This window comes from Gopherus evgoodei, chromosome 3 (assembly GCF_007399415.2).
Source record: "Gopherus evgoodei ecotype Sinaloan lineage chromosome 3, rGopEvg1_v1.p, whole genome shotgun sequence".
Taxonomy (NCBI): domain Eukaryota; kingdom Metazoa; phylum Chordata; order Testudines; family Testudinidae; genus Gopherus; species Gopherus evgoodei.
Genome location: NC_044324.1, coordinates 188,058,315 through 188,130,403, shown reverse-complemented (window position 1 = coordinate 188,130,403; position 72,089 = coordinate 188,058,315).

The following is a 72,089-nucleotide window of genomic DNA, read 5'->3' as shown; positions in this document are numbered from 1 at the left end:
TGTGTGTTAACTGTGATTAATCGACAACCCTATGATAAACATCTGATTTTATATAGACAAAAATGATAGAAAAATTGGATGATTTTATAAAATGGCCAAATAGTCAATTATAAATAAAATTATTCATAGACTGTTTCATTGTCTGTATTTATATATTATTAGTCATCTTTTGTGTGCTTAGCAGTAAAATCAGATACTGGAAGTTAACACATTGTGCTTAAATGCCATGGTAACAGGCACCATAGAAATACCAAAGATAGATGAAAGATAAGTGAAATGGATATTCATGGCTGCATTCATTATAATACTGATTTCTAGAGAGGAAAATAGCGAATGAATTTAAAGGGCCAGAATTAACTTAGAAACAACATCTGTCTGAAAATAATTTACTTTTTATGGATCTGACTCTGCTTTCACTTAGGGCTGGACCCTGTAAGTGGCTGAGCATTCAACCCCAGTCCAGCAAAGTACTGTAACTTTAAGCACGTATGTAGTCCCACTGAAGTCTCACTGCCACCAGTACAAATTGGTAGTGACTTCGCTGAAGTCACTGCACTTACACTGGTGTAAAACTGATATTGGGTGGATATCTTTGTGAATCTGATCGTAAGTCCTTATTTTTACAGTTAGCACCTAAAATAATCTCAGTTAAAACGGATTAGACAAAAAAAAAATTCCCCCTATTCCTTCTGTTTATTTTCTTTGTGCATTTGGCACGGCTTTGTGTAGAGTCTGTTTCTCCTATATGGTCAGGGTCTAATTCTGCAAATGTTTATGCACATGAGTAATTTTACTTCCAGGAGTAGTTCTGTTGAATTGAATGGGACACTTACAGCAGTATGGTTACTCACATGGGTGAGTCCTTGCAGGATTGGACCCTTAGGCACTTCCTCTGCCATTTACCCATGTTTCACGCAGCAATAGGGATGAGACAAACATGCTTATTTGAGTCAGGGCTGGAGGTCCGGGCTGTAGCCAGTGTCCGTTACAAGTTTTTTGTTTTTATGACAAAGAACGTCTATGCAAGAGTGAAGTCATATGAAAAAATGAATTAAATATTATTAAATCATTTTTTAAATGTTCCTACCAGGATGTCCCATTGCTTTTTATGTTCTTTGTGTCATTTAAAATGTAGGCCCTGATTCTGCAGCCAAAATTCTTATTGATGTCAGTGGAAATTTTGTATGTATACTGCGCTGTAGGCTTAGAGAAAGAATTTATAAATTCATTGGCAAAGCTGGCTCAGTTGAAATTCTTTTATATTCTACTTTTATGCATTTTATGTTACTTCTTGTTTCTCTTTCTGTGCATTTAATGATAGAGTTAACATAAAATGCCTTAACTAACATTGGTTTATTAATTTAATGTATTCTTCTTGCTATTCATCTGAAATTAATTAAGTGTGTAGAATTACAAGGTGGGTGTACCACAGGCAGCAGTCCAGGCTCAAGTTAATCAAAAGAGCACATGTTGAATGCATACAATTTAGTTAAGGTTAATCCAGTGAAGATGATCCCTCACTGGTTCTAATTACCCTAGGTGATAGATTGCAGAATGAGAAAATAGGAAGGAAGGGAAATTCTGTCCTGCTGGCCTACCAGGATTTTCTAATTTAATTTAGTAGGCTATGCACAGAAGCAAACAGTTTCAATTTAAAGAGAAGACCACACTCTTAGGTTGCTTATCTGAAATGAGTACAAGAAACTTAAATTTAAAAAGTCAGACCTAAAACGTTTAGAGTGATTAAGCTAAATCTAGTTAGTGTGTCTTTATCTACTTACATACCAACAAACCAAGAATGTCATGAATCTGTCAGTACTTTACAATTATTGTAACTCTTTATTAATTAATTAATAGCTCAAGGAATGTTTCAAAATATTAGATTATCACAAGAACTATAATAGGATTTCAACTATTATGGGGTGCCATCAAAATAAAAGCAATCATTTACCATTAAAAACAAATAGGATTGTTCATTGTGTTGTATTAATTAATGCATTTTCATTTTGTCAACCTCAAAGTAAGCTAAGCTAGTAAACTAGGATCCTTTTGTGTGCTATATTTTATAGTCATTGGCACTGTGAGTTCTTTTTTCTCCTTCCTTGTTCTTTGTTCCAACTTCTCAAGTGTTTTATGAAAAGCTTTTGTTTTCTCCATGCACATACATATAAAACTTGTCAAACAATTTGCCCTATTTTTCAGGTTAGTGATATATTTCTGCTCAAGTGGGGTATCTGTTTCTGATTTATTAACATTTGATCCCCTGGTTTCCTGCCATTGATCAAGACAAATATTCAGCTCAGCTGATGAGTTTTATATGAAATCTGATACTGCAGGAACAGAGAGAAAAGTTAGTACCATTTTTAATACTTTTTTATTTCAAGTTTTCCAAGACCATGACAAACACACAAGACACCTAGCAAAGTCAGGCGCTATTTATTTTTACCACATTTCTCTGGGATAAAACTTTTGGGAAGTAAAACATGTATTTATCACTAGACCAGATGTTTGCTCAGTGTCAGTCACATCCTGTAAACTGTATATACATTTACACCCTATCGCCAAAACATGGTTTCACCCTACTACTGACCGTCTGTCTGCCATTCAATCTGTAGTTAAATCACGGTCAATAAGGTCAACTCTTTGGCAACATCTGTATTTGATCAGCTCACACAAAATGGGGGCCTTCGTAATCCTTGACTACTCTGGAGTATTTTAAGAGGCAGCACATTACAATAGTTGATTCACCGCTACTGCAGTCCCTGCACTTGGAAGATTTTTCCTTCTCTGAGGAACTGAAAAGTCCTCTCTAACACAGTATTGCTGTGAAATGAGCAGGTTTAGCAGTTGCATAGCCCCCTAAACTGAGAAAGAACGTTCACCAATTTCCCTCTCTCAGCACCTTACTCCAGTGCGTGGATTTGGTATATTTTATATTTTGATCCTTTTGTTTGCATTTATTATGTTTTAAGTATGTTTATGTTATTGCAAAAGGAAGAAATAAAGTGTGAGAACCATTTAAACAATTTTGGTTAATTTTGTCATTTGTTTCGTTGTGGTATTCTCACTGTCTGTAATACACAGTGGTTTTAGCACACCCTCGCAGCCTTATCAGGCAAGATGAATATAGTTCTTTCCCCGCAACAAATTTAAAGATTTGGGGTGAAATCTTGGTGTCACTGAAGTCAAGGGGAGTTTTGCCATTGACTTCAATGGAATCAATATTCCACCTTCTGTCACTAGCCTGTTACGTTAACACTGATGATATCATAACATGCAAGATTAGGTGTCTGATTCTAATCTCACTTGTGCTGGTGTAACTTCATTGGAGTTGCAGTCAAGGAGATCAGAATCTGGCCTCTTACTTCCTAGGCTGGGATGGTGGGAGGTGTCCACTTTTAACTATTCAATCAAATAGCATACAGCTAGTGGCAAATATTGATAATCAGATGAATCATTGCCCTCTGGATCTCAAGGGATTATGTTGTGACTGTGAGATTTGGAGTCAACTGCAGATGTGCATTCACCAGTAAATAGGGCTGCCAGAGCATAGGATAATGAGCATTGTTGATTTGCATAGTTGTCTGCAACATTTCAAAAAGCCAGCCATTAATGAAAACTGATGCTGAGATTCTGGTGATAGACAAAAGACTGTGAAACTAGATGACACCTTAGATAAGTGCCCAGGGATGGGGGTGAAGGAGTGTGACTGCCTCCTCTCTTCCAACAACAAGCTTTAGAATGGAGCAGTTTGAAAAATGGAGATAAGATGAGCAGTTTATGAGACCATATAACTTTGATTGTTTTCCAGAACTATAGTAATAAGAGGGATGATCTTTCAAGTTTTTTTGTGGTGCTGAGCCAGATTCAACCAAGCTGCTGCAGGAAAATGTACATTCTTGTAAAAAAAAACAACATTTTCTCATTTTTGTTTTTGTTTTGTTAAAATTTCACAAAAAATTCATTGAAAAATCAGAATTCAGAAAATTTTGTCTATTTCTACTCAAAAGTACTGGTAAGAACTTGGGGAGAAAATTACATATGCTTTGAGGAAGGGATATCTGTGTAGAATCAAAAAATATGTTTTTTTGCCTGACTTGAATCTTATCAAAGTCCCGAGTAACTTCTATGTCATGCTTCTACATTTGCCAGGTCTATTCATAAACAGAAAATCAGCAAACAAATTGAATATTGCGGAATGATGCAGTGGGATATCTGAACTACATTAGTTGTCAAGGGAGGAGTGGAAGAAGGGAGAGAAATCTGCTTAAGCAAAAGATATTGTTGAGATCTCATGTCTGTCTCTAAGACTGACAGTAATCTAAGACAGTCATAGACTGTGTGTATAGTAGCTATTATTGTTATTATTTTGTAATAACTGTATCTTGGTTCTCTCCCTAACCCCGATTCCATCACCACTCTAGCCTTTTCCTCTTAACAGAACTATGACGGCAATTTACAGTCTGCATTATTACATATATTCTGAATGTCTTTATCAAAAATATCTGGAAATCTTTCCATTATGCCTATGAATTTCAGAAATATAACAGTTTGTTCCTTTAAACTAACACTGTAATAGGGAGAAGAAGTTAGAGATCCAGAAAAAAATATTATTCACTTTGATTAGCCAGTCAGGAAGCAAAGATTTGCATACGTTTCCTGATTGCCTCCTCAGAGGAAAGAGGAAATAGCTTTTATCAAACTTGCCTCAAGCTAAGGCTTGATGCGACTCCCTTTGAAGCCAATGGAAGTCTTTCCATTTACTTCAATAAGAGCTGCATTCAAACCCTAGTCAGTTCTGTTCATTGCATATGTTATCAGGTTCTGTAATCATGCTCCAGCACTCAGTATACATCACATCTGTATGTGAACTATGGAAACTTAATGACTCATTCCATGACTGATTTCAGTTTGTTTGTTTTTTTTACTGCAAAATATAGTGGATTAAGTGGATGTGGCAGAGATCACATATTTGGAATTTATTAATAAATTATTGGTGCATAATCTCATGCAATCTCATTCTCCAAATACATTCCAACTGGCTAAGTTGAGAACTAGTTTACATGAACCGAAAACTAACTGAAGAAATTCTAAAGAAATACTAAAGAAATTGGCAAGGTGTCAAGATGGGACTTGGGGACAGGTATCTAGGGTTGTTTCAAGGATCGATTTTATTTAACATTCATGAATACCAAGAAGAGGGAGCAAATACATTAGATTGTAAACTCTTTGCATCAAGAGACCATATCTTCCTATCTGTGTATACCATACCGAGCACAAATAGGTGAATTATTATTTGTATTGTGGTTGTGTTTGGGGCTCAGCACTGTACACACACATAATGACAAGATAGTCTCTTCCCCAAGGAGTTTACAATCCAATGCAGCTCTGATCCTGACTAGGGCAATGGACTACTATTGCAATATAAATATTAACTGAAATCAATATAATAATTGAAAATGTTGTGCAGCCTTAATAATAATTACTGAAACTCACAGGTGATACTATCCTAGAAACCCTTGTTCACATAAATTAGGAAGACAGAGAAATAGTATAAGAGGAAGTACAAGGATTAGGAATATGGAGCTAGAAAATAACCATGACATTCCTGGGAAAATATAACTCAGTACACCAGGAGAAATATAATCTGAAACATAGATATTCTCTGGGAAGGAAAATCCTTGAAAGCAGCAATGCTGAAAGAGATCTCAGGGTCAATGTGGCCATGAGTTTTCAATGTGTTATGGCTGCAAGAATAGCCAGTGCAATTGTGCTATATATGTAAAGGCATGTCATGGGACATGATGGTCACAGTCCTTCTTTATGCAACTCTGCGATGACCACATCTGGAATTGACCACACTTATAACTAGGACAATATTGAAAATTGGGGGAGTTCAGAGAAAGACCATAACAGTGCTGAGGGCAATGAATGGGTTGGCTTTTAGAGCAAAGATGAAAGGAAGTAAACACATATAACTTTGCTAAATAATGACTAAAGACCTGATCCTTCTGTCATTGAAGTGAATTGCAAAACTCACATTGGCTTCAGTGACACAGTATTGATCCTAAGAGGAGAAGTGGGTTCTAGCTCACAAAAGTTTATGCCTAAATAAATTTGTTAGTCTCGAAGGTGCAACAAGGACTCCTCATTGTTTTTGGTGATACAGGCTAACATGTCTACCCCTCTGAAACCTGGCTACATATAAACACTAACCAGAGGGAGTATCGGTGGTAGAAGGGAGCATCACTAGGAGTTTTGAATGAAAGTATAAGTAGAACATTTAGTATTGTTAAAAATTTCCTGGCTCTGATCTATGTTACTAATTTGTGGACTAGACCAGTGGTTTACAAACTTTGGGTCGTGACCCAGTACTGGGTCACGGAATGCAAGGCAATGGGTCATCTTGCTCAGCACCCAGGGACGCTGGCAGCCAGCCAGTAAAAACTAGTAGTCCCTAGTCCTTGGAAGTGGCCAGCAGCAGGTCCAGCTCCTACATAGGGGGGCCACAGGGCTCCTCACGCTGCCCCCACCCCGAACACTGGCTCCGCACTCCCATTGGCTGATTCCCAGCCAATGGGAGCTGGGGGAGGCAGTGCCTGTGGGCGAGAGCCACGTGGAGCTGATTGTACATCTCTGCCTAGGAGCCATACGTGCTGTTGGCTGCTTCCGGGGTGAAGCGCAGTCTGCAGTGCCAGGACAGGGGGAAGCCTGCCTCTGCACTCCAGCTGCACCACTGACCGGGAGCTGCCGGAGGTAAACCCACACCCCAACCCTGTGCCCCAATCCCTTGCCCCATCCCTGAGCTCCCCCCAATCTAGAGCCCCTTCCTGCATCCCAAACCCCTCATCCCCGGCCCCAGCTCAGAGCCCTGACCCCCTGACCCAGCCCTGAGCAGCCCGAAACCTAGAGCTCCCTTCTGCACCCCAAACCTCTCCAGCGGCCTCACCCCAGAGCCTGTACCCCAGACCAGAGCCCTGATCCCCTCCTGCATCTCAAACCCCTGCCCCAGCCCTGAGCACCCCCAAACCCCAAGCCCCCTCCTGTACCCCAAACCTCTCATCCCTGGCCCCATCCCACAGCCTGCACCCCAGCCCAGAGCCCTGACCCTCCCACACCCCAACCCCTTGCCCCAGCCCAGAGCCCCCTCCCGAACCCTCAACCCCTCATTCCCAGCCTCACCTCACAGCCCTCACCCCTACACCCCATCCCTGAGCCCCCCACCCACAGGCCAAACCCCTCATCCCCAGCTCCGTTGCGTCACGGGCACCAACAATTTTCTTCAAGTGGGTCACCAGAAAAAAAGTTTGAAAACCACTGAACTAGACTCTCAAAAGAAGGGATTGAAGCCCTACTGCTTGGCGCATATAAAACTAGACTGGATAAAAAAACCTGTAAAACAAATGTACTGTGCAGAACAGTCCTGCATTGGCAGAGAATTGGGCTAGTGGCTGAAACCATTACTATCAATCAGAGTTTACCGTTGCCTTCACTTGGAGCAAGGCCAGGTCCCAAATGAAGTAATAGGTCATTTCCATCTCCAACTGCTGTGATTCTTTTATTTAATCATGAGCCACGATTTTCTTGTTCAAAAACAGCCTTTAAAAATGATACAATGTTGCCTTTAGGTTTTCATCTTAACACTCCTGTCCTGGATATAGAATCTTTCACTATCGTTCGTAGAAGTCTGCGTACACATTTAGATACAGCGGAGAAACCAGAACCCTTCCAGAGCTATTTCTCTGTTCTCTTTTTTTAGAATGCTCACTTTTGGCTGCTGCTTTGGAAGTAGCTCCTAGAGGCCCTGATCAGGGCTCCATTGTACTATCAGAACAAAAATATGGCCCCTGGCCCAAAGAGCTTCCAATTTAAGTAGATCCCCACTTGATCCAAAATAGCCAGAATGTGGAATGGAAACCTCTATTTTTTAGAGGAGAAATGACCAGGATGAGAGTAATGGATTTTGTCCAGGGAAGCTGTGTGTGGTTAGTGTAATGTGGATGTCTAAGGAATGACAGTACTCAGAGTCAGAGCTCTTTAAGCATACCTTCTCTCATTTTTATTATTCCAACTAACCAAATACAAATAAATGATCACTAGGGAACTTTTCATCAATATTTTGAGCCAAGTTCTTGGGTCCAGCCAACCTGTACTAAGTGAAAGGCAAGAAAGGGTGCAGGAAATAAACTCACCTTTGCAATTCCCACCTCCTGTGACAGTCCACCCACTGCCTTGATCTACCAATGAAAATTAGAGAAGCCTCATGACTGCTCTGACTTACATCAGCTCTCTGCTGCTCATAGCTGCTATAGTAGATGGGGATTGCTGGGGCACAAGAATGCCTACCCATGGACTCTTTGGCTTGGATACACTCCCTGGGCTGGGGACAAGGAGGGTACAAATTTTCATAGGTTGCTTAAGCCGTGTATAAGACTGCTTTGGACTACTGGAGCAGTATGAACAGCTGGAGCAGGCTGAGGATCCGGCCTTTAGACTCTTGCTGTGGAGAAGCACGCAGTGTTTTCAAACACAATTGTTTTGCAATACCAGAATATCTGCTTTTGAAGCATTTTGACAGGGAACCTAAAATACCTTATTCAGGATTAGGCATTTAGCTGCTACACACAAATTAATTTGAATTTATCTTGGGGATTTTGTCACTAACCAAAGCCCACCGAGAAAATGAAATTAACCTTTAATATTTTCTGAAGTGTTTTAGGTGAACGTGACTAAGGAGATCTGAAAGGCAAATTTTATGACTTTACAATTTAAAAGCCTAATGTTGTATATTAAAAATTCTCCATTTAGATGAGTGGATGGATGGTGTTTACAATTTCTAGAAGAATGTAAGATATCATTAGAATCCAGGGAAGTTAATAGAGTTCAGAAGAAGGCTACATACTTCAAGTCACCAGGGTATGATGGGATAAATTATTGTGGGTTGATTGTTGTTTTATTACCATTAATAAAAAAAAGTTAACAGTTTGGAGCCAAGTTGATGTGTGAAAAGTTTTTCTGTAGAGTCAAGTTATTAAGGTAATGAAATAATATACTGTACTGTAGATGGCCAATTATCTATTACCACAAGCAATAAAAAGTAGGTAGTTAAGCTTTAATGGGCTCACTTTCTTTTTAAGTGTTTAATCTTGCTTTGCTTTCTGCTTTCCTGTGTGTTCGTCTCTAGATCAGTGGAAATAACTCTTTGTGCTAGGTGCTTCCTTCAGTCAAATGCAAATATGTAGCGTCATGGATTTGACTGATAGTAGAATGTGGCACAAGGTCAGTAAATAAAGGGTACTTCCAGTTTAGTCCCTTGTTCCTCATGCACAAACAAAACTTTCTTAGGTATTAAGCATCAAATTCAAAGCTATACATGTTTTGGGGTTTTTTTTGGAGTCGGTGCTGTTCATCTGACAAAAAGCAGTAGACGGAGAGATGATTAGTCAGATATCATCAGTATCTACCCACGCTATCGAGGCTCTGGGATTCTCTGACAATGTAATTGTGATAATTCAGCAGAAAGCTAACTAAAAAAGCAAAAATAGTTTGCACTCATTCTGCCAAGCAACAGTATTTAACCACATTCAATGAAATCCCGCTCATTACCTCTGCACCAGAGAAACCTTAGCTCATATTGTTCATTTTTGTTGCTGTGCAGGCTCCATGAGAATCCTAACCCTGCTATCAGGTTGGAAATTCAGGAAAGCCATTTAAGAGAAATCTCAACAGGAGACTCTCACACTGAACTTGTTTTGCATGCCCTGGAAGAAGAACGTAAGAAAAGGAATAAGAGGCATTCTACCGTTCTTTACAGTTTTCAAAGTACTGTACAAGTATGAACTAATTACTCATCAGAAATGTCCCTGTGAGGTAGATGAGTGTTATGAGAATGAGCAGCATTAATAACAGTTTTCTCTGCTTCTGCTGTCACATATTATTGCAGGTGAGCATTATACATCCCCCTCTATGCCCAATTCACAGAGGATATGGTCTGTTACTACACTCTCTTTGTGTCCTTTAATAGTGTTAGATGGAGTCCTGTTGTGAGAGACAGTGGATTGTAAAAGGAGGTGAAGAGTTTGTCCATTTCAGCAACTGTGGGGTTGTCAGAAAAAGGTATGTGTGTTAACAAGGTGTATTGGGGCATTGTTGAAAGAGGGCAGAGTTAAGTTTGCGTGGGCAACCTTGACTCTGTGTTTTCTGGTTTTCTCAAGTTTGAGTTTTGCTCAACTCAACATTCTGCGAGGGAACAACATACCACCAAGCAACCTTAACTCTGTATTAACATAGGTCTTTGCCACTGAATTGTAGTTTGTTTCATACAGACTCCGAAGCCTCTCTCTGTGCTACATTGCAGACGTGTGCTACATGTTTATGCTTTAAAGACTTTTAAAACATGTATTGCCTAAATATAAAATGGTTCAAAGTGTTAGAAAAATGTGGTTACAGAAAATATGTTGCTGTTTGTTATTTTACTCTGTGTTAGACCAGGCCTTGAAGTCTATGTACCGTAAAGGAGCAGAACAGTTTAAACTATATGGCTCACTGTTATTAGGCTACTGAATCAAGGTGCTCAACCATGCTAAACTATGTCTGAGACATTTTAGTTTGAGCCCTGGTTAATACAGACCCCCCTGACTGGGGGGGCTGCATATGGGATCTGCTGGGCCTGCCAGGGGGAGGGGAAGGAGAGGGGCTCCCTTCTCCCACTGTGCCTGCCTCCCAGCATGCTCAGCCCCTGTCCCTGGCAGCCAGGCCTGAGTGGGGAATGGAAGGGGTGGGATTAGCTGCTTGTCACCCTGGCCACTTCGGGTTGCTGTTGTGTGCAGCGCAGCAGCTGCCTGAGAGAGAGCCTGGCTGGGGAGGTAGCCTGCCCCTCCATTCCCTGATGAGTTGTGGCTGCCAGGCTGGCTTGGCTCTTGTCCTCGAAAAGTTAGGCCCAGGTGGGAAGCAGAGGGGGCAGGGTGGGCTGCCACCACAGACAGGCTCTCTGCGCTGCACACAAGAGCGACCCAGAGTGTCCAGCTTCAGCTGGTGTGAGAAGCGGCTCCATTCCACTCCCTGCCCAGGCCCGGCTGCCAGGGAAAGCAGTCAAGCATGCTGTTGGGGGGAGGCGCAGTGATATAAGGACAGAATCATCCCTTCCCCCACAAGTAACTCTAGTGGGTGGAGAGAGCTCAGTGGCCCGGGCTGAGTGCAGGGTGGGGAGGTTTCTGGGCAGAGTAGACATATGGAGTAGTCATATGTCCCGCCCCTTTAGATTGTGCCCCCCAGTATAGGAGGCATGAGTCATCTATGCTCCTGAGTCTGTCTCTGCTCTGTGTTACAGGTGTGTGCTATCTGAGATAATAAAGAATTCTGTGCCTTCAGAGGACAGAATCTGAGTTTTTGAAGTATCTTACAGCTCCTTGTCCATCTTCAGTTCCCTGTAGCCTCTGAAGGGCAAATCACAACTCTCCTTTCCAAGGAAGGATTTAAAGGTAAGTATTCTTATTCCAATTTTATAGATGTGAAAGAGGTCTTGGATAGGTTAAGTGACTTGGCCAAGATAATATAGTTAATCAGGGGCAGAGCTGGGAACACAGCCAAGATCACCTGACCTTCTGTCTGCTGGATCAAATGTCTCATGTCAATAGCTCTCAACCATTTCTCATACCATTACCCCATGTGACAACAGAGAAGAGTTTAAGGACCTCCCAGTTAGACATAAAGAAAGGGGAGAGTCATCATGTTTCCTCTTTGGGTGTTAAACCCCTAGTCAAGGACAGCTGTCTAATGTTAAATTTAGGACTTGAATACCAGAACCTGTCTCCACACCAGACTTGGTGAGTTGGTGTCATCTTTGTTCCTTGCGTCCAGGCATCTGATGCAGTGGGTATTCACCCACGAAAGCTTATGCTCCAGTACTTCTGTTAGTCTATAAGGTGCCACAGGACTCATTGTCACTTTTTACATATCCAGACTGACATAGCCACCCCTCTAATACTTTGTTCTTTTTGTATCTGAACTGTGTGAAATGGAAAGGAGCGTGTACCTCAGTAGGTGGGTGATTTGCGTTCACATCTTAAGCATTTTAGTCAGAGCCCCAAATCTAATCATGTTCCAGGTCATTGTGACAAATGTCAGTAGGTGATCAGCTTATTAATGGTTTGATCAAAGTATCAGTCTCCAGATTTTACTGAATGCTAGACAAGATTGTGGCCTTGATGATTGGGTTGGCTGAGTTGTTCTGTCCCCTTAAATGCTTGCTTTCCTTTGACTCAGTTTTATCAGTTTCTCTTTCCTGTCCTCACTCACTCATGCCCGTCACCCCAATCGGGGTATGGGCCACCAACAACAGATCTCCAGAGTCCTCTATCCTGGGCCATTCGTTCTAACTGGTTCCAGGTATAGCCCATTTTTTTGCTATTGGCCTGAAGGTCACGTTGCCAGGTGTTTCTTGGACGGCCTCTTTTCCGCTTGCCTTGGGGGTTCCACCGCAGTGCCTGTCTGGTGATGTTAGTTGGCTGCTTGTGCAGTGTATGTCCTATCCAACCCCACCTTCTCCTTCTGATTTCTTCCTCTGCTGGGAGTTGACAGGTCCTCTCCAAGAGGTGGATGTTACTGATGGTGTCTGGCCAGCAGATCTGGAGAATCCTTCTGAGGCAGCTATTTATGAAGGTCTGGATCTTCCTGATGGTTGTTTTGGTTGTCCTCCAGGTTTCAGCTCCATACAGTAGGACTGATTTCACATTGGAGTTGAACAGTCGAATTTTCATTGCCAAAGACAGCTCTCTAGAGCTCCAGATGTTCTTGAGCTGTAAGAAGGCTGCTCTTGCCTTTTATTTGTTTGTTGTTTTCCTGTGTATTAGTTCTTGAGCCACAGCATTTCTTGGTATGTCCCTTGAGGTTTCTTTGAGAAAAGCCTACAGCTTCGTACAATGTGCTGAAATAATCAACTTTTTAAAGATTACATGGGGGTTATGTTTTGTATTAATAGGATCAGAAGAAGCAATGTCCTAATGAATTAGAATTCATGTTTTATCTGCAAATATTGTGCACACTGAAAGCTCTCTAATAGCATGCTAAATTATAAAAACATTAATTAGGTCATTAGATAAAGGGACATTAATCCTTCAGGCATATGTAATGCACCCTTTCATGTCCCCTGTTTAATGGCTTTACATCTGTCCTGCATTTCCTTTTCTCAAAAAAGTACTGAATTCTTTAAATAGCTAATGCAGGTACTATACTGTATTTTTACTAGTAGTGCTTTACTGTAGGAGAATGATGTTTTAGTTCATTAGACGTCACTAGAAGAACCAGTTTCCAGGGCATGACAACCTTCCATTTGAAGGGCAAGAGGTCAACCCAACAAGGAGCAGTTTCAAAAGGTAATTTTCATACCAAAAGCAAGACGTGTGTCCCATGAGAGAGTGAGGGCGGAATGTCACAAAGAGAGAGTTCCTGTGCCATGTGACAAGGGATTAAAACATTCCAAAGTATGTGTGAATTGGGTGAATTGATGGCTCACCAGAACCCAGTTGGATGTTCTTAACTAATGCTAACTTTTCTTAAGCATAGGCAGGGTCACTAAGGAGTGAAAGTAATCATACAGCAGTTTGTGTTCTTCATTATTTGTGATCTCCAGATTAATTCATTAAACCCAGAGCAAACTAGAACACTAGTTGCAACAATATATCGTCATTTCCCCAAACAATTCTAGCCAACAGCAGTTCACATAGACTCCATCTTAGCACATGGTCACGCACGTTGTATTCATTAATGTTCTCTTTGCTGGACTGCAGTATTGTACAAGGCACATACGATGCATATAATAGATTTATCAGAGGATCCAATTAGGAACAGCAGACATGGATTGAATGAAGAATAGTTTAAAAAATGTGATGACTTCTTTTTGTATCTCTGGTGCTACTCTTCTTTGCACCCATTATCATTATTGGAAGGAGGGGGGAGAGATGGTTCTTCATTAATGCAGTTCAAAGCAATGCAGCCCATTCTCTGTCTGAGTTTATACAATCTGATTTAAAAAGAAAAATGATTGCAGATATTTCACCCTGGTCTTGGCCATACAGGGAGTACAAATCTAAGAGTGTCATGAGTTGAAGAAGCAGAGAACAATGTTATGGCACAAAGGTGTGTGAAACTCTGATGTAGATGGTATTGAACATCATAGAAAGAAGGATAATTTCCTAAATTTTGATTGCACAAAGAGTTCATCTTCTCAGGAATACCTACTTACCCTTTAACGAAGTATGAAAACTTTTGATGTAATATATATAACAGTTGTACAGTGTTTCAAGATGTGGTTAAAACAAAAAGGTCTGATTACAGATATTAATAAATGAGTGTTCACATCTATCTTGAGTGGATGAGTATACTACCATGTTTCCTAGTGAACATATTGTATTGCAATGGAACATCCTAACACTGTATCACTGAGGAACTTCCCTTCAGTAAAGGCTACTACAGCAATCCAAAAAACTGGATCAGGAAGTGTTTGTCGGAAAAATATGGGAAAGTAATCAACAGTTGCAATTCACTCTAAAAACATAGTAGACATTTATGTTGGATGCTGTACATAATATTCTAAAATGTCTGACAATTCATTTCGATTTAGTTAATATTCAGGAAGTCTGGGTACTCATGCCAAAGCTTATCTGAACAGATCCCCACTTCCTTGGTCTGTATTTTGGTCCAAAATCTCATGTGAACAGACTCTGGCATGAGTTTTTGTGTCATAACCTGTTTTGCCTCTGGTCTCTACTCTTCCAGTCAGCTGTTAACAGTCAGGAAGTGCCCTCTCCATCAGTCAGTTATTGCTGGAAGGAATCTTCCTTTTTTAGTCCAAACTCTAAATATTGCCTGGTAATATTCAGCAGACATCTATTGAGCTGTAACCTGCCAATGAACTTCTACTGGTATAATACATTAACAATTTCCCAGCAGATTTTAATTTACTGTAGCATTGCCTAGCCTAATCCACACACAGCACATTGTAATGCAAATGGAATGGTTAAATAGATCACACTTCTCTTCTCCATCTCAATTTTTGTCTAATGTATCATTACAGTTCACTCTATAAACTGTTGAAGCCATCTTCATTCAACTGTAAACTAAAGAGACTAGATGTCTATCGGCCTAAACCAAAACAGTTCTTGATTAATCACAACCTCTTGACCTAATGAGTGATAGCTGTGTTAAAAATGTTGTCATTATCTAAATGGAGTACTGAAAAGGCCTGGAGATCCTAAGCAAATTGACTCTCTTCTATTTATAAACAATACTGGAAGATGAACTCCTGGGTTTATGTTGGAAAAGGGACATCATTCATTTTTATCCAACATACCTGCTTTTAGTGATATTACCCACACATGTGGGTTTTAGAAAATGTTAACAACTGAAGTGGTTTATATGCTTTTAAGACTAATTTTAAGGTTTATGTGTACATTCATTACACTGGAGTTGGGTGCTCAATACCTGCCTAAAATACACTGTATTAATAGTGTGCACTAAAACCCTACTTAGGGCTTCATGTTGAATGCTAAACATCATTAGCACTAGATGTGAAATTCTGGATTTCCAGTATTTGTATACTTCTTATTTACGGTAGCTCAGTGCATTTCTCCTGCATGTAGCACATGCATCTCTCCATATGCATATGACTAAGTGATGAATCTTTAAAAGCCCTTTTTGAAGATATTACTGGTCTTTCGATTGATAATCTGGTCACATGCAAGTGAGAATGCTGTTGTAAAAACAATCAAATTATGTACAGATTTTCTCTTGTTGCTTTTCAAGTATTAGCTCTTCCTTTACCCCACGTATTTGTACATTTAGTTCCAATGAAGCCTTGGGGGCTAAAAGGCACATGTCTGTAATGCTTTACAATTTCTTTTCCCGTACAGATCTATATTTGTTATGGTATACTTCTCAATCTTCACAAGTATGGTAGTTCTTAATGGTATAAGAGAAAAAATACATGTACAATCAACTCTTGTGCATAGAACAGCAAAATGGCCACAGGTTTCTCTTTTAGAAAGTATTTACTATTTTATGTAACTAAATTATGTCCCATAGTAAAGGGGACTAAAAGCTCCACTGTATACATGTAAATTAGTGTTACTTACAAATTAAGAGTAGGCGAGAATAAAAGGGCGTTTATACATGAAAGGGCTGGAACTTGAGGCTCTAATTCACTCGTGCAGTCACGCAAATGAATGAACTGAAGTCAGTAAGGCCCTGAGCCTGCAAATACTTATATGTGATGGCTGCCATTCTGGCTGATACCAGGGATTGTACTGGGAACCTCCAGAGCTAAAGAGCAAAGGCTCCCTAGCTGGGACTGTAAACAACTTATATTGTCTGTGGATTTGGCACAGAGGGGGGGCACATAACATACACTCAACAGTGGGTCATGCACGTCATTTTTAAACATGGTTAGCAATGTGGTACAGTTGTATTGACTCCTTTGATTCTCAGATGCTTAAAGTTACGTGCATACGTATTTGCAGGATTGGGACCTTAGAGTGTGAATGTCTCAGAGCAGGGATCTTGGGCCTGATTCCCCCCTCTGACACATCCCTGTAAATCTGGAATAACTCAGGGGAGTAGCACTGGTGTAAAATCACTGTGAGAGGAGAATCAGGTCCCTTGCCAGGCACCCATGATGCTGGACACAAATGTGCTTGATTTTCCAGAAATTGAAATAGTAACAGTAGAGGGAACCCAGCTCAGACAAGTCAGCAGGACATACCTCTAAGCACTAATTCCAACTATTTTTAATAACAAATAAGTAGGGAACTCAGTTCAACACAGGCAGCATTAATTTGCAATCTATACAGTTAATTACCCAATCTGAAACAGACTTCGGCAATATTACAGAGGAAATCTGTACAGAATGACAAACTATTCTCAACTAGCATTTCCTCTAAGATCAAGGAAGCATGTCTTCATTTCCACTTCTTTTTTCTTGATCATACATGTTTGTGGCGGCCAATGCAAGGAAAATCCCTCTCTTTATACTCTTGAACCTTCTGTAATATCACTAGAGATACTGGGCAACTGCTAGATTTAACACATTTTTATCTGTACTGATCTTGCACAGAAAAACTTCAGTTTGCTGCAAGATTTTTATTTCTGAAGTACCTTAATCTGTTCCACCACGGTAATAGCATGCCCACATATCTTAGACCTCATGATACTAATCCCACATTCTGACACCATGAGATTACATTATGTTGTGTAATAATATATAACAGTGTAAAACAGCTAATTAACAAGCAAGTGCTTATTCAGAAATGGACTGAACCACTCTGACCTTGTGATAGCTATTACATTCCATGATCAATAAAGCAGCAAAAGAATATTGTTCCATATTTATAACTCTCTCCTTGGGATCAGATTTTGTGCTGCCCATCTCCCAACAAGACGTTAAGCCACCTTCGTACCTTGCAGATTCTGAACTGTTCCCAATAGTTGCTCTAAATTATGGCAGCCTTATTTGGCTGACTGTGAGCTGCTCTACAGTCCCAGATTGCCAGAGGGCAGAGTTCATTGTCAGTGCGGGGAGGGGAATGAAGTATCAAATATGCCAGCCCCATGCTGTCCTGCCCCCTTTACAGGCCCTGTATCCTGGTTGAGTAATGGGTCCAGAGTCTGGCCTAATGACTTCTGTATTACAGGCTCTGATTCTGTACCCAGAAAGGTACTTAAGCATGTCTCTAACTTTAAGCAATGTAATGGGAGGGAGTACTCAAATGCTTAATGTTCAGCACATGTTTAAATACCTTCCTAAATCAGGACCATAGCAGCAGCAATTCAGCTTTAGGGATTAACATTTTTTGTCCTCATTTTCAAAGGCAAAAATCCAGATTGTGCCTCTTGTCATTTTAGCCCTAGAGTACGAAATTTCATCAACAGAAAATGTTGGGTCAGTTACACTTGTCTGATTTTTCAGGACCAGTAAAAAAAAATTTTTTTTGTATTTTTTAATAGTATTGCAATACCAAACTAAGGCTGGATCAACAATTTGGATAAAATAATAAATAACTTGAACTGTTGCCCAAAACACCATCTGAATGAGTTCCAGTTTTAAAAAAAAATCTGAATGTGTTAGGTTTTTTGTAATGTTTTTGTTAGTTCTCTTGCTCCTCTGGTCTTCCTGCTTTCATTCAGGTACAGGATCAAAATAAAATAAAATAAATATCACACATGCGTGTCTGTGTGTGTGTGTTCACATGGTATTTCCTCCTCAGTCAAATCCTGAAAATAATAGGGATGTCATAGGAAAGCTGATTCAGTTGATTATTAGGCTGATTTCTCAACCGAGGAAAATTGGGAGGGACACGGCCTTACTGTCCATCTTTTTATTAGATTGACACCATACCTAGAAGGTAAAGTACTTGTGAATAGCAAGCTCTGTGATCACAGTACAGAGAAGGCACCTGTAACTATATTATGACTCATCAACTAGGCTCTCAGATAACTATCTCTGGCCCTGTTCTTGCAAGGATCTCTGTGCAGACAGATCTCTGCACTCATGTGGCATCCCAAAGGGCTTTCATGCAGCTCCTTACAGGATCAGGGCTGTAGCTGAAAAGAGTTTATACAGCCTTTCTTGGTTTATTTATTCTCTTTAAAGTAAAACAAGGGTGTGTGCTTGCGATCCTTGACCAAATAGAACAAAATTCCTCTGTTTAAGAGAGCAAGTCAATTTTTTTTTAAACTTTTTTCTTGAAATGCATGGGATGTCTGGATTGGGTACATGATAATTTAAAAGGGGTCTCATCATACCATTGATTTTTACTGTGAACGCCCCTTTGACTTTATTAAAGTTCGGGGGAACAAATGAGTGGATTTTAGGTTGCTGAGGTAAACAGGTAACATTTTATAATGTATTTTTAAAGTTTACCAACTAACTTGTACATTTTGAAAATAAATGAAATTACATTAGAAATGTGAATATCTGTCAGCTTTGGGATACTCACCAACTAGAAGTCAAGTTGTCCTAGTTTGTAAAGAAAATGTAGGGAGTTGCAAATGTCCCGTATGAATTTCAAGCAAGTTTTCATTGAAGCTTAACAATGATAGCTGAATACCAGTGTTGTTAGCTTTTTCACTGTTCTCGCAGCATGCAAGAAAGTAGAATAATAATCATATTATGATGATCTACACAGTCTATTCTGAATGGCATCACATTTTGCACTGTGAAGGGGTGGAGATAGGGTTGTGGGTGGAGTTTGGGAGAGTACCACCACTCTTTTTTTTTTTTATCTGACCCAGCCACTAATCTAAGAGTAAAGGGAGGGTACTCCCCTTGTACTACACTGATCCAGATGCCCCATACTTAACTTTTGGAGCTAGGGCTTCAGCACTAAAATATAGCAGAGTGGAAGTTGTTATTGATGTAACTTACCCTGGTATAAAACAGAAGTAAATCCACTGATATAAGTTAAATCAGAATCAAGTGTATATTTTCTTCATAGAGGTAGAGTTGGGATGATGTCTTAGCATTGTGATTCAGCTGGCAAAAGGGGGACATCAGGTGCAGACTGTGGGGGTGGGGAAGTAATCATGTTTTCTATTACCAATACATCTCTAATTTCAGGCTTTAATTTTTAGAAGTAAAATAATTTTGGCCTCACACACAGTATCTGTTTCTGGAACTTATTATCTACTTTGTTAAGTTCAGACAGCATTCAGATAAGGATAATTTAATTAGACATCTTTGTAATCATACATGCATACTTACTGCCACAGCAGGGGATCCCTTCTTCAAAACAAAACCCTTGACATTGCTTAGGGCAGCTTGTTTTTCCTGAAAAATTTCACATGGTGTGTGTGCACACGTCTGTGTATGTGTGTGTATTCACGTCTATCCTTTTTCATAGCGTTTAAAATGCTTTGGGCTCTCCCTTTGAAGATTTTCATGTTGTTTGGGAATGCCCCATCTGAAAAATTTCTTGTTTTTAGATAGTGTCTCCTGTGAAAAAATACTCACATAACTTACAGTGACATCCCACTTTGAAGGCATTCATATCATCAGGGGGTTGCTTTGGAACTAAGGAATGTCTTGAAGTTGGGAATGGGGTCCCCTGAGATTATACTACATAAATTCAAATGATGTCTCTTTGAAACTATTCACAAGACAGAGGTGTTCTAATTTGGATGGCTTTCCATGGCTCTTACCAATTCACGCTGCCTCTGCCGTCATATTTGAAGTCTGAAAACCCAAGCAGAAGAGCATATTTAGAATACTTCCATTCAAAATAGTTGAAGAAAATGTTTAGTGGGAAATTTTCAACAGGAACTAGATGCCTAATTCTCATTTGTGTTGGTCCTTAGTATGTCCTTATATGCTTTCATAATTGCAGCTTTTGGTAGTTTAGGTACATACAACAGATTCAAATTTTCTGCTTTTAGAACCAGATTGTCATGTTGTCTATTAATTGAATTAATTAAGAAAAATGAAAATTGAATGATCCAAATACCTCTGAACTTTGGGGAGCTTGCGAATTGAACCCAAAGCGAAATTCAACTTTTGCAATTAGACTCTGTCTTTAAAATGGGCAAAAATTACCACCTGAGATCCAAACTAATTAATCAATTACATGACTTTCAGCCAATTCAGGCTTCAGCCAACATCCAGTTAAAAAGCAAATATATTGCATAGTGGACTGCATAAAGGCAATTGTAAAGAAATGAAATAACTAATTCCTGAGAAAAGGGTTTACATAAGAGGCACAAGTAAAAATAATTTGATTTGGTCACAGTGTCCACAAGCTTTATCATTATATGTGCATCACACAAGTAACTAGCTTGTGGATGGGACAGTATGAATCTTTATGTGGCAAATACTGCCTATGTGGGTATTACAAATCACCAACGTTGGCAATAATTATGTTAAATAAGTGCAAATAAAATCTGAAAGAAAACCCCTTTGTGATAGCATATTCTGTTATATTCTTTCTTTCTCACTCACTCACATACAAACAAAACCTGTATGGGTATGTTCTACACCATTCTCATGAACTCAGTCATGGCAGACAGGATTATATTACATTCATTTTCATGGCTTCACTTGTTTAAAAATATATACAGAGAAGTAGAAACATATCCTTAAAACATACATATCCAAAATCACTATCAAAAGAGATGATGCCTCACCAAAGTTAGATCAAGAGACATATACATTTACAATTTACTAATTCACACTATTTACTGGGAGACCCTTTTGGAATTACTGTATTTTGTGAATTAGTAAGTAAGCAAACAAATATTTTGGAAGACCAAATATGATGTATTAGAAAACATATTCTGATCTTTTATTTCAGTTTAGTTGCAATTGTTTGTGCTGTTACTTCACAGTATACTGATAAATGTACTAAGCAACTTCCAAAAGTAATGGGGCAAAAATGAGAGGTGCTGCGCATCTGCAGGCTTCTGTAAAAGTGCAGGAGCTCAGGACTTCTCAAGATTTGACGAGATAGTTTAGTAATATGAGGCCTCCTTACAGCTCTTGGTTATTAAATATTTGCTTAGAGTTGAGGAGGGACTGCCTGTTGGTTTTGCAGATTAAAGTGTGCACCTTAATGGATTGTAGATAAGTGAGGTTCTACTGTGCTCAGATTAGCAGGACAAAGTTTATTAAAAACCATAATATTAGAAAGAAGGCACATCCAGAGTTTGGGAATGGAAAAGGAAACACAGAGATTCTGGCCTGTAACTCTAATTGCTACATATCTGGACAAAATTCCATATTATTAGATCCTGTGAGTGAAATTCTGGCCCCACTGAAATCAATGACAAGACTGATTTCAGTGAACCAAGATTTCACGCAGTGAGCCTAATTTTGTCCTCAGTTGAACCTTGGTCCTGCCCCTCTTTAAATCAATGGCAAAATTCCAGCTGGGTACAATTCTTGGCATAGATGAATAGAGCAGGGGGAGAGTGGCTCTAAGTCAACTTTCTGGTCTTCTGACCCTGGGCCAGCCTGAGGCCTTGCTTAAAACAGCCATAGGGTTGCTCTAAATTGTGGTAGTTGCAGCCAGTTGGTGTGGTAGTTGAGCACAACAGGCAGAGCAGTGAGCCCCTCTGTTCCTTGGCCTGCCCCCTCCCAGGCTCTTTCCACTCCCACAATGCCTCCTACAGGGAGAGGGGAAGCAGAGGGGTATAGCATTGCCTACACTGGCTTTGCATCACCTTGGGATTCCCCTGTGGTATGGGAATCCTCAGCTGCTACTTTAGTACTATTTTCCAGTAGCAGCACAAAGCAGTTGGAACCTGGGCTGAGCATTTGGCCTAGCAACATCACTGGTGTAGGATCAAGTCCTTACACCTGTATGACCTCATTAGTGTCAGTAGAATTTGCACATATCTAACTAAGAACAGAATTTTCATTCAGCAACTGACCTTGATGCAGTCTGCAATAAATTACACCATTATGGGTCAAACCTTGCTCATGTACTCATGAGCAGTAGTTGGCCCAGTGACCTCAGCACGTCTATGCACACAAATATGATGAGCAGCATTTAACCTGCAATCAGATGACACAGCATGGCAAGGATGATAGCAACGAGCAAGGGAAAGAAATAGGAGGCGTCAATAAGGTTCTTTGTTTGATATCATAAGGCAGCATGTAGGTTCCATTCTAATGTTATCTTTTTAATGTTGTGTTGCTAGTACTGCATCAACTGCAGAGCAACATTGTATCATGTCTCTGGCCTCTTTCACATTCTGCCACAAAACTAAGGTACTGACCCTGTAATGAAATGGTGACACACACACAGCATTGTATATCTGAGCAATTACAGTATAGCCTTCCTCAGATGTGTAAATAAGAGACAAAATGGGAGGCAAGTTGGTAAGCGCATAATTCCTTGAGAAAGGCATTGCCTGATTGATTTTCAAATGGCCTTTTTTGTCTCTTGCAGCCCTTCATGCTAAGGAAGTTGACTTCCGTCACTAGTCTCCTGGAGTGTCTGTGTTTTGAGACCATTAGACTTATTGGGAGTCCACGACTGTGCTTTTTAACAGTGGATGCCTAAGCCTTTGCAGTAATAGCCCTGAGAGTGGGGTGCACACTTACCGTATACACCCACTTCAGTCTGTCCCACTACATTTTGTAATAGATAACTGAAAACTCTACTCACTGAGAGGTATATTCTGTTCTAGTCACTCTCGGCCCCTGTCTAGACATCGACATTCCATTGCTTGGCTTTTTAATATGTTGTCTGGTTTTACACAACCTACAATTATGGGGTTTTGTACCTATATTTTGCTCCAACTGGTTCTAAAACATCCTGATCATCTCAGCAAGGTTTCTATTTAACATTAATCTGTAATTTTTTTAAACATTTATCACCATGTTGTATCTAGGTACTGATACTATGAACATTTCATACTACTACAGCTTCGTTGTGTGGGCCTTCTGGCCCAAAATCTGACAGGTGTTGAGCTCCCACTATTCCCAGCGGTTTTAAGATCTTAGTTTTTACATGTATCTTTCACTACGTAGAAGCAACATATCTACATATTTCTTCCTAAAAACAAGATGAAGTTAAGAATATTCATTTTTAAAAGAGACCTAATAAAACAGAGTCTCTTCTACAAACAATTTGAACTGTTCGTCAAGGGCTGTGGTAAATTCTCCATCACTTGGAGTCTTTAAATCTAGATTGGATGTATTTCTAAAAGATAAGCTTCAGTTCAATCACAAGTTATTGGACTAAATCAGGGATTGGCAACCTTTGGCACGTGGCCCATTAGGGAAATCTGCTGGTGGGTAGGCTGGGACGGTTTGTTTACCTGCAGCCTCCACAGGTTTGGCCGATTGCAGCTTCCACTGGCTGCAGTTCACTGTTCCAGGCCAATGGGGGCTGCAGGAAGCAGCGGCTAGGTCATCCCTCGGCCTGCACCTGACAGGCCACATGCCAAAGGTTGCCAATCCCTGGGCTAGATGTAGGAATGACTGAGTGAGGTTCCATGGCATGTGTTATACAGGCGGTCAGACTAGATGAGCATAATGGCCCCTTCTGACATGAAAATCTACAAATTTATGTACATTTGTAGTTAAGACACATTATCATAAAAAGCTGGCCAGAGTCAATCATAAACTAAGGAGATGAACAAGGTTTTAAGGTGAATTAAAGGACGTAGTGGTTTGGAGAGGAGAGGGGAAAAGTTCCAGATAGATAATGATAGTGATAATGGAGAAGGATATACTGTCCAACTATGGAGCTGTGTGTAGAAGGTCTAAGAGGTAATGTGTACAAGTTTTGAATTGGATTTTTAGATGGAAAGGAAGTCATTGAAGGTGACGAAGAATGACAATTCTAGTTTCTTCCTTCCTGGAAGAAGAGAGTAGGTGCCCTTATCCATTCACATCTCTATTCTCCCACTGAAATTTAGAAAATAAAGATTTAGGAGAAAGAAGAAATTGCAGTTGTGGTGAAACAGTAATTAAAAGCAAGAATAAGAGGCTGGATCACCTTTGCATCAACCACTTTTAAACTGATATAACTCTGTTATGTGTAGAAAGACTAGTAAATATGGCAGGTGACCAGCTTGGCTTAACAGTGAAATCCTTGCTGATCTTAAACACAAAAAAGAAGCTTACAAGAAGTGGAAGCTTGGACAGATGACCAGGAAGGAGCATAAAAATATTGCTTAGGCATGCAGGAGTGAAATCAGGAAGGCCAAATCACAACTGGAATTGCAGCTATCAAGATATGTTAAGAGTAACAAGAAGGGTTTCTTCAGGTATGTTAGCAACAAGAAGAAATTCAAGGAAAGTGTGGGCCCCTTACTGAATGAAGGAAGCAACCTAGTGATAGAGGATGTGGAGAGAGCTAGTGTACTCAATGCTTTTTTTGGCTCTGTCTTCATGAACAAGGTCAGCTCCCAGACTGCTGCACTGGGCAGCACAGCATGGGTAGGACGTGACCGGTCCTCTGTGGAGAAAGAAGCGGTTCAGGACTATTTAGAAAAGCTGGACGAGCACAAGTCCATGGGGCCAGATGTGCTACATCTGAGGGTGCTAAAGGAGTTGGCGGATGTGATTGCAGAGCCATTGGCCATTATCTTTGAAAACTCATGGGGATCGGGGGAGGTCCTGGATGACTGGAAGAAGGCTAACGTAGTGCCCATCTTTAAAAAAGGGAAGAAGGCGGATCTGGGGAACTACAGGCCAGTCAGCCTCACCTCAGTCCCTGGAAAACTCATGGAACAGGTCCTCAAGGAATGAATTCTGAAGCACTTAGAGGAGAGGAAAGTGATCAGGAATAGTCAGCAGGGATTCACCAAGGGCAAGTCATGCCTGACTAACCTAATTGCCTTCTGTGAGAAGATAACTGGGTCTGTGGATGAGGGGAAATCAGTGGACATGTTATTCCTTGACTTTAGCAAAGCTTTTGATACTGTCTCCCACAGTATTCTTGCCAGCAAGTTAAAGAAGTATGGGCTGGATAAATGGACTATGAGGTGGATAAAAAGCTGGCTAGATTGTCAGGCTCAACAGGTAGTGATCAATGGTTCCATGTCTAGTTGGCAGTTGATATCAAGCAGAGTGCCCCAAGTTTCGGTCCTGGGGCCAGTTTTGTTCATTATCTTCATTAATGATCTGGAGGATAGTGTGGACTGCATCCTCAGCAAGTTTGCAGATGACACTAAACTGGGAGGAGCGGTAGATACGCTGGAGGGTACAGACAAGATACAAAGGTACCTAGGCAAATTAGAGGATTGGGCCAAAAGAAATATGATGAGGTTCAACAAAGACAAGTGCAGAGTCCTGCACTTAGGACGGAAGAATCCCATGCACTGCTACAGACTAGGGACTGAGTAGCTAGGCAGCAGTTCTGCAGAGAAGGACCTAGGGGTTACAGTGGACGAGAAGCTGGGTATGAGTCAACAGTGTGCCCTTGTTACCAAGAAGACTAACGGCATTTTGGGCTGTATAAGAAGGGGTATTGCCAGCAGATCGAGGGACGTGATCATTCCCCTCTATTCAGCATTGGTGAGACCTCATCTGGAGTACTGTCTCCAGTTTTGGGCCCCACACTACAAGAAGGATGTGGAAAAATTGGAAAAAGTCCAGTGGAGGGCAACAAAAATGATTAGGGGGCTGGAGCACAGGACTTATGAGGAGAGGCTGAGGGAACTGGGATTGTTTAGTCTGCAGAAGAGAAGAATGAGGGGGGATTTGATAGCTGCTTTCAACTACCTGAAAAGGGGGTTCCAAAGAGGATGGATCTAGGCTGTTCTCAGTGGTAGCAGATGACAGAACAAGGAGTAATGGTCTCAAGTTGCAATGGGGGAGGTTTAGGTTGAATATTAAGAAAAACTTTTTCAATAGGAGGGTGATGAAGCACTGGAATGGGTTAGCTAGGGAGGTGGTGGAATCTCCTTCCTTAGAGGTTTTTAAGGCCCGACTTGACAAAGCCCTGGCTGGGATGATTTAGTTGAGGACTGGTCCTGCTTTGAGCAGGGGGTTGGACTAGATGACCTCCTGAGGCCCCTTCCAACCCTGATATTCTATGAGTCTATGATTCTATGTTGATCTCACTGGAGTTATATATGTGTAAAACTAGATTCCAGAGCACACAGTGGCAGAATGCAGAGGATTGCATTAGTCTTATGGATAATACAGTGTAAAATTCTCAAGTGGTTGCTACAGATTCCAGAAGGCAATTAAATTTTGGAACAGAATAACAAAGCTACAGGTTGTTCATTTGAAACCAACATTTAATGGAAAGATTTAAATGGAAACTTGATTTTCTATTAAAGTAAGTATGAATTCTGGCAGCAATCATAGCAGAGCCTTATTCTCAGCTAGTGTAAACTGGCAAAGCTCCACTGCAACCAATAGAGCTACACCAGTTCACACTGGCTGAGCATCTGACCCATTATAATTGATAAATAAAATAACCAGCTTCCCAGGCCAAAGATTCCAGTATTACAGAAGTGGTTGGCAGACTTGTGGACAAGAAAAAGGAGGAAGACAAAATGCAATTTGCAAGAAACAGTTACTTCAAAATTCAGTCCTTGGGAGCAAAGCTGATTTTTGCTTTCAAGAGTAGGCCATAGGCATAGGAAAAAGAAGACTCTTCTTTTGAACTTCTTCCTGACTTGTGTTCAGTCTCTTTCCTCAAAGAAAAAGCTAATGAGCACAAAATTTAATAAACTCTGCTCTGTTCTGGTTCTTTCCATATCCCATCATGATGATATCAGATTGCCCTCTAGTCGCTAAGCAACATGACTAGCATCTGTTCTGTGTGGTTCTTGCCTTCTGTTTTTCTCTCCACTTGAGGAAAATTATCTGTAGATTTTTTTAGGGATTTCTTTTAATTTTTTGTTATGTGCTTTTATTAGAGAAAGCAAGAGGAATTCCTTTCATCTTGTGCTTGGAATAGAAGTTGATGAGGTTTGTGGTGTTTCTTAGCCCTTGAAGTTCATTCCACAGCCTTGGACCAGACCCCAAGAAAGTTCTTGAAACTTTAAGGGGGAGCGGGGTAGTGAAGAAGTAGGGCTTGTCTTCAAGCACAGCCCTACAGCTGCACCACTGTAGCTTTTTAGTGTAGACGCTACTACACCAATGCGAGAGCTTCTTCCTTAGGCATAGTTAATCCACCTCCCCAAGAGGTGGTAGCTGTATCGATGAAAGAAGCTTTCCTGTCAATGTAGCACTGTCTACATGGGGGGTTATATCAGTATAACTGCGTCTCTGAGGCACATGGATTTTTCACACCCCTGAGCAATGTAGTTATATCGATATAGGTCTTTAGTGTAGACCTGGCTGAAGAAATGAAGATTCCAGTACTCAAGGTGCACAAGCACCAGCTCAAAAGAGAGATATAAGAGAGTGTCAGGGTGAATGAACATTTCAGTACTCAATGAATAAAGAGCCAGATTCTGCCAATTCTACTCACCTTTGTAGAACCTCACCTCACTCTATGAAACTAGTGGAACTGCTTGAGAAGTAAGGTGGTACTCAGCATGAGTAAAGGTTACAAAATTAGGCCCTAAGCACATTACAGTAAATGAGCTGTTTATTACAAAAGTAGAATGTCTTATTTTTATTAATTCTTCTAACAGTTTTTCCTGTTATTTCTCCTGATTCTTCCTGCAGATTTCCTGTAAAGTTTATACTTTAGGTCAAGGCAAAAAGTTCTCAGACTGAGATTAGGCACATTTCACGTGTTAAACTTAAGTAGTAGGGCAGAGACCAAAGATAGAGAATTCTAGGAGACTGGGGGCTGTGCTCCTTCAAAAAAGATCTAGGATATTTCATTAATGTTGTTGTAGTTATTGCTTAAGAAGCTTTTTGTTAAATGATTGCAGTGTAATGTGAAAATAAACTAGGCAGGTAGGACTATCTTGAAATCCCATGCACATGTATGTTGTTTCTGTAGGATATGAAAGCCTGTGAGATAAATCATAAAAGGCAAGCCAGACATGAGGATGATCATGCTGCAGTTTCTCCTGTGGAATGCTCCCGGCCAAGGCCATCAAGGATTTTTTCTCCCTCTGGCTGGTGCAGGAAACCTGTACAAAAGGAACCGGTAGGTGGACCCAAGGGAAAGGCAACTGATGGTATTGTGATTGATACCAGTTGAGACCACTCTTTCTCCCCTAGTGGCATTAGGGGGCTGGGAATGTTAACTAATGACTAATTTATTCCCTTAGTTGCATCAAGGATACTGGATATAGGCAACTGGTGGTTCACTTCCCCTTCAGTGACATTCATATACTGCTATCGTCAGGGTGTTTCACGGAGAGTAGGACTCAAGAACTTCTCTTAATAAACTTTACCAGAATAAAGGAATAAAACTACAGTTTCATTCCAGCATAATCCATACCCTACCAAAGCTAGTTGTCCATGACATTTTCTCAAAGTGGAACTTTTCATATCAAATATGTGAAAGCATGGGAGATTATCTCTTTCAGCAAGAAGATTATCTCTGACAGCAAGATGTACAGAATTTGCATTATATGTGTAACCCAAGTGACACTGGAAGCAACAACGGCCAGGTTCAAAAAGCTAGAGAATCTCTTTTAAAACTAACAACCAACTCCAGCTCAAGCCCCAGCTCAGAATTTCTGGGATCACTACATACCTTAACAAGCATTATTTCACCTGTGTATGAAGCAACGCAAACTTTATTAGGGGATAGGGGAACACAGAATCATCATCAGGAAAACACAGCAATAATATATCTATATGAATGATAAGGAAAATAACCCCACACAATAACTTTGATAGAAGGCTGTTATCTTGGTTCCTCACTTCACTGTGTGAATGTCCCATAGCTAAATGCCCTTGTACCACATCGCTTCAGCATTTGCTAAGCTACATTCACAGTTTGGTGTCAGTGGATAGTATAGTCCCATAGTGCTGAGATACACTCAGGCAGGCTTGTCTCCAGCCCCTTGGGAAGTGCTGCCTGATCCTGGCCAGCAGCTCTGTCACTGAACCCAGTTGTAGTGATTTCAACTTTAGTTAATGGCTGGAGGGCTCTCACCAGAGTGTCCTCTTTCTGCTGCTTCCCTCATCAGTGAAGAGCCCTCTCTGCACTACCTCATCAAGGAGTCACCTCTGTATTATCTCCATCTGAAGGTCTGCCTCTGCATCATTTCTCATCAGAACAGACTCTTCAGTGGAGAAGAATCAGTATCATAAGGACCCTTAAACCCACTCCTTGCCACAAGAGAGGAGCCCCTTTTCTCTCTCTCCATTGTGAATTCAGTTCCACAACCCAACCAATTCTAAATTTGTGACCAATTATGGTGGCTCCCAACGTGTCACTGTGGGAATTCTGTGTAGAAAGGTAATGTAAAAGCAGTTCTCTCTGTAGCCATACTGTTCTCTATTCGCCAATAGATGGGGCGAGAGCTTCTGTCCATTTGGAGTTATGGATAAACTACTCATTGAGATGAAGCAGCTCTGTAACCATTTTCCCCTGTTCTCTGACAGATGGGAGAAGAGAGCGCCTTCTCTTCTACAGCTTCAAGCCACAGGGCTTACATTTGTGTAGGTCGAGTGTTGTTATTTTTATTTATTGAATTGTTATTTATTTGAACTGTGGTAGAGCCTAGGAGTCCCAGCCATAGACCAGGACTAGGTGCTGGTGCTTTAATGCACAGTGTTTTGAAATCTCCAGTGCCTCAGAGGAAAACTTATGAAATGTTATATTTAGTAGTTTAGGATGATGGAATAATTCCTTGAAATATTTACATCAAAATCAAGGTAAATACTAGTGTGGGTCATATTTGCAGTTACCAATTTACCATAAGATAGTTCCATATAAACTTTTATGGCTAGTATATCTGAAAAATAAGTTTTTGTTATAGCCTGATGTCAATCAAGAGATTAGTCTAAACAAACCAGTGATGACATGTAACTTTATTTTATGTACCTCCATTAAACAGTAGTTATTCATTTTAGGCTGAAGAAGACAATATACATTTTCTTCAGGTTTGCATTACTGCAAACACAGAATCTGATACATAAAAAATATAAAATTTGCAGATTGGTCACAAACTACTGCCAAATTGCAATCAAGCAGTCAAAAGAACATGACATACCCAGTTGGGCATATGTAATGACAGACAAAGGAATGTTTCCATGCACAGAAATACGCTTCATCTGTGATAATACTAGAGTTGTGCAAACTGTGTTGTGTTCAGCTTGCAAAGGGAGTCAGGAACAGAATCCTTTGGTTTGGTTCTGACAGGGCTAGAAAGTGAACCAACCGCTGGGGGTTTCTTGGAAGTTTAACTCTGATTTCCCTCACCAGCTGGCTTCTCCTAAAAACCCCAAGACATCCCTGTCCCCCAACAACCCCTGGAATCAGGGCCAGCTTTAGGCCAATTCCACAGAATTGGGCCCTGTGCCTAAGATACCTATCTCCTAGAACTGGAAGGGACCTTGAAAGGTCATTGAGTCCAGCCCCCTGCTTTCACTAGGAGGACCAAGTACTGGTTTTTGCCCCAGAACCCTAAGTGGCCCCCTGAAGGGCTGAACTCACAACAGTGGGTTTAGCAGCCCAATGCTCAAATCACTGAGCTATCCCTCCTCCTATGAGTTGTCATTTATTTTATTATGCAAGTTTTCAAATCTCTGTCTGCTTTCTGGTACAGAATAAGCTGTGCATTTGTTTGTAAAATGAATGCTTACCATATAGTGATGTAGACACAAAATGTGTCCCAAAGAGCACATTTTCTAACCTAGCCCCTGGAACAGCTTGCAAAATTGCATACACACAATTGTGAGCATTCTTTATTTGCTTTTGCCTACATAAATGGACACTTGGCATGCACTATGGGAACAATTAGATGTGCAATAACCTGGTGTGCATTTACAAACACAAATGGCTATTTTTGTGCAACTGGGTTGCTTGTGCAAAGAGTTTTAGTGAGCTCTCAGAAAAAGTTTAAAGGCCTATAAAAAATAGCTGGCATATAAAACGCAGAGAAATGTTTTGTACAGTACTGCACTCTTTGGAGACAACTATAGTAATGTAATGTATTAGAACATCAGTAATGTATGCAATTAAAATATGTTCACTATTTGGAATTAATGCAGCCTTAGGCATATTTGGTTAGCAAATAGAGATCTGTATAGATTTTAAATTAATCACCACAGAATTATGATGTAATATAAACACGTAGAATGAGTCATGTATTACAAAAATGTGATTGAATACATTGGGATCTTAAAGCATTTATCAAGTTTATTTTAATTAAAATATTAATTTTTCATCTGTTGGTCTCAAAGAATGCTATGGATATTAAATAATTAACCCTTGTTGGTATCCTTGTGAATTAACTTTTTATTAATGATAAAACTGATTAATAATAACTTTTTATTAATGATATTTAGCTTTTTTAAATCATTTTTCATCCATTGTTTTCAAAGCATCACACAATAGAGAATAAGTAGTATTATCTCCATTTTACAGATAGTGAAACTAAGGTACAGAATGGTAAAGTGACCTGCCTAAAGTTTATAACCCATCCAGAGTTGGACACAGAGCCCAGGTCTCCTGACTCCTAATTCAGTATCCTACTCACAGAACCCCTATGCCGCTTTTGTAAAGGGTTAAATAGAGGCACAAGTGGGTTAAAGAACTGAGCTGCCAGCCTTTCGAGAGTGTTGGTTTTGAGTTCTAAATGCAGAATGACTCCAGGCTTCTCAGTGATATGCCCAAGATCATGCAGAGAGTCAATGGCAGCAATGAGAATAGGACCCTAATGTCTTGAAACCCAGTCCTCTACACTAAGCAAATAATACATGGGACAAAGCTGAGGCATACTGTATTTTTATAAAGAGAATATAAGCTGTTTTAGTTACTACACGCTTTCCAATGATTTTTAGAAATACCAGTATGGAAAGAACAACAGGTTTAGGGAATCCAAGGATTGTGTGAGGCCAGCAGCCATAGTGACAGTCACCAAAGCTAGCGGGGGAAGAGGTCAGAGGCCATACAATTGCCTTCCTCTGCATCAGCCTGAGGCACGATGTTTTTCAGAACCCCAATAGGGTGGGACAGTTAAAGCCTTCACTGAGCCAGGCATGAGACATGTCTTTCATATTAGAAAAGTAAATTTGGCCTGCAAAGGGCACAGGATCTTTCTTTCAGACATGTACAGTTGCAGAGATTAACAACACTTACACAGACATTGTAAAAGCTCTAATATGCACATGGAATAATATTAACAAACAAAGAGAAGCCAGCAAATGGTCGATAACTGCAAAAAATAAAGTGGGGGAGAAATCAAGAACAGGGTAAACAGTGACCATGACAGAGAGTAATCTCATCTAAATTAGTCCCACTTCACCTTCCTTTCTGACTTTTTGTGACCATATTAAAAGATGCCAATAGTTCTGTCTCTGAGACTTTAAAAATTACCGAGTTTGAATCCCATCAGTAGAACAGAGACAGTGTTTTTGCAGGTCCCAAATCTGGTGCCCATAGCTCATTTGTGTAGTACCTTACTCCGTGAGTAATCCTAGTGCCTTCAATGGAATTGCTCATGGAGTCAGGTGCTGCTCCAAAAGCATGATCCTGTTCCCTTTGAACATAAGGACAAAGCTCCCATTGGCTACAGTGCTACTGAAATGAGTAAGAATGGCAGATTTGGGTCTATGACAGGCACGGTTCAGACACTCCAAAGGGAGAACAGGGGGTCTGCATCCCAAAGAGTAAGCAATATACAATGTTGTTATGTATAAAAATATGTCAAATATAGTCTTTTATGTAAGCGTGTAATATTCTGAACTTAATATCATTAGAAGATAAGTGTACATGTTATGGTTCTGAATACATCCATGTACATATGTATAGAACATCTAATTGGAGGGCCGTCCATGAAACATTGGATCTCTTCTAGGACAGAGGGCGTGCTGGGAAACTGTTCAGCAGGGCTGGCTCTACCAAAAGTAATCCAAACTGCTGAAGCAAAAAAAAAAAAAAAGCCACCTGGACTGTGCCTCCCCAAGAATGGACGGAATGCCACCCCTTAGCATGTGCTACCCCAGGCATGTGCTTCGTCTCCTGGTGTCTGGAGTCAACCCTGCTGTTCAGAGGGAATTGGTAACTTGTTTTAGAAAGGGAAATTTAGCTAATATAGAAGTGTAAAGCCTGAGATTGCATCTTTATTTTCTGTATGTGTTTGCTTTTCCAAACTATTTCATCCTTGAATCTATGATTTTTCTATTTAAAGAACTTTTTGTTTGCTTTTACCCCAGGCAGGTCTCCATTGTGCAAACTTAGTGGAGTGTGTGTGTCAAAGTGAACTGATAACTGGGGTCAGGTTTCACTCCTTTTAGGGGTGATGAACCAGAGAGGAAAAGTCTGAGTGTCTGGTAGTTAAGAACTTGGGGAGATGGATATGGGGGTACTTGGGACTGGAAGGGTTGTTGAGGTCACAGTGCAGGAAGAAACTAGGCTGGTGGAAGCTTGGGCAAGGCCTGATGCTTGTAGCCAGGCAACTGATGTCAAAGCTTTGAGCCATAGCATTAAGGTACCCAAAGTTACGAAGCAGCCAGTGATAGAACCCCATACTTCTTTGGGTGATCCACGAAAACATCACAGGCCCTTTGAAATCACCAGTGTAGTAACAAAAGTATGGTCTGTAGCCCCTGGATTTTGATCCTAAAAAGCGCTGAGTGCCTTCAACTCCTTAGTTCTTTACAGGATCAGACCTCGGCTCCTTCTAAGGGATATTCATTCTAGTATAATAAGTAAGAGCACAGTGTTCCTTAAATGTCATAATGTCATATTACATTTAATCAGTCTTAATGAAAGTAAAGAAGGTTTAAAGAATTGTTGTGGACAGTGCTTGTTTATGAGAGTTGTAGCTTTCATTAGATTACCTGAGATGGATAGAATAAAATGTTTCAGTATTTGATACACTGATTTTACTAGTTGCAAACCTGGTTCTTTCAGACCCAGAATAAAGGTTTCTGATCATCAGGATAAAAAACTAACTGAAATTCTAGATGCCAACCTTTTCATATTGGAATCCAAGCAGCTCCCCAGCCAAGTTGTATGATTCTGTATGGGAAATAATTTTAAAGTCATAGACGACATTTAAAAGGATGTAACAGTGAAAATCTAATCCATGAGAGTCAGAGAATACTATGATTCAGTGCACTGGCCTTTCAATGTTGGAGACTAGAGTTCAAATGCTAATTTAGACCACCAATGAAAATGTATGTGGTCGTCTCATTCTCATCAAACTAATGAAAAATGGCCAAGAAAAAACCCTGGCTCACAGTCATACAGAAGAAAAAGTAGAACAGTGTTAAAAAGGTAAAATAATGAGGGACAGGATGGCTCACAAAATGGTAATGAGGTATAATGCTTTTTCACTTCTAGACTGCCATTTCATATACCATTGAAGTCAAATTAGTTTGGTAGTCTCAATACAGTTTCCTTGTAAACAAGGGTCTGTATTACAAAAAACACCACAACAATTTGCCTTGCCTGGCCACTTTGCTGGTAGTTTGAATGGGACATAGAAAACAGAAATGTCATCTCACCCCTAGAGATAGCCAACTGCTGTTCACAGCTTTTGAGCATAAATCCCGAGTAACTGAATCGACTTTGTTGAAGTTGCGCCTGATTTACAGCTGTGAAACTTAGGGCAGCATTTGGCCCATTTCCTCCAAAGCAGGGTTAAAGTTTATTGGTACAGTAGCCCGCGGAAGCATGTATTGCTATTGTTCATGCCATACCTGTTCTGAGGCTAGAGAGGACATCCTACCTCAGTCTCACTTCATGGCAGCCACACAGACAAAAGCAACACACAAAAATTTAACACATTAGGTTTAGGACCTAGGGCCCTGGTTGTCCTGTTGCTTGCAATCCTTAGGGTAAAAAATAAGAATGATTTGAAGCCAAGCTCTTATATGAGGCCATTTTTCTAAATTACTTTCCTAAGATACTGACATACACTAGCAGCAAGTGGGATATTTTTAGTCCCTGTCCACAGTATGGTTGCGGAATCTCAGACTTAAAGAGAATTAGAGAATTAAAGAGAAGACCTGCATGTCTAACATTAAAGGAAGGACTGTTAGTATAATACTAACAGACCCCTGTTGTCATTGGGCAAGATTAAACCTGGGACTTCTGGAGCGAAATGCGTGAGACTCTACTGCATGCCTACATGCCTCTACTGCATGATCTGAGCCAGGTGTCGGCAACCTTTCAGAAGTGGTGTGCCAAGTCTTCATTTATTCACTCTAATTTAAGGTTTCAGGTGCCAGTAATACATTTTAACATTTTTAGAAGGTCTCTTTCTATAAGTCTATAATATATAACTAAACTATTGTTTTATGTAAAGTAAATAAGGTTTTTAAAACCTTTAAGAAGCTTCATTTAAAATTAAATTAAAATGCAGAGCTCCCCGGACCAGTGGCCAGGACCCGAGCAGTGTGAGTGCCACTGAAAATCAGTTGCGTGCCGCCTTTGGCACGCGTGCCATAGATTGCCTACCCCAATCTGAGCCAATGCTGTAGCTGACTCATCAATCTCTAGATGGTATAGGTGCCGCTAGAGGGTGACAGAGCACCACACTAAGCAGGCATGGATTACATTAATATAATGAAAAACAACTGCTCAAAAATAATTTATCCATGTGAAAGTATAGCCCTGAGAATGTTGCCAAACCAGTCAGACCCATCTTATTCAAGTACTGCTCACATATGTTAAAGTTGCCTGCGGGAAGCTTGAATTTACATATTGAATTTTCACAATTTAAAAAAAGTTTGAAGAAAAATAAAAGGATAATTTGTTCATTTAAAAAAAATCCCAGCAACTGGTTATAATACCCCAGCAAGGACCATCTTTTACATTGTAATTATACAGTGTTTAGAATAACAACCCCCCAAGCATACAGATACCTTTAGCAATATTACCTCAGAAAGCCTCTGTTGCAATTCTGGTTGAGTCTTTGGTGTCCGTGGTGTGAATTCTTGTAGCAGGGAGACTTTGTTTAATGCATCTTACAAGTGGGAGAGTGTTCCACAGAATCGATAGTGTTCTACTAGGTTATAGTCCAAAGAAGAAAATTGACTGAAGGAAGGCCTCATTGATAACACAGTTACTATTAGCAGCCATATGTGTGATAGTTCATTTCTGGAAAAGGACAGATTCCCCCAACATTAATAAATGGAAAAATAAAATATGGGCAATCCTTTCAACGAAAAAATGACAGACATTAGGCTCAAATAGATTTTGTGGTATATTGTAATATATGACTGCTGTTTTTGAGAAAACACAAATAAGTCTTTAAGGTAACAAATATAGGTTAGAAATAAGATATATTTATATTTTTGAAAGTTCATGTATGTTAATAATGATAAAATAAATTTAATACTAACAATCAAAAAATAGGGGGGAAATTTTACCTTGGCCCAAGTGGCACTTACTTTTGTCAATTGTTTCTCCAGCCTGATCTACAAGGGATTTTTATGTTCAGGAGGAGGTAAACCAGGCCCCCATACAAAGAAATGTTTTCATTCGTTAGATGTCAAGGAAGGCTTAAATTCCATTTGGATGGGAAAAAATTCTTTAGGCAAATTAAAGCTCTGCTTTTTTGTTATACAGGTTCCATTCAGGGCAAGAAAGAATGAAAGGCTACCCATTCACTCTCATTAAGAGACTGTTTAGGGCAGGCCTATGGGAGTGCTGCAGAATAGTTACATGCACACATTAAGGGTCACTTATTAGACAGAGCCATGATTGAGTTCAGAGATTCCCAAACTGTGGCCAGTAGATCAGCAGTGGTCCCAAAAGCACTTGCTAATCACCAGCACATGATCATATGATGTTCTTCTCCTTATTTCCAGTTGCTAAATTGCATTAAAAGAAGAAGAAAAATAGTTGTGCTTTCCTGATGTTACTTATAATGTAAGCATTTGCAGTAGTTGCCAGGGGGATGTCAAGTGACTATGGATGGGAAGGAAGGTGGTTTATGCAATTATGAATTGAAGGGTAGGTGTTCCATATGCATATCTAGTTTTGAGATATTGGCCGCTATGGAAATATTTGAGAACTCTCATTTAGTGCTTTGAACACAAGACTAGGAAGCAGGAATACTAGAGTTTTGACATTGTCTGTGAGAATGACTCCCTCTGTGGCTTTGGACATGTCACTTTACTTCAGTTTCCTCATCTTTAAAATGGGAATAATCCTATATGCCTACTTCACAGGAATTACTGAGGATTAATTAATATGTGTAAAATACATTGAAGATAGATTGCTTTGTCCTCTGGAAGTGTTGTATATTATTATTCATCAAGGGGAATAGTTGCCTTATAGGCAGAGGTTGCATCAGGGCCAGTGCAAGGATGTTTCGCGCCCTGGGCAAAGTTTCAACCTAGCGCCCTCCCCCGTCCCTGAGGCACCCCCCCATGACAGCTCCCCACCCCCCTCTGCCCTGAGGCACCCCCTGTGCCCCAGCTCACCCCTGTTCCGCCTCCACCCCGAGCACACCGTTGCTGCTTCACTTCTCCCGCCTCCCAGGCTTCTGGCACCTAAACTGATTGGCGCCGCAAGCCTGGGAGGCGGGAGAAGTGAAGTGGCGATGGTGTGCTCTGGGAGGAGGCGGAGCAGGGGTGAGCTGGGGCAGGGAGGTCCCCTGTGTGCCACCTCCCCCTTACTTGCTGCAGGTGGCCCTCCCTGCACCCCCCTGCCCCAGCTCCCTCTGCCTAAATGCCGGCGGCTACCAGGGCAGCTGAAGATCTGGTCACCGTGGTCACTGATGAAGAAAATGCAGCCCCCCAAATCCTAGTGCCCTAGGCGACTGCCTAGGTCACCTAATAGGTTGCACCGGCCCTGGGTTACATCTATCAAGTGGGCACTTGAATATCTGCTTCATATGTCTAAAGCCTGTTCTATGCTTCAAAATTAGATTTACCAAGCTATGTTGTTCAGAGCTGTGAAAAATTTCGCACCCTGAGCATCATAATTAGATTGATCTGTAGATGTGGCTAGTTCCATCAACCTAGTTACCACGCCTTCCATCAGTTTAGGAAGTGTTGCCACTGTAGCCTCTGTAGGGTAGTTCCATTATAGCTTGGACTTGCTCTCCACTTGTTGAAGTGTCTTTTGGGAAAAAAGTATCAAGTAAAACCCACCTTTTGGCCAGATATCTCTGCTGGTGCAAGTACTAGATCATCAGCTGGTATAAATCCATGTAGCTCCATTGACTTCAGTGGTGCTATTCTGATGTTCACTAGCTGATGGACTGGCCCTATGGGCACAGCTCCACTAACTTCAGTGCAGTTTTGCCCCTTTATACCAGCAGAGAAATTGCCTTACATTTTTATGGCTAGCTTTGTAATTTAAGTATCCATAGGGGTAAAAAAGGGTGGTCAACTTTTAATTCTGCTTGTCAAATTCATCTTCTTTGATCCCTCCCATACTTTTTAAATTCATATGTTGAAATTAGTGTGTAAAAAAAGTTGTTTGGGATGTTTTTCACTGATCTTTAGGGAATGGAGCATTGTCTTATATTGGTGGATGAATTATTGTCTTTTTGTCGCCATCTAAATTGGTGGGACATTTAGAATAAGCAGTCTGTAGGATGAGGATACTAGTGCACATAGCATCTTATTGTTGCTGGTCCACAGAAATATTTGCCAGTGAATAATTTAGACAAATTTCTCCTCTTTTTCTGTTATGTGAATGTTTTATGAGCAACTAATATAATATTTATTATAAATTATTTGGCTAATAATTTTTGACATAATTCTTGGTCTGCAAATTGTTAGCAAGCAAGTCATTGCTAATAATCAAAATCTGAAATACCTAGGTTAATTTTGATTGGACGCATATGTCAAGTATTTTTTCTGTTCTCTGTTAGCTGAGCATAACCTGTTTTTTGGTGTAAATGTTTATGTTTAAGAATTCAGAAATCACCTTCTGCCAATATTCTTCAAAATTTGCTTAATATGTGGTGTTTCCACAAACTTTCTTGCCAGTAAGTAAATGCAGTCACTGGAACGGTTGTTTAAAAGGAATACAAAGGGAATTAAATCAGTTCTTAGCAAACTCATTTAAAAATGTGAACAAACATTCAGAGACCTCTTATTTTTCCTCCTCCGCTAATTGCTCAGTTCTTCTTTCAGAATTAAACAGTGCTTAACTCTGATTGCATACAAGAAAACAACATCAGGATCCTGCTGATTCTCTTCAAATTTCCTGGATATGTAATTTCACACAAAGAGAAGAAAAATTGTGTGAAATGTTGTATCTGACATTGTCAGTCAGCAGGAAACCTGAAAAGAGATATCAAGATTAGGCTGTGAAAACTGGCAATACTGGAGCAGTACATTTTTATATGATAGATAGAGCTGTAGGACGCAGGTCATTCCAGCCTTCAAGGGGCAAACTTTGTGTTACTGATATCCCCAGGGCTGCAAAGTCTAAGTACTGAGCTTTGAAAACTGACAGGCAATTTGCTAATGCAGCTTTCTGACAACTAGAGAAGGGAGCATAAATTTTAGGGTCACAAAGCAAAATACAATATATCTATAACTGATCTCTATATATTATATAGACATATTGTATTTTGAATTGTGTATCTATAAAACTTATAAAATACAATGTGTATCTATAAAACTGAGGGGGTTTTGTATAAATGTCAAAGGCCTTAATGTGATTCTAAATCAGAAAGTTTGACTAGTAAAAAACAATGCTGCCATAAATATCAAATTTATGTTTGATCAAATGTTGATATGTGAATTTTAAATAGACAATATTTTAGATAGCTACTTTTATGAGTCATTTTGTGTGTGTTGGAAACTAGTTAGTAGGAAATGAATAGAAGTAAATAGAAACTATCATTTAGGCACATTTTTCATAACTGCTTTCAAATTTAGTGAGAGAAATTTAGATACTTGTATAGTCCTATTGTAGTATTTGTTTCCTTTGCTGTTACTAGCTGTGATTTTACAAGTATTTTTCCCTTTTGGGGCCCAGCTTCCCCTTCCTCGTCTAGACCCAACACTGAACCTGCAATTCTATCCTTACGACATCAAGATCTGTCTTCATGGGGATGGTTGTGTTGCCTCAAAATTAGCATTTTGATCTGAAATTATTTTTTTAAATTTTCCATCATGGAGAATTTCAACATATTCACATTTCATTCTGATTCTAAACAAAGTCAAATTTTAAAATGTCAAAATCCTTCAAAAAATGGAATTGTTGCCCACAGCCAGATGTAGAGCCCAGTCCAATATTTGTAATATTTCCAAAGATGGTGATGTCATAAGCTTCTTTGATGTGTTGTTCCATAAGTATTGTTATAGTTCTACATTTCCCCTTAATATTTAACCTGCATTGTCCCTGCTCTAGCTCACTACATTTTCTTCAGGACTTAGTGAGACTATTAGCATAAAATTAATATAATAAGAATAATGTATCCTTTTAATTATTATCACATCTATTTATATATCTGTGTACTATCCTGCATCCCCTCTATTTTCTTCTGTCTAACCTGAATAACCCTTGTTCTTTTTATCTCTTTGTAAGTGTTGTTTTCCAAATCATTTCTCATTTTTGTTGTTCTCTTTTGAGTTCTCCCATTACTCTGTGTGTGTGTGTGTATTTAAATGTGGTATTCATAACAGCATGCAGTGCTCCAAATGAGGCTTATCCAGGTAAGTAGAGCAGAATAATTACCTTATTTCATTTACACATGACATTCCTATTAATACAACTCAATACAGAACATTTGCCTTATTTTGCCATAGTGTTGCATTGTTGGTTCATATTCACTTTATTAGCCATGTACATCCCCAGATCCCTCTATGGTAGTATGCTATTACTATTTATTATTTGTATTACAGTAGCATGCAAGGGCCAAAATCAAAGTGTTAGACACTGTTCAGATACATAGCATTCCTGCTTAGACAATATTCTCTAGTTCCATTCTTATTGCATTTGATTACTGGTTTCTCACAAGAATTATGGTATTTTAAATTTGTATTAATTGAATCTCATTATACTGATTTTAATTCTCCAGTGTGTCAATACCATATCATTTTTCAGTCTTCTCTTCCAAAATACATATGTTCACTTCTCCCAGTTTCATACTGTATACAAATTTAGCACCGATGATAAACTCTGGGAGAGAATGCCCATTATTGTTGTAACTGTGGTAACAATAAAAAGAAAAATCTGAATTATTATTATTTATTTATAATGCAGCAGTGTCCAAGAGCTCACTTAGGATTGTGGTCCCACAGGACTAAATGCTACGCAAACACAAAAGTGCTGGGGAAGTGATATCATCCCCACTTACAGAAAGGGATCTGAGGCACAGCAAGTATGTGGTGGAGCAGGGAATTGATCTTTGGTCTCTGGCTTGTACCCTAACACTGGACCATCCTTCCTTTCATTGTTGACATTCATACACTGACACTTATTGTCAGTAACTCACTATTAACACTGTGACGTATTCAGTGTTTCCCCTAAATGGTGGCCAATGCTCTCTTTGAAAAATGAAGTAAAAGATATATACTGTATATGAAAAGACTCAAAACACTACGGTGAAATATCTGAAATATTCATTACACTACAAACTATAAAAATGCATGAGCACAGGAACTTTAAGGCCACCTTCATGGACTGAAGAAAATCTGAAATTGTTCTAGAAATAATGCACATTTTACAAAATATGAAGACATTTGCCTAGCTTGAATGGTTTGATCAACTACATTTCATAGAGCCACAAATCTATGACAACTACTGTTCCAGCATTAGTCTATATTTACATACAGACAGATTATTCAGAAGGTAGTACTGGAAGCAACTAACTTTGCTTATACTTAAACAATTGACCAATAAAGTACCCAATTAAAACTATATTAACTAAGATATATTATCCCACTCAGATTTTCAAAAGTCAACAATCCAAGTACTAGGTGACTAATGATTTAAAATTCAACATACTCTATAAAACTGGTGGAGTTTTGTTCCTGTCTACCTCCTTCCCAATTCATTCAGTGTGAATGGCAGATTCCTACATAGTGTCATGTTTCAAATCACCATGGAAACAAACTAGGAGGCAGTTTCATTAATCATTTAGAGCACAAGAAGTCTAGGTCAGTCTGATTGCAGCATATAGAGTATCATCCCAGCGCCACATGGGACTCAGTTGAGTTGAATTAAAAAAGATTAAGCTGCCCCTACGACGCCCAGCATCATCAGTGTAAGGTCTCATGTAACAGTGGTCTCTGGAGCCACATGGATTAGGAGACTGAAGCTATGCATTTATTTTTCAGGACTCAGTGAAACATTAGATGAGTGCAGGTGTCTGAGGGGAGAAAAGGACAAAGATCACATATAGTTTTTTTATACTTGTTGCTGTTCTTTTGAAACTGGAAACAATAACTCAGTTTTATTTCTCCAGTGACAGTTACCACTCTTTCTGGCCATGAATTGGTACATTTGTTACCAAATGTTTACAATGTGGTATGAAATATTTGTATGAATCTATGAACCTTAATTTTAGTGCAGAGCTGCAAGTTGTGCATAGAAGAGTTTACATGAATGCTGACTTTCTTTTTTGCCTGGTGGGGTAAAAAATGCATCAGATGAATACTGATGACATTTTAGTTTTACTTGAATGAAGATTTATAGCTCCCAGGAAACTGACTTACAGGCAGCAACAAATCAACATGACTATGAAATAGTTGTATGTGTGTACCACAAAATGAGCCCCCCTCCAAAGTACTCACCTTATTTATGGGTCTCTCCAGTACTTCAAAGAACTTCAGTAACTTAGTCCAGACTGTTTTATTGCTTCATGGAACTAAGACATTTCAAGGGAAAAGTTGTAGGTTACAGTATATTAGGAACTCTTTCTCTTGGGCGGTTAGGAATCCCTTGATGGTATATGAACTGTTGATCTAAAGCTTATTATAGTCCGACTTCCTACAGTATAATTCTTAAATCTTTTAAGTTTTACAGTTTTGTCTTAAATCCCAAGTGCTAACCCTAAAATAGAATTATTTTTCTTAGTTATGGAACAACATTTGTGACTAGCCATAATTAGGCTTCATTTAAAGACAATTATTTTGATTTGCATGTGTGGTAGATGATTTATTTCAAATTAATTGTTTATTTGAAATTTTAATAAACTGCTTTACACAGCAGTAACTATTCAGAACAGAAGGAAAACAAGACAGGTCTGGATTGAAGTATCCCCACAATCTCCTTAGAACTGCTAGGATTATATCCATAAGTATTGGTGTGTCAATGAACTGCCCTGTACTACAGGTATAGCCTCAAGAAGGTGAGACAGGACTTCTGGGACCACACAGACTCAGTCAATAAATATTTCTGAAGTCCAGTGTATTTCAAGATGTACCATTTTCAATTATTAGTATTTCCAAAAATAGAGTAAAAGTGGCTATGCTTAGAGGACAGTTTTAGATTTTCCAAGTACTGTGAAAATTAACTAAATATTCCTATAACATCCCTCTGGGTAGATAAGTAAGTATTATCCTCACTTTTCACAAGGAGAAACTGATACATAGTGGGGTTAAGTGAATTTCCTTGAGGCCATAAAGACAGAACCTGGAATAGCATTCAAGAGTTCCTGTCTTCTTGCTCAGTGCTCAGACCATGATGCTCAATTGACACCTTTCTGTCCAATTCCCCTGATAGGATTGACAATGCAGGAATAAAAATACGTGAAAAACCATGAAGGTTTGCACAGAACAATCTGTATTTGTTAATATTTGTTGAATCCTTGTTGATATGCATGCAAAATAAGAAAACATGGTTCTTGTCCCCAATAAGTCTACTTTGGACATGGACAAAGCACATGAGGCAAAAGTCATGTCTCCATATTTCAGTGTCAGTAGTTCAGAGTTGTGAACACACAAACAGGCAACCCAAGATTTCCAACCAGTGCCAGGACATAGGTTTGACTAATGGGCTTCTCTCTGCCTCCTTCAGCTCTCAAGGCTATGCTGCATATCCCTATCATTTGTTCTCACTAGGTTGGATATTTATGCTCCTTTGTAAGTGCTCTTTCTTGAGGTCCTACTATAAATTATTCTTTCTCATACACACCTGTCGAGGTCCCCCAGGGTCCATAATAAGAGTCTGGAATAGGACTTTCTCCTCTTACCACTCATATTAAGAACAGAATAGGCTTCCTAGGGAAGTCATAACCACAGCTGTACTACCATAGCAACAAAGCTTGTCCCTCAGAGGACAGAAAAGTTTGGATGCCTTCAGCTGGGCCAGGAGCCAGTCTCCAAAGGGAACCTGACCATAGCAGCAGATTGTTATGAGTCATATCTTCAATGTGTAAGCTTATAACGCTCAAATGTTTTCCAATCATCTTTGCAGTCACTTGTGATTGAAGTCCAAATCTTCTCCCTAGCACACACTGTAAGTATATTAGCTATGTGCAAGGAGGTCTGCAGGGTGAAGGGATGGGCTCCTCAGGGTTGCCCTTACCCTAGTATCTACTGTACAAATATCTTTCCATAGGGGTTGGTGAATCTGGGCAGTTGCACCTGGCCAGTCTGCAGCCTCCTTGTATGCTAGGGAAGAAGGATCTCCTGTGCTGTGCTGTGCTGTGTGTAAGTGGTGTGGAAGCTTTGCATGGGCTCCACAAATTATGCTTCCTCCCTACTCTCAAGGAATGGCTCTAGTTCTGCTGAGTGCATAGCCATATGCAGCCAGGTAGATAGGGCAGGATTTTCCTCTTAAGGACCAGCTAGAAAGTTCAATTGCCTTTTGATTTGTTTTGGCCTCTATTTCCTCTAGATCAGCAGGTTATAGTAAAGTCATCAGAAGAGTCACGAGTGCTTAAAGTGGAGTTCTGTTTAGAAAAGTGAATGTAAAATATTCTTACTTATCAGATCAGCTGACTTTTTGTGACATATCTGCTGACTTCAGTGGCAAAAATATGTTTTTGCTGCCATTTTATTCCTTTTAGCATTGCAGAGCCAATAATCAAGGGGAAATGAGCCTCTTTGTGAATCATCAACAGAATTGTTTAATAGGTTCCAATTAGTCACATCTGTGCAAAACCACTGACAGTAATATGATTGCACTGGTGTTGCTGAAGCAATAATTTGAAGACAGTGGGGTTCCAAGAGTGTCACTGAGAACCTAAGTTGTCCTGCATGTCCTTTATTAATGGAGATATTGCACAAGAAGGATGGAGCCCAGCCAGACTTTCAGGTTAAGTTTGAAGAGCTGGAAGTTAGAAAATTAGAAAGAAAATAATTTTCTTCTAAACTGAACAAATTTGGCAGAAATTATTGAGAGGCAATAAATATGCAAATGTCATTTTTATAGAGTCATTTCAGAGAGCAGCCATTGTGTATAGTCACATGTCTCTATAATCATATTACATACAGAGGTATGTTATTATACATGCTTTATTCATATTACTCAAGAGTTAATACAGTTGAGATAGAGACAACATGTTTCAAATCTACATGAAACACACAATACTGAAAAGAATGAAATTGGAAGGCCTTAGGTCTTCCAGTGCTCACCACCTCCCAGCAAAACATTTCAGTAGCAGGAAATTTTACTGTGATAAATATGCCTGCTTGATCTTATTAGATGAACAGCTAGGAATACATAACAGGGAAAGTGTGTAGCAAATATCTCTGTCTCTACGTTATTTGGTGCAAGACTCTGTCACTTTTCCATATCTATAATATAGTTGTAGGAAGATGTGGGCTGAAATGGGTATGTTTTCTACTCAATCTAAATTCTAAAAGTCTGGGTGCTACCATCTTGGATGCTATCATTCTTTGAACTCCTTCCCCCGCAAAGGTGTTTCCATATACAACATCAGATCTTCAAGCAATACTGACTGGATAGTGTCCTTTGCAAGTGGGACTTTCCAGGAATGGCATAAAAACATGTCAGCCTCTATTGATTTGGGCTGGCCACAAATAGATCACGTATTTCAGAAAATCCATGAGTTCCATCATATCCCTAGTTTGCTATGTTACTACTTTCAAGTAGCTATGAACCTGAACCAAAATCCTCCTCTGATGTGCTGGGTACTTCAAAATCAGATCTAAATTCATATTTTGTGATTCAGGCCTGTATCTAGTACCTAGTAATAAGTATTTCTTGTCAATTTGTATTTCATTAGCAGGGCCGGTTCAGGCACCAGCAAAGGAAGCAGGTGCCTGGGGCGGCCAATAGAAAGAGGTGGCACTCTGTCCATTTTTGGGGCGGCACGTCCGGGGTGGTAGTGGCGGCACTTCGGTGGCAGTTTGATTGCCCCACTTCGGTCTTCGGTGGTAATTCGGCCGTGGGTCCTTCACTCTCTCTCTTCCTCTTCGGCAGCACTTCGGCAGCAGCTCAATCGTGAATTTTTTTTCCTTTTTTTTTTTCCACCGCTTGGGGAGGCAAAAAAGCTGGAGCGGGCCCTATTCAATAAATAACTGTAGATATACCAATCTCCTAGAACTGGAAGGGACCTTGAAAGTTCATCAAGTCCAGCCCCCTGCCTTCACTAGCAGGACCAAGTACTAATTTATACCCTAGATCCCTAAATGGCCCCCTCAAAGACTGAACTCACAACCCTGGGTTTAGCAGGCCAATGCTCAAACCACTGAGCTATCCTAAGAATATTTGGATATTTGTCATGAAATGTCTGGAATGTGATGAAAACGAGAGCTCCTCATTTCTTGTTGCTCATAAAACTCCCCAGGCACTTTTCACAAAAGTAGAGGTGTTAACCTGATATCCTGGTCAAATACCAACATAGCTAATTATGTCCTGCTTCCCTAAAATTCGGCCATACTTTCTCTTCACTTTCTATGTTGAATTGTTGTGTACAGTAGAATGTCTGTGTGCTGTTTAAAGGCTACCACCTTCCACATCCGAGGTAGCTGTATTTAAGTGGTGGTTAAAGTAGGTGTTAGCTCATAAAGCTTGCTGATCACTTTCGAATCATCAGATGAAAGCTGCTGTTATTATCACTATGTGGTTTGAGGATAATCTGCTGCAAAAGATGGGCAGAGGGAGTTAAGTCATCAAAAGTATGTTAACACTGCTATTGCAAAATGATGGTAATGATCAAATAAACAAAATCCATCATACTTGGTTATCTGTTATTTTGCCTGGAAAATGTGCAAGTTTGGATTACTATATTCTGACTGTGATCTCTTCAAGTTTCTTGTGACAATAAACTAATTCAAGATGTTATAGTAAATCATTCATATACCGATGAATCCTCTTGCAGACTGCAGGATAATTTTTCTTCCTACCAATTTTATTAGGTATCAACTTGGTGACTGCACTTCAGTATATATCGCAACTCAAGACACTTCATAAATGATAGCTTATTAAAGACTTATTATTGCAGTAGCAAGCTGGCATATGAAATGATGGAAAAACAAATGAGTCTACATTTTTGATGGTGAAATGAAAAATTGGAAACGTAAAGGAATATCCCAAATAACCTAATTGTTGTAAAATTGGATCTTATGTGTCTTTTGTATATAGCCTGTTTTCATGGAAATGATCACACAATGGGTCACAGCAAGGATATAGCCATCTTGTTTACAAATAAATATTTTCAAGAAAAAGAGCACATTCTTTGAACTAGCTTGTGTTTACTGTTTCCCCTATCCCCACATGAAGCTGGAATCTCATCTATTTCTTTATCTTGTCTATAGCACCTAACACCATAGTATCTTAGCCCTGAACGGATATATTAGATCCACAAAGAGTTTCCAATAGGGGACTTCAGAGTGCATTCTGCACTTCATTTCTCCCAGGTTCCAGGAGTTCTTCTAGGTTGTTGTTCTCTCTCTCTCTCTCTCTTTCTAAGTTATGTGTACTTTCCTGCTTATGTGCCCATGGTTGCCCTCTAACAGCTGTGACAGCAGAACCATTTCCGAGCATTGGACACATGCACATGTTATAAAAAAATGTGTGTGTGTGTGTATACACACATACACATATATATATGAAATGAGTTGTTCTTATTCCAGTTCTTAATGGAAGTTATCAATCTTCAGAAAAAAGGATAAGGATGTCTTCTGTCTCTATAGAGCTGCTCTGGCTCAAGGTGGAGACCTATTAATGGGGTAGTGTGAGGTGAGCAAGATGATCCCACTGATGCTCCCCAGGATGTACTGTACTTGCACTTGGATAAATAAAGCCTATAGTTTTCAGTAATGTCAACAAACCCTGCATTAAGTTTACAGCTTAATAAAATGCAAAGACATAGGGTTCTAACTCTTACTGAAACCCCATATTCAATCCTATGCCATTACCATCTTTGGGACAAATTTGTCTTTTGATGTATGTAAATATTGATTAATATAATACAGGACAATGAGCCTGTTCAGTTAACTTAGTTTCTTCCCCTGGTCATAAGAGGGGCTTAAATGGTACAGACACAGAAGCAGATTTTCCATGAAACAAACAGTGCGGTGGCACAGGGCCGCCAATGACAGGGGGCCCCCAACATGCAGGACAAATCTCATCTGACAACCTGCCCCTGAATCCTGCCTGGTGGTGCAGCAGGGCTTAAGCAGGCAGGCTGCCTGCATTCCGTGGCTGGTGGCCCCATGCCGCTCTCAAAAGTGGTCGGCTGCTAGCATGTCTCTGTGTGCCCCTGGTGGCGGGGGGGTGACTCCGTGAGCTGTCTGGGGCAGGGGGCAGCCCACAGGGAGACACTGCCCCCATCTCTTCAAAGGGCATTTAGAGATGTGCCAGCAACAGCGCAGCAGAGCTAAGGTGGCTCCCTGCCCACGCTGCCTCCCTCCCTCTGCACTGTGCCACTCCCAGCTGGCATGTGTGCGTGGCCCCTGGGGGCAGGGGTGTCTGCGTGTTGTGCCTGCCCCAAGCACTGACCCCACCATTCCCACCCCCCACCTAGGAGCCGCTGCCGGAGGGGTGTGCTGGTCGCTTCAGGAGCCGCGCCACCTAAGGTAAGTGCCCGCCCCCCAACCTCCTGCCCCAGTCCAGAGCCTGCACCCAAACTTCCTCCCAGAGCCCTCACCCTCACCCCCTTGCACAGCACAACCCCCTGCCCCAGCCCAGAGCCCGCACCCAAACTTCCTCCCAGAGCCCACATCCCTCCCCCCACCCGCTAACCCCAGCCCAGAGCCCGCACCCAGCACCCAAACTTCCTCCCAGAGCCAATACCTCTCTCCCCAACCCCCCAACCCCAGCCCAGAGCCAGCACCCTGCACTCCTTCCGGCACCCCAACCCCTGCCCCAAACAAGGTACCTCACTTTATTTTCATTTACTTCCTATTACTTATAATATAGGAGGAGGATGCAGAAAAAAAGAATAAAAAGGGCAGAGATGGGGGAAGATAAGAGAGAATGTTCTTTTTCTTGGCTGGGTCCTGAAAGGGGAGAGGGGCAAAAATAAAGCTGTGCACAGGGCCCCACTAACTCTAAATCTGTCACGGTACAGATATAAATAAAGAATGTAAACTGTTTATTTTTGGCAGTTTAGAGCAGTAGCTCTGGAGCCTTAAAATTCAATCTAGCCTACTAGGGAAATTGCACTGAATGACATTGAGTTCCTGTAAAAAAAGACATTCTCTTCCTAAAAGGACAACTGGAATTTTGTGACTCCAGGACAGTAATGGGAACAATGAAGTGGGGTCTTCCTGTTCATGGAAGAGTTCTTAGATTGTAGGAGTGTCCACTTTGCTGTTGTCCCTGATATATTTATTTATTATATAAATGAATTCAGCAGTTTTGTTGGGAAAAGAAAACATTTGCTGGGCTTAGTGGGTCTGGATGCACCTTAGACACACAATACACAGAAACACAGGAACATCTGATCAGACCTAGGTTCCATCTAGTAAGTGCCCAGTCTCCAAGATTGAGGGAAGGCACAAGAAACCCTATAAAGGACAATTATGGAATAACTGGCCTATAGAAGAAGTTCCTTCCTAACCTGGGCCCCAACCCAACAAGCTCTTCTGTATGGGCTGTTCTGTATGGGCAGAAATCTGCACACACCCAGCACACCACTGAAGTATCATTCAGAGCAACTTGCAGGTTTGTGGCCCTGGTAAATTACCAGTTGGTTTGTACATGAGGGTTCATATCCTCATATTTTTCATTCTATCTACTGTAACTGTGGGTGCTCTTGTTATCCTTATAAATATCTAATCCTTTTTGAATCCCACTAAGCTTTTGATCATTCCTCAGCTCATCTGGAAAATTGATAATTGTCACAGTTTGACTCTCTAGTGAAACATTTATCTCTAGTGAGACATTGTTCCAATTATCCCCTGATATTTCCATTGCATAATGGAAAACATGAAAGCATCTGATACTAGACTAATGAGTTTATGAGTAAATTTGGCTGTATGAAAACACTGTTATAAATAATAATAATGCAATCAATAACTGTAGAAGTTAAGGTACATTGTGCAGCATATTACTAGAAGTTTAAAACAATTGCTTTAAAGAGGATATATGCATCCATCCAATTCCTAAATTATAGAACAAGAGTCAGGGTTTCAAGTGAGATGTTTTTAGCATGAACCTCTATTGTGTGGTATGTCTGTGGTATCTTTTCCACCTTATATTATAAAATTTCTTGAGCTAGTGTTCTAGTTAAGCTGAAAATCAACATGGAGCACCCTTTCTATTATTGCAGATGTCTCAGAGGCATGGAAGAGTGGAATACGGGTTAGTTTTCAGTTTCATCATATTCTTCTATAGTTTGTGAGTGGCTTATATAATCAGAAATGTATTAAGGCAATAGACTACTTAATAATTATGCATGTGACATAAGACTACACTTGACTGTGTGAAGTAATTGCAAAGAAATTAAGAGGGAAAATTTAGACTTAGCATTAGGAGAAATTTCATGACAATAAAGGGGAGTTGTGAGAGAGCTATTGGATAGGATATGTAAAAAAGACTCAGGGCTGGCCTTGCCATGAGGCAAACTGAGGCAGCCTCCTCTGGTACCAGATTTTGGGGGGGGAGGAGCTTCACTAGGACCCAAAGTGTAGAAAATTGTGTCTGCTGCATATGTATTCTCTCTGCTCTAGATGCACAGAGATGGTGGAGTGCTGTGCTGGAGGAAAGAGGGCACAAGAGACATAACAGGCAGGCAGGAGAAAAGGTGAGAGGGAATAACAGAAAGCAGCAGGAGCTGCAGGGATAGAGAGGAAGAGGAGCCTCTTATGTACCTCTCTAGCACACCCAGGAGCCTGGACTGAATAACACCAGCTTCTCAGGGAGCTTCCTGTTTCCTGCTGCTTCCTGAACCCACTTGAGGAAAACAGGCAGTCAACTGAAGTAGTAGGAGCCAATTAGGCCCTTAAGACACTGATATCTTCACTCACTCAGGCCCTGCTACCAGCCTGCTTATTTGTCCCCTTCAGTTGCGTGTTGAGAGCCACTATAGCTGGCACAGAACAGCAGTCATGAGTCAAAGAAGAAAACGCCCCTCTGGGACAGCATTCAGACAAAGAAAGCAAGCAAAAGAAGCTTTTCTATCTAAGCAGGAAGAATCTCTCCTGAGATACATAGACACAAATGTTCATGGTGAGCCTCCTGGCCCTAGTGAGGATGTGGGTGGTGGGGAGATGCCTGATGTTCCTGTTAGTCAGAGTGCAGGTGACCTGGCAGCTTCTGCAGCATCCATATCTCCATCTCAAATGGATGTAACCATGCACATTCCTGAAGAAAAGTGTAGATCAGAGAAGAGTGTGGTGGAGGTGCAAGAAACAGCTGCTGCTGAGTTTAGTTCCTTAAGTCTAGATGATCCAGGACTGTGGACCCACTTGAGCAGTAGCCTGAGGGACTTTCTTGTACTGCATGTGCCACAAGAAGTGAAAAACTTCATGTTCCCCAAAGACAATGAAACTAGACGTTTCCATCCAACACATTACTGGCGTGAAATCCCCAGTGGTGACAAAGTGGAGAGGCCATGGCTTATGTACTCAAAAACCCAGAATGCTGCATACTGGTTTTGTTGCAAACTCTTCCAGTCTAATGTTCCAGCCACACTGGGTTCTACAGGAATAAAGGACTGGAAAAATCTGGCTAGAAATCTGGCATGCCATGAGAAGGCAGTAAATCATCAGAGAGCATTCCATAGGTGGAAAGAGCTTGAGATGAGACTAAGGTTAAAGACCTTAAGATGAGACTAAGGTTATAGACAGCATCAAGAGAAGATTGCATCAGAGTCTCTTTACTGGCAAAATGTTCTGAAAAGGCTCATTGCCATTGTGAGAATGCTTGCTACCCAAAACCTAGCACTGCATGGCACTTCAGATCCGCTGTATGTGCCAAACAATGGAAACTTCCTTAAAATTGTGGAGTCGATGGCTGAGTTTGATGCTGGACTCCTGGAACATCTAAGAAGAATCACCACCCAAGAAATGTACACACACTACTACCTTGGAAAAACAATTCAAAATGGGATCATACACTTACTGGCAACAAAAGTCAAACAGAAGATTGTGGCAGATCTGAAGTCAGCAAGATATTACTGTTACTCTGGACTGCACACCTGACATCAGCCATACTGAACAAATGACTTTAATGGTGCGTTTTGTAACAACAGAACCTAGTGAAAATGTCCCTGCAATGGTGACTGTCAGAGAGCACTTTCTAGACTTTATTGACATTGATGACACTACAGGAGCTGGTGTGACAAATCTGCTTCTTAAAAAGCTGGAAGATATGGGAATTGTGATAGCTGACATGAGAGGACAGGGCTACAATAATGGTACCAACATGAGAGGAAAGAACAGAAGAGTGCAGACATGGATCCGAAAGTTAAACCCTCGAGCTTTTTTTGTCCCATGCAGTTCTCATTCATTGAACCTGGTGGTCAGTGATGCAGCATCAGCTTCTAGTTAGGCTGCTGAATTTTTTAAAGTAATTCAAAGCATCTATGTATTTTTCTCTGCATCAACTCATTGATGGCAAATTTTGAAGCAACATCTGGGAACATCCTCTCTGACACTGAAACCACTGAGTGCCACACTATGGGAAACTTGAGTGGAGGCAATAAAGCCTATCAAACACCAAATTGGGAAGATAGATGATGCCATAGTTGCCATTATGGAGGATAGTGCTATGACAGGAACTTTTCATGGGAGAACAGTGTCAGAGGGAAGTGGAATATACATAACATAACATACATAACTTCAGATTTCTGTGTGACTTAGTGCTGTGGCATGGCATACCGTTTGAAATAAATGTTGTAAGCAAGAGACTCCAAGGTGTTGACCTTGATATATCTGGAGCAATGGATCAACTGGACAAAGCAAAGTCAAACCTACAGTCTTACTGGTCAGAGGACGGATTTAAAAATGTTCTGAAGAATGCACAGAAGTTGGCAGAGGAACTTCACACTGAAGCTATTTTCCCACCCATTCAAGAATAAAAGAGTCACCAAAGAAGAAGATATTTTGATTATGAGGCATGGGATAATCCCATAAGAGACCCCAAACAACAATTCAAGGTTGAATTCTTTAACCAGGTGCTAGATTGTGCAATACAGTCAGTTGAAGAACGTTTCATGCAGTTCAAGGAACACAGCAGTATATTTGGGATGTTGTAAGATATTCCAAAACTCCTCACTATTCCTGAAGAAGACTTACACCAGCAATGCAGGGCACTAGAGACAGTGTTGACACATTATGATATGCGCTATATTGATGTGAGTGATTTAGGTATGAACTGAAAGTGCTTTCAAGATACATTTCAGCAGGATCAACTCCAAAGGTTGTTCTGGAATATATGTGCACAAATAAGATGACCACCCTCTTTCCAAATGCTTTTGTTGCTCTGAGCATACTTCTAACACTTCCTGTAACAGTTACCAATGGAAAACGCAGCTTCTCTAAGCAGAAGTTAATAAAAACACATATACTCTCCACAATGACACAGGAGAGGCTGGTTGGCCTTGCAACCATCTCAACAGAGCATGAGCTGGCCCAGACTGTGGACTTTCAGGAAACAGTTCAAATCTTTACAACCAAGAAGGCACGGAAAGCATCACTTTGATTATTCAAACAGATAAAAATGTCAGTGTTTACTGTGAAGACAAGAAAAGTTACATTTGCTGTTCAGGCATTTAAAAGATAAGCGTTACTTAAAATTTTTGAACAAGGCATTTTAAGTTGTTAGTTCTCCTTTATTGGGGTAGGTAGCACAAGCAGTACCATGAGAAGAGTAGAATAGGAAGAAGGCAGAATTGAGACCTTTCGAAGTTTTGGCCCAAGCAAGGGGGCATGGGAACATCATTTGAGCTCCCCGCCTCAGGTGCCAAAATTTTGTGGGCTGGCCCTGAAAAGACTGAACAAAACATTAGAAAATAACTTGTAGGTATAACTTTTTCATTGGCATGGAGTGGATGACCTGTCAGGTTTCTGTCATCTCTGTCTTCTATGATTCTTTTATTTGCTATTCTTAATCTGTGAAATGTTGTTACCTTGAAGACAAATGCCATTAGGCTCTCACTTTAGCTCCAGAAGACATAGTGGAAGCTTAAACTTAAGACTTCTTTGTCTTTTACGCTATAAAGACATTAAAATGTGCTGTCTGTAAACCTGTGCAGATTCATGTGTGTACTTATGATGTGCAGAAATAATTTCAGGAAGGGTATACTGCAGAATACGTCACAGTGATGCATTGTCAGATTTTAACAAAGGTTTCTCTGGATGTTTAGATCCAGATTTGAACTTTCATAGAATTTTGTGTTCAGATTTGGGATTTTAGTTTTGCCCTTTAAAAGGGGGCCAGCTACGAAGCTTGTAATTTCCCCAAAATGAGGGGGTTTGGTTTGGCCTAGCATTATTTATTTATTGTATTTTTCTGTTTATTAGTTTAAGAGACAGGTTGCCTGTGAGGTTCAGATCTGAGCTTCAAAGTTTGGGAAAGGTTTGGATCTGAAGTTCTCTTCTCAGGCCCTCTGTGGACAGAAACTGGTCATGCCAACATCTAAAAATGCATTTTGGCATTACTTGGCAATATTAATCATCACCATAAAACCAATAAATCCTTCTCTGATTATTTTAAAGTATAAGCTGGTCACATGCACTTGGCACTTTCTTGATATAGATCTTATCTTTTCAGATACCAGTCCATTTCCTTTAGTAGCATGATATGCTTTGATATGTTCTAAAGCTCTACTTGGAGATCTGGAACCAGATCCTCAGGATGTTTGAATCAGCATAGCCAGGGAGCTATTTCAGAATTCAGCAAAGTTATGCTAATTTACACCCAGCTGTTTGTACCTTTTTGTTTCAGTAAAATTCTGAAGCTTCCCAAAACTGCATTGAAAGCTACTCATGTCTGATATGAGCATTGCTATTGTATGCAATGTAAGGTTATTAGAAGATAACATTGTATTGCAATTGCATTCAAGAAGGTAAATATCTAAACCAAACATGAAGTACCTTTTGTTTTGCAAAGACTTGAACTGTAAACAGATTCTGAGGGTCAAGCACCCCCCGGCACTTTGGAAAGTTGGCGCCTGTTTCTACTACGCTCCCTCTAGTACATAAGAACATAAGAACAGCCATACTGGGTCAGACCAAAGGTCCATCTAACCCAGCATTCTGTCTTCTGGCAGTGGCCAATGCCAGATGCCCCAGAGGAAATGAACAGAACAGATAATCATCAAGTGATCCATCCCCTGACACCCATTCCCAGCTTCTGGCAAACAGAGACACAATCCCTGCCCATCCTGGCTAATAGCCATTGGTGGGCCTATCCGCCATGAATTTATCTAGATTTTTTTTAACCCTCTTATAGTTTTGGCCTTCACAACATCCTCTGGCAAGAAATTCCGTAGGTTGACTGTGTGTTGTGTGAAGAAATACTTCCTTTTATTTGTTTTAAACCTGCTGCCTATTAATTGCATTTGGTGGCCCGTTGTTCTTGTGTTATGAGGAGGAGTAAATAACACTTCCTTATTTACTTTCTCCACACCAGTCATGATAGATCTCTATCATATCCCCCCTTATTTGTCTCTTTTCCGAGCTGAAAAGTCCCAGTCTTATTAATCTCTCCTCATACAGCAGCCGTTCCATACCCCTAATCATTTTTGTTGCCCTTTTCTGAACTTTTTCCAATTTCAATATATCTTTTTTGAGATGGGACATCCACATCTGTACGCAGCATTCAAGATGTGGGAGTATCATGGATTTATATAGAGGCAATATATTTTCTGTCTTATTATCTATTCCTTTCTTAATGATTCCCAACATTTTGTTTGCTTTTTTGACTGCCACTGCACATTGAGTGAACGTTTTCAGAGAACTATTCACAATGACTCCAAGATCTCTTTCTTGAGTGGTAACAGCTAATTTAGACCCCCTCATTTTATATGTGCAGTTGGGATTATGTTTTCCAATGTGCATTACTTTACATTTATCAACATTGAATTTCATCTGCCATTTTGTTGCCCAGTCACCCAGTTTTGAGAGATCCTTTTGTACCTCTTCACAGTCTATCTGGGACTTAACTGTCTTGAGCAGTTTTGTATCATCTGCAAATTTTGCCACTTCACTGTTTACTCCTTTTTTCAAGATCATTCATTTATGAATATGTTAAATAGGACTGGGCCCCAGACCCCTGGAGGAAGCACTATTTACATCTCTCCATTCTGAAAACTGACCATTTATTCCTACCCTTTGTTTCCTATCTTTTAACCAGTTACCAATCCATGAGATACTATTCCTTCTTATCCCATGACTGCTTACTTTACTTAATAGTCTTTGGTGACAAACCTTTCTGAAAGGTCAAAGGCTTTCTGAAAATCTAAATACACTATATCCACCTGATCCCCCCAGGTTCACATGCTTGTTGACCCCTCAAATAATTCTAGGCATGATTTCCCTTTACAAAAACCATATTGACTCTTCCCCAGCAAATTATGTTCATCTCTGTGTCTGAAAATTTTGTTCTTTACTATACTTTCAACAAGTTTGCACGGTATTGAAGTCAGGCTTATCAGCCTGTAATTGCCAGGGTCACCTCTGAAGCCCTTTTTAAAAATTAGCATCACATTAGCTATCCAGTCATTTGCTACAGAAGCTGATTTAAATGATAGGTTACAGACTATAGTTGGTAGTCTTGCAATTTCACATTTGAGTTCCTTCAGAACTCTTGGGTGAATACCATCTGGTCCTGGTGACTTATACTGTTGTATTTATCAATAAGTTCCAAAACCTCCTCTAATGACACCTCAATCTGGGACAGTTCCTCAGATTTGTCACCTAAAAAGAATGGCTCAGGTTTGGGAATCTCTCTCACATCCTCAACAATGAAGACTGATGCAAAGAATTCATTTAGTTTCTCTGCAATGGTCTTATCGTCCTTGAGTGCTCCTTTAGCATCTCGATCGTCCAGTGGCCCCACTGGTTGTTTAGCAGGCTTCCTGCTTCTGATGTACTCAAAAAAATGTTTGCTATTACTTTTTGAGTCTTTAACTAGCTGTTCTTCAAATTCTTTTTTGGCCTTCCTAATTATATTTTTATACTTCATTTGCCAGAGTTTATGCTCCTTTCTATTTTCCTCACTAGGATTTTACTTCCACTTTTTAAAGGATGCCTTTTTGCTTCTCACTGCTTTTTTTACTTTGTTGTTTAGCCATGATGGTTCTCTCTTTTTGGTTCTCTTACTATGTTTTTTAATTGGGGTATACATTTAAGTTGAGCCTCTATTATGGTGTCTTTAAAAAGTTTCCACACAGCTTGCAGGGATTTTAGTTTTGGTGCTGTACCTTTTAATTTCTGTTTAACTAACCTCCTCATTTTTGTGTAGTTCCCCTTTCTGAAATTAAATGCTACGTGTTGAGCCACTGTGGTGTTTTCCCCACCACAGGGATATTAAATTTAATTATATTATGGTCATTATTACCAAGGGGTCCAGTTATATTCATTTCTTGGACCTGAGCCTGTACTCCACTTAGGACTAAATCCAGAATTGCCTCTCCTCTTGTGGGTTCCAGGACTAGCTGCTCCAAGAAGCAGTCATTTAGGGTGTCAAGAAACTTTATCTCTGCATCCTATCCTGAGGTGAAATGTACCCAGTCAATATGGAGATAGTTGAAATCCCCCATTATTACTGAGTTTTTTATTTTAATAGCCTCTCTAATCTCCCTAAGCATTTCACAGTCACTATCACCATCCTGATCAGGCAGTCGGTAATATATCCCTACTTCCTATATTCTTATTATTCGAGCATGGAGTTACTATCCATAGAGATTCTATGGTACAGATTGGTTCATTTAAGATTTTTATTTCATTTGATTCTACAATTCCTTTCACATATAGTGCCACTCCCCTACCAGCACAACTTGTTCTATCCTTCCGATATATTTTGTACCCTGTTATTATTGTGTCCCATTTGATTATCCTCACTCTGTCAAGTTTCTGTGATGCCTATTATATCAATATCCTCATTTAATATGAGGCGCTCTAGTTCTCCCATCTTATTATTTAGACTTCTAGTATTGGTATAAAAGCACTTGAAAAACTTGTCACTTTTTAGCTCTCTCTCATTACATGATGTAATTGAATGAGACTTTTTTTCATGTGACTGATTCTCATCAGATCCCACCCAGGGCCGCCCAGAGGGGGGGCAAGTGGGGCAATTTGCCCCAGGCCCCATAGGGGCCCCACAAGCCGCTCCGGGTTTTCGGCAGCACTTCCGCAGCAGGCCCTTCACTCGCTCCGGGTCTTTGGCAGTGGGTCCTTTACTGCAGTGGAAGACTTGGAGCGAGTGAAGGACCCACCGCTGAAGTGCTGCTGAAGCCTCAGAGCGCTGCCCGGTGAGTACAAGTGCCACAAGTGGCGGGGAAAAAAAAAGCCGCAATTGGCAGCACTTAGGCTGCTCTAGCACCGCTGCTTCATTCTTCGGCAGCGGGTCTCTCCCTCCGAGAGGGACCCGCCACTGAATTGTCGCCAAAGACCCGGCTCTGCCCCAGGCCCCCTGAATCCTCTGGGCGGCCCTGATCCTACCTGTGTTTTATCTTCCATACTCTCCTGCTTACTAGGACATCGAGAATCTCCATTAGTAGATCCTCCACTAAGGAATGTCTCTGTCCAAACCACATGCTCCTCCTCACCTGTCGGCTTTCCCCCCACCCTTAGTTTAAAAACTGCTCTACAATCTTTTTAATTTTAAGTGCCAGCAATCCGGTTCCATTTTGGTTTAGGTGGAGCTCATCCTTCCTGTATAGGTTCCCCCTTTCCAAAATGATTCCCCAGTTCCTAATAAATCTCAACCCCTCGTCTCTGAACCATCATCTCATCCATGCACTGAGACACTGCAGTTCTGCCTGCCTAACTGGTCCTGCGAGTGGAACTGGAAGCATTTCAGAGAATGCTACTATGAAGGTCCTGGACTTCAATCTCTCACCTAGCAGCCTAAATTTGGCCTCTGGGACATCTATAGTGGCATCTATTGTCTAGCTGTGTTGGTTGAGGCTGAGGATTCCACACCATGGTTTGCATGGAGCAAATGCAGTTTACCCAGAGTTTGCTCAGGTTCCCAATATTTGGCTCAGGGGGTGCTTTGCCAATTGAAGATTGCAGAGTTTGTACCAATGTCAGTTTGGCTTGAGTAAAGCCTGCCAATGTGGCCCTTGAGGGTAAGATTTTTCAAAACAGCTTGGCATTGGCCAAACTGCTCTCACCAAAGTCAATCAATGGAAGTTTTACTATTGACTTCAGTGGAAGCAGAGTTAAGCCACTGCTGAGTGCTTTTGAAAATCCACTCTATATGCTCCAGAGGAGTGGGGGGGGTTTCTACAAGGCACATCAGAGGTGGGAATTTTTATCATATATGGACGTGAGGGCTTAGCTTATAGAATACTTTGTTTAAACTAGGTCCAACACTATCCCTACAAAATTAGTAAGCACATTTTTGGTAAGTATTAGGTCACATTAGCTGCAGATTGTTCATTAAGGCCTATATGAAATATGTTCTTTGTTCTAGAGATTAGTTTTCACTTCTGCTTGGGCAGAGCTTCAGTTTACACATTTGTCTGACAAATGTCACTGTATTTCTCCTGAATGAGTCTGTCCTTTCACCCAAGGGAGGAAACTCCCACAAAGTTTAATCTGTTGATGTTAGCAAGGAGTAAAATAACAACTGAGACTGTCCTGGACAATGAGTGTGAGGAGTGCTTCCAGGATAACAAGTATTTATTATCACTCCTCTCAGCAGCCTAGTTGGCTTTTGTATTTTAAAGTGCCACTAATGCCTCATGATAATATTGAAAAGACCTTTTCTGTTGATGTCTTTGAAGTCTAGCTGGTCTTACATGAGCCCTCTATCTAGATAAAATAGATTAACTGAACAGTAGATACTCTTTTCCTGGCCCAGTGACTATCCATAGTTACTCATAACTGCAAGTCATAGTCATTCTTAATGACAATGAATAGTCCTTGGGCCAGCTGAAGAGTGAGAATGACTTTGTAGTCTGTGGGTTTAGGACTCACCTGGAATGTAGGAGACCCAAATTCAAATCTCTGATATATGGCTGTTCAATTATTTATACAGAGTAGAACAATATCCACAGAAGAGACTGAGAAAGACACACACTGTAGAATCCCAGTGACTAGACACTCTCCTCAAATGTAGGAGACCCACATTCAAATCCCTTCTCCACAGCAGGCAGAGGGGGCAATTAAACTGGGGTCTCCTGCATCCCAGGAGAGTATTTTAACCACTGTGCTAAAGGTGATAAGAGAGATGGTCCTCCTGCTTTCTCCCTATTATTGTAAATATGCCAGGGTTTCTTGCCCCTTCCTCAGGAGAAGTTGGTGTTGGTCACAGTAGAACAGTGGATTCTAGGCTAGATGGCTGGGCTCTTATGTCATTTCTTTTGTAGCTTGTGGCCAGCTAGCTCTACCATAGTGCCCTCCCCCTTATCCATCCATCCATCCCAGCTCCCTCCCCATCCCACACACTCCTTGGGAAGCTTTACATTCCCTGGACTTCATGAGAAATCCAGTCCTCTGCTTGATGACTGTGCTTGACTCATGCAGAGGGGGCTCAAGTGGGGAGGAATACTCCTTCGCCTACTCCCTGTACTTCACTTTCCCCACTGCAGCAGCTCAAGGGCCAGACACCATCTAGCCTTTAATTCTTACAGTGATCTTTGTGTTATCATTGTCTGGATTAAAAAGAGTGATGTGTAAAGTTTTTCTTTTACCTTTGATCTTAGAAAACAAGGGTAGTTTGAAACAGAGCCAGATACATTAAACACCAGGCCATGTTTTTAACAGTATTTTCTACTTGGAGTCACAACTTAAATCAACAAGATATGAACAGTATTCTTCTTGTCATCACATTTAATTGTGTCATCACATCTGGTAATATTTCCTAGTTTAAAAAAAATATTTTGGTGACTATTGTATAGCTGACATCATAACTATGTATGTTAGGCCTGACATTAGGGCAGTTCCAAGGCTTATTGAAGCCAATAGAAAGCCTCCCTTTGACTTTGGATTTGAGATCAGGCCCTTAGTACCAGATGGCCTGAGGCTTCCAGCCATTTGGATTCCCTTCCTTTGCTCTCTTCATCTGTGGAGTGCTCTGCAATGGCTCTTTCAGTGCCACTGAGCACAATGGGGTTTGGAACCCAATGTGCCCATTTGGAGGGGGGAAGGGAAATTCCCTATATTTTAGGTTTTAAAATTATACTTTGTATTGGTCTGGTGAACAAAATGCTTGAAACAAGTAAACCAAAAATTAAGACATTTTTATTGCTGAAAAACTGAAAAATAACTTACTTATACCCTTTTTAAAAGAAGGGGTTACCCTCGGATTGGCAATTTCAATGTTAAGTTTCAGCCAAATGTGATTAAAAGCAGGCAGATATGAATCTCTAAATATTGTAGCTTATCATGGAAAAGCTAACTGATAGAGCATCACAAGCACAATATTGTAATGAAAGACAATGAAAAGGAACGTTAGATGTTGCTCTGATGATAGATACCGTATGTGATAACTATCTGTATGTACACTCCTGTGCCTGAACATCTAGCCCAATGTTTGTGAGCCAGCTATCTTCAACCCGTGATCAATATAGAGGAAACATTTTAGAAGTTTATACATTGGTTTAAGTAGATGATTTGGTTTATAATAGAAGACTCGTATGAACAGATCTGAAAACAAGCTGACAAGCTGAGAGGTAATGAATTTGGTTTGCTTCAAAGCCTAATGCCTTCTTCTGGTGTAAATCAGGAGTAATTCTGAAATCAATGAAGTTGCATCAGTGTAAAACTGGTATAAGTAAAATCACAACCTTTTTTCTGTCACCTCCCCTCTACCTGATAAGGAACAGCTGCTTTGATGAAAATAGGGATTGCATGTTGGAGACATTGTTTTAAAATGGCAACAGATATTGGAGAGGATGGTTGCTTTTTTAAATTAAATGTAAGTGTCTCCATCTGGAGCTAGATCAAGCTTACACTCAGTGCAGATCACAGGAAGGAAAGACAACAAATACACCCCCCCAAACTTTGGTCTGACTGGGGGCTGTGTGATTTAGGATGCTAAGTCGTGCTGGCCTGCGTAGACCCCTAAGCCCCAGTCTATGGGCCAAGGATCAGGTAGGCCCTATGCATTCTCTCCCTGACCCTCCTGCCCACAACCAGCATTCTCTTACCTCTCCCAACCTGTCCCATAAGCTGGGATTTTTTAAAAATAATGGACAGTGAGCTGAATATTTGACCATCCACTAGTATTTCCACTTTGCATGGGCATTTGTACCTGAAAACTCTATTGGACTGAGAATGTTTTGATTATAAAAGACTCTATTGCATCTAAAATATTGTGACACATTTTCATCTGTTTGTACTTTACCCTGCCAACTGTACATTTGGCCTTGATCTTGTGCAGGTCAGGTTTGAAATGATGTATGTGCAAGTGCACACTGAGTGAAGGAGAACCTCAACTTGAATTCATGAGATCATGGCTGTGTGGCCATCAAGTTACTCTTCCTTTCCCTACTGGGAAGTGGATGGTGAAGTGTCTCATTAGCATGGTGATTAAATCGTTGTCTCCTCAGATATGCCCATTCTCCAGTCAAGTCCTGCTCTACTTTAACATTGCACACTTGTAGGTAAGGAAACAGGATGAGACCTGCTACCATTCAGTAGAGGCGTCAGAGCATCACCTTACCGGTTCCCATCTTCAGCCATCCTGTGCTGAAAAGCAACATCTTGTGCATTTTACTGCAAATGACATAAGCACTTGTAGGTTCAGGGCCTACACGTTCAGGATTTTTGTGCCTTAAACTTCTTTGTGTGCTGCAGAGACTTGTGAGACTTTCTCCATGAAAAGCAAAGGTTTAGAATGAATATAGTATGTTTATCTCATGACAAAAGAAAAGCTGATATGACCTCTTGCTGGAAGTGATATTCCTATGACTGAACTGTTTACAGGGAGAAATGCACAACAACTTTTCTGGATGATGTTCATCATCTTCACAGACGTTAAAGCCTGTCCATGCACCTGCTGCAGCTAAAATTGCTACTGAAAGGGCACAACAGATGGTATTAAATCCTCTGAATGTTGTGATAACCCTGCTCAAACAATTCAAGATGTTTTAGACAATATTTCAGAGACTGTACACCCCAGCTTACCCTGAAAAAGAAAATATAAAGGAGTCATGATGAATTGCTCTCAGAGCCATGGCATCCAGATAAATTAGTAATTCACACACATAAGAGAAATACGAATCATAAGAGATTTGCTGTTACTAACTTCCCAGTCACTAAAGATAACGTTGCAGTGTTATGTGCAAGACATAACATGCAGCATTTAACTGATGCAACATTATGGCTGACATACAGAACATTTTAAACCATGCCAATATTCCAATACATGTACTTGTAGGAAATTATGAGAATTGACGAATAATATATTTGTTTTTGCCTGGTACCTTTAAATGCTCAACCTTGCTGTGAGAAGTTGGTTCAATACCTGAATGATGTTGCTTAAGAAGAAAGATGCATCTGAAAACCCACATCTGTGATAATGATTTTGAAAAAGTTGCCATATTTGCAATCAAAGAATCTGCACCTGTTAAGAGCAGAGCTTGCTCTTTTGTTTCAGTCAAATTTGTTGGCATAGAATTCAAAGCATTGGATTAGCAACTCTATTAGTAAGTGAACACAGTTTAAAGCTATAGTATCTGTCTTCATTGGCTTTTGTTATCTAAAATATTTCAAATGCGTTTGATAACATAAGGTGCCACATACCTATGGAGGGTCACAATTTTGAACAGCAGTTTGACAGCCATGTGGCTAGAGATATAAAATGCATTTACCTGCATCTTCAGCTGAATGTTTTCTAAATGCTAAAAACACAGGGCACATAGACAGTTTCCACATACTCGAAAAGCAATGGAAGTCATGTGGCATCAATGCAAAGGGCTGAGGGCCAGATTTTCAAAGGTACTCAGGTGGCTAAAGATGCAGACAGGTACCTAATGGGGTTTTCAAAAGCACCTGAGCATTAGGCACCTAAACCCTATTGAGATCTGATTTTCTTAAATCCTAATCCCCATTGAAATCTGAATCTTTTAACTCCTACCTGCCTCATTAGACACCTAAATACCTTTGAACATTTGCCCTTACGTAGATGGGAGTATTGGGAGATTATTACACAACTTGCAAAAGGAATATGAGTAGAGCTACAGGTGGAAACAGCTATGAGAAGGTAGCATTGCAGAGAATTTCAGCATTGTGAGTACAAGTTATTGGCTATCACAAAGGACCAGCAAAATCAGTCCACAATGGAAAGTTTCAGGCCTGTTTCATATAACATCATAGACTCATAGGCTTTAAGGTCAAAAGAGACCATCATGATTATCTAGTCTGACCTCCTGTACGTTACATGATTTCATATTGTCATATGTAATCAAACTACTCCAAATTTCACACAGGACCAAATCCTCCAGTCCTCGTTTGAGCAAAACTCTCACTGACTTTGTGGTAAGTTTGGATTAGACCCTTAGCCACCTTTCTGTTCCTCCTGGGGCCAGCCTTAACTAAGAGCAGCCCCATTCTTGTGGCACTTGGGGATTGCCACATCTTATTTTCTTCAGCCATTCCCCTATATCAGGGACTGGAAAGGAGCAATAGCAGCTCTAAGCTCCCCTGAGGTTTTCTCCTGTGAACCTGAGGCTACTTTGCCCTCACTACTCACCTGAATTTGATCATGCTGACACTGGAACAATTAATGCTCCATTTTATGTAGATACAAGGCTCCACCCTCAGTGCAGCTGAAGCAGAGGGAAAGCAAAGGTGGCTCTAATCTGTTTATGCCTTGACCTTACACGAGCTTTGGGCTGAGCTGCCCCATGGTGAATTTAGAACAATCATAGGCTGCTCTAGCTTATGCAGGCCCCTATGGATCATTTCATTGGCTTGGATCAGTGGAGCGCAATGGCACAACACTCTCCAGTTCCTCCCTCTCCCCACCCTGGGACGCTCCTTTGTAGTATGTGGAATACTAGTTTGTGCCTTTAGAGCTCCTGTACTTTATATACCCGGTCTCCTGACATTTTACAAAGGAAATACCAGGGTAGAAACAGAGTGAACAGACAGTATGCTGTGCCAGATTTGGTGTGATTTCCATGATCAAGCTCTTCCTGGCCTTTGCAAGCAGGCTTCGATACCTTGTCCTCCCCACTGCCAGGTGGCCATAGCATGCCCCCTGTGCCAAGATGGGTGGGGGGAATGAGTGGCCCATAGCTGGTTGTAATGGCTTGTCACCATCTGAGGATTCCCCTACATTGGGAGAATCCTCACCAGCCCCTTTAGAGCTCATAGACTCATAGACTGTAAGGCCAGAAGGGACCATCATGCTCGCCTAGTCTGACCTCCTGCACATTGCAGGCCACAGAATCTCACTCACCCACTCCACCTAACCCCTGGCTGAGTTACTGAAGTCCTCAACTCATGATTTAAAGACTTCAAGTTATAAAGAATCCACCATGTACACTAGTTCAGCAGTTCTCAAACAGTGGATCAGGACCCCAAAGTGGGTTGTGACCCCATTTTAATGGGGCTGCCAGGGCTGGTTTAAACTTGCTGGGACCCAGGGCCGAAGCCTGAGCCCCACCACCCCAGGCTGAAGCCTGAGGGTTTCAGCCCTGTGTGTTGGGACTCAGGTTACAGGCCCCCCACTTGGAGCTGAAGCCCTAGGGCTTCAGCTTTGCTCCCCACCCCACCCACCCGCCTGGGGCAGAGGGACTCGGGCAGGCTCATACTGCAGTCCTCTGTCCTGGGGTCATGTAGTAATTTTTATTGTCAGAAGGGGGTCGCAGTGCAATGAAGTTTGAGAACCCCTGCACTATTTTAAACCTGCAAGTGACCTGTAGCCCATGGTGCGGAGGAAGGAGAAAAACTCCCAGGGTCTCTGCCAATCTGATACAATGATCAGTTAAATCCTAGGAAAGAATTCTCTGTAGTGACTAGAGCCTTCCCCACCTAGTGTCCCATCACTGGCCTCTGGAGATATTTGCTGCTAGCAGTCTTGTCATGTGATCCTCTTAATAAACTTAGCAAGTTCAGAATTGAAAAAAGTTAGGTTTTTGTCCCCACTGCTCCACTTGGAAGTTCCAGAACTTCACTCCCTGATCGTTAGAAACCTTTGTCTGATTTCAAGCCTAAACTTGTTGATGGACAATTTATATCCCTTTGTTTTTGTGTCCACAATGGTGCTTAACTTAAGTAACTGCTCTCCCTCCTTGGTATTTATCACTCTGATGTGTTTATAGAGAGCAATCATATCTCCACTCAGCCTTGTTTTGGTTAGATTAAACAAGCCAAGCTCTTTGAGTCTCCTCTCAGGTAGGTTTTCCATTCCTCAGATCATCCTAGTAGCCCTTCTCTGCAAGTGTTCCAGTTTGAATTAATGTTTCTTAAACATGGGAAACCAGAACTGCACACAGTATTCCAGATGAGGTCTCACCAGTGCCTTGTACAATGGTACTAACACACCTCCCTGTCTCTACTGGTTTCAGGGTAGCAGCCATGTTAGTCTGTATCCGGAAAAAGAACAGGAGTACTTGTGGCACCTTAGAGTGGTATGTTCCAGTCGATGCATTCGATGAAGTGGGCTGTAGCCCATGAAAGCTTATGCTCAGATAAATGTGTTAGTCGCTAAGGTGCCACAAGTACTCATGTTCTTTTTGCTGTCTCTACTGGAAATACCTCACCTGATGCATCCTAGGACTGCCTCAGCCTTTTTCAGAGCCACATAACATAGGCATCTCATAGTAAACCAATACACCCTAGTCTTTTTCTTCCTCTATCACTTCCAATTGATAAGTCTTCAGCTTATAGCAAAAATTATTTTTGTTAGTCCCTAAGTGCATGACCTTATACTTTGCACTATTAAATTTCATCCCATTTCTATTACTCCAGTTTTCAAGGTCATCCATATGTATTGCCATATGTGTTGGCAATATCTCCCAATTTTATTAGCACACTCCCACTTTTAGTGCTAAGGTCAGTAATAGAAATATTAAATAAGATTGGTCCCAAGACTGATCCCCTAGGAACTCCACAAGTAACCTCCCTCCAACCTGACAGTTCACCTTTCAGTATGGTCCACTGTAGTCTCCCCTTTAACCAGATCCTATCCATCTTTCAATTTTCATATTAATCCCCTCTTCTCCAATTTAACTAATAATTTCCCATGTGGAACTATATCAAATGCCTTACTGAAATCCAGATAGATTAGATCTACTGCATTTCCTTTGTCTAAAAAAATCAGTTATCTTCTCAAAGAAGGAGATCAAGTTGGTCTGGCACAATCTACCTATTGTAAAACCATGTTGTATTTTATTCCAATTACTGTTTACCTCTATGTCCTTAACTACTTTCTCTTTCAAAATTTGTTCCAAGACCATGCATACAATTGAGGTCAAACTAGCAGGCCTGTAATTTCCCAGATCACTTACCCCCCTTTATTAGGAATTCTCCAGTCATAGGATATGACCCCCAAGTTTACAGATTCATTAAAAATCCTTGCTATTGGGCTTGCAATTTCATGTGCCAGTTCCATTAATATTCTTGGATGGACAATATCTGATTTTTATCTGATAATCCCATTAAATTGTATGAGTTTGACTTCCACCTCAGATGTGGAAATTTCTACTTCCATATCCGCATTCACAGTAGCCACCTTGCCGCTACCCACCCCCCCACCCGCAGCCAGCTCTTCATTAGCCTTATTCACTAGGCAAGATATTGGGCCATTCCTACATTATCTTTTATTTCCACCACATCCTCAGTGCTTAGTGGTCCCACTTCTTTCCTTGTTTTCTTTTTATTTATATATAACCTTTTACTATTTGTTTTAATTTCCTTTGCAAGGTCCAACTCTGTTTGGCTTTTGACAGTCCCTACACTTTCTGAGCTCCAAGAGGTAGATTTCCTTGCTGATACATCACATCTTCCATTCCTTGTAGGCTTTCTGCATTCTCTTAATCCCCTGTTTGAGATGCTTGCTCATCCAGTTGGTCTGCAACCCTTCCCTATGAACTTTTTCTCCCTTGCTTGGGATGTAGTCCTCAAATCATTTCTGCAACTTTGACTTAAAGTAATTCCAAGCCTTCTTCACATTCAGCTCCTTGAGTTCTTCAGTCTAGTCCACTTCCCTAACTAATTCCTTAATTTTTTTTAAAGTTTGCCCTTTCGAAATCAAGGACTTTAGTTGCAGATTTGTTTTTGTTTATCCTTCCATTTAGTTTAGCTCATTATCATCTGAACCAAGGTTGTCTCCAACGGCCAGTGCTTCTGTGAAGTCCTCACTACTCACCAGTACAAATCTAAAATGGCATCACCTCTTGTTGGTTCAGCAACTATTTGTCAGTTATCCCATTCAGGAAAATCTGGGCTCTACTATTATTGGTAGCATTTGTCCTCCAATCTATAGTCGGGAAGTTAAAGTCTCATATAATCACACAATTCCTAGGAGTATTTATTTCATTAAAAACATTAAAGAGGTCTCTATCCGTATCCAGATCAGATCCTGTGGGTCTATAACATACTCCAAGCACTTTCCCATGGTAACCTCTAGTAGCTTTCTTCGCCAAAGTGATTTTGGCCCAAACAGACTCTGTCTTATCCATTCTATCACTTCTAATTTCTTTACAGTCTACCTCATCATTAATATACAGTGCTACGCCACCACCTTTGCCTTTATTTCTGTCTTTCCTTAACAGCACATACCCTTTAATACCTGTACTCCAGTCATGACTACTACTCCACCATGTTTCTCTTATCCCTATAATATCTAGTTTCACTTCTTGCACCAGTAGTTCTAGTTACTCCATTTTGTTGCCCAGAGCTGGTTTTAAGTCCCTTAATGCTGCTTTGGCAATGCAAAGGGAACTTCTCATGGGGCTGAATATCTGTCCCTTCCTATTTATAAAGTACATATTGTATTTTAAATGGTTGTTCTATGCTTGCTGCTCTATTATAATATAAAAAGAACAGGAGTACTTGTGGCACCTTAGACACTAACAAATTTTTTAGTCTCTAAGGTGCCACAAGTACTCCTGTTCTTTTTGCGGATACAGACTAACACGGCTGCTACTCTGAACCCTATTATAATATAAATATCTTTGAACATTAATTTTAATTTTAAACTGCTGCTGTTGTCACCAGTTTAATTATTTCTAACACATTGCAAGTGAAGAGATACTTGAGAAGGTGCAGAGATCTGGAAAGTTTATTTTCATGTATTCGTGGCTATTTTTTTAAATATACCTGTGAATCAATTTCATAGCAGCTTGCAGCATCCACTAAATAGCCACATGACTATGTTATGTTCCAGCAGTTTGAAATTTCAATTTTTGGGCTTTGAGCAATTTGACAGCTTGAACAAACAACCTTAAACTGGTCTTAGAAGCCCCTTCTCCTTTAAATAAAGCTTAGCTCTCATATGGTATTTGGATTGTTTTGACTGCTAAACAATTCCAAATGCAAAACCCACTCATCACAAATGTGTTGAAAGAAAATATTCCAATAGTGCAGCATACTTTTCTGAATATAGTAGAGCGGCAGTCTTCAATCAACTATGCTGTCTTTCCAGAAACAGAAAATGAAATCGTAAGTGCCATATGCATTCCTGAATGATTTATCCACATTCAAAGAACTAAGTTTTTGTGACTGATTATAATTGGACATTTGAACAGCTACGGATAACTTGTTTCTTTTGCATTTCAGTATGATATATAAAAATGTTCCATGCTATGGTCTTGTATTTACACATCTGTTCAGCACTTGCCTACAATTACTTAGTTGGTTTTTATTATTGCACTTGTCACCATATTAAAGTAGCTGTACATTTAAATTGATTGTAATTGCAAAGTTCCTGAAAAGCTTGGTTTCTGCAAGTATTTAATTAAACTGATATCCTAAATTTAAAATAATTATGTAACTATATTCCAGTAAAATAACACATGCAAGTCTCTCTCCATGTAGAAATCGGGTATTTTGCTTAATTCATACAACATGTGGATTAATATTGCACAATTAAAGGTCAATTTCTACTAGAAAAGGAGGGATAATTAACTTCACTATTTAGAAACCTGACATTTTCAATTAAGCAAGCAATTTATCATAAACTACATAAATCAGGTTATCAAGGAGCATTTTAATAATGCTTATAATCAATAGATATAATGAAAGATAGGTCTGTTTCCTCATGTGGTATGGGTCAGGTTATGTCAGTGGTTTCCATGTAAACCCTTTCCTTTCTAGGTTTACAGTTCAAATCTAGCACAGATCAGTAGCAACAGAAAGCTATTACCATCTGATAGCTGTTTGGAGGCCTGTGAAGTGAGTGACTAGTTTCATCATGTCATAAACAGATAGTTAAGGGTTAATGTCTCTTTTACCTGTAAAGGGTTAACAAACACGGAACCAAACACCTGACCAGGGGACCAATCAGGAGACAAGATACTTTCAAATCTCGGTGGAGGGAAGCCTTTGTTTGTGTTTTTTGGGTTTGGCTTTGTTCTCTCTGGGTCCTGGAAGGGACTAGACGTGCAACCAGGTTTCTTGCCAATCTCCCTGCTACAGTCTCTTATATATTCAGAATAGTGAGTATTTAGTAAGAAAGGCGGTTATAGTCTTTTGATTGTTTTCTTTATTTGCAAATGTGTAGTTTGCTGGAAGTATTTTAAATTGTATTTCTGCTGGAGGAGGCTTTTTCTCCAGTTTCTATAAGCTGACAGACCCTGTAACTTTTACCATCTAAATTGCAGAGATAACTTTTACTTTTTTCTTTCTTTTTATTAAAAGTTTTGCTTTTAAGACCTGTCTGATTTTCTCCCCTTGTTGAGGCTCAAGGGAATTGAGTCTGTGCTTAACAGGGAAGGAGAAAGGAGGGGAAAAGGGTGGAATCCCTTTGTTTTAGATTCACGGAGCTTGAATCTGTCTCTCTCTCCAGGAGCCCAGGGAGGGAACACCTGGAGGGGAAGAGAAGGGGAAGGAAATGGTTTATTCCCCTGTGTTGTAAGACTCAAGGAATTTGGGTCTGGGAGTCCCCAGGGAAGGTTTTTGGGGGGACCAGAGTGCCCCAAAA